This window comes from Triticum urartu, chromosome 5, assembly GCF_003073215.2.
Source record: "Triticum urartu cultivar G1812 chromosome 5, Tu2.1, whole genome shotgun sequence".
In the NCBI taxonomy this organism is placed as follows: Eukaryota; Viridiplantae; Streptophyta; class Magnoliopsida; order Poales; family Poaceae; genus Triticum; species Triticum urartu.
The window spans coordinates 75589383-75661471 of NC_053026.1; the positions used below are offsets into that span (position 1 = coordinate 75589383).

A 72089-nucleotide genomic window follows, 5' to 3' on the forward strand; every position below is an offset into this window, starting at 1 on the left:
TGCACTAGGCAACGGCAAGGACTAATGTGTTGCTGCCCTGAGCCAATGTAGTGGGAGCCAACGCTGAAGACTATGACGTTGCCCAAGGGTGCAGTCACGGAGTCTATAGCAACAACGCCGGGGACTATGGAGTTCCAGAGACAAATCGTGCTAAATTTTCTGGATAGTCATTTTGTGCCGAGCTTCTGAAATGAGGCCAAATTGGTGATTTTGGCCGGCTATTGACAACTTCACTCAAGAAAAGAAAAAAAGACTGCCAACAGTTTTTGTCCCACGATTCTGTTCCTGCAACTTCTACCGCTGCCTGAAACCCACAGAAATGCAATGCAGGTGAAGGAATTGTCTCCACCTGCATTCCTTGAAAAAAGGCATCTCGCTTTCCGTTCAAAGTCTCACTGGCGCGACTCAGATCCACAGCGGCTCGATTTGCAGGATCCAAGTCAGACGTTATCAACTTTGACTGTTTAGCTCAGCGTGAGGGCAGGGGCATCGGGAGATGAAAGTTACTAAAGAAATTACCGCGCGCCGCTCATTGGGAGGTTAACCATCACCATCACCATCACCATCACCACCACATGGTAGTAACATTGTGATAGATAAACAAGGAGGAGGATTGGAACCCTAGGTTGTTTCTTCAACGCTTGCAACCAAACGCTCACGCCATCTCTCCGTCTCGAGGCCGGGGACGGAGAAGAATCTGATGGGCCCGAGACGACAGGTAACGATCAGAGCGGGAGCAGTAAACAAATGGTGGCATGGCGATGGTGGAGTGGACACGGACTTGCGAGCGGACGCAACACAACAAAAACAACGGGGCAGGCGCACTGCAGTACTCCACTCATGGTCAAACATGGAAACACTAAATAATTGTGGATGTGAACCAGGGGTGCTACCGGATTTTACATAGAGCTTTGGACTTCTTTTTATCGAAGAATCTTGTAGTATAATTTATTTATTTTCCAAAAATAATCAAATCTATTATAAAAATTTATCACAAGTATAAAACACCTCAAATATAATAGAAAATACATTGAGGTCCATAGACCACATAACGACCATAGTCGCCGCCAGAACGAGTCGTCGGCTGCTCCCATACCGGAGCCGGTCTGACCTTGTCAATGACAGTCGGAAAGTTTTCATGCACGTGCTCATAAGGAGCAGCGCCCCGAAGCTACAGTCCTCGCCGTTGAATCCTTGAATAGATCTGAAGAACCTGACATCAAATATTGCCGTTGTAGTATAATTTAAATCTTTATTTTTTTCCTATAAAGCTCATTTGATTTACAGGACTACTCCATCTCCAACGCAGACTTCGGAGACTCCTAAAACAGACATAGTATTCGTTCGCTGACACGTCCGCTGACATAGATATGGGAGGTGGCCAGCCAACCGTGTACCTCAAACGTCCGAATATATTTTAAACAAGATTTGAATGAACCAAATGATTTCATGCAATCCGGATGATTTTTATTTAAATTGGACCACATTCATAACATGTTGGAAATATTTCATTAAACAAATGCACACATGCCATTTTTTAACATAGCAAAAGTTAATCTAGTCTAAATCTCCACCGACGTTAGTGTTCCAAGCTGTTTCTGCTCAGCCAGACTCAACTGAGTCGTATATGCAAAAAGCTCAAAAATAATCCAGGCAACCGTACATGCCCTTTTGCCTTCCCAGTTTACATTTCTCATTCCTTTGTTTTCGTCATGCAAGACACACAAAGAACATGACAAATTGACTTTGCATTTGGGAATCCTACCAATTGAAGAGACTTAGACTATCCGAGCTATCTCAAATCATGTAGGAACTGAATTATATTGAGCAAAAGTAATTTGTTAGTTACGTCAGACTCACCCGTCCGTCGAGTGCATGCCGGAGGTTGATTCAGAAAACAATATCTTGATAGAAATTATAGCATACATGCACAAAATTTCATAATTTGTTAGTTACGTCAGAACTCACCCGTCCGTCGAGTGCATGCCGGAGGTTGATTCAGAAAACAATATCTTGATAGAAATTATAGCATACATGCACAAAATTTCATCACATATAAAAAAGCAATAAGTGTTTTTTTGTTGTATTTGGGCCAGATTTTTTTGTGCAGCCCGTAAGAAACCGTATTATTGAATGGAACTTTACATATAATGAGAAATCCGGACGTTTATGGGCGATTTGTAGTGTAGCTTTGAAGATGTCCTAGCATGTCATAGAAAACCAACCCTTAAACAATGCACAAGAAGTCAACAACACCTTTGAAGAAGCAAAAGAAAAATCCACTCCCGAAACCAAGAAAAGGGTTGCAGATAAAGAGCTTGCGGCACAGAGGGGAAACGAACACCCTAAAACCGACCTCTTCTCCGGACATCCTCTCAACCGCCACTACAAAAAAAAAGCCTTGGTTTTTGTAGGTCCTTGAGAGGTGAGCTGAGGCATAAAAACAAAAGAGGCTGACAAAGTGGGTGGCTGCCCCAACCAGGCTAGGGTTCTGCCTAGCTCAGCCCGCATTGTTTCCACATGCTCCGTGGCCTTGCCCGTGTCCTCACCCCACACGCGCTTACAAAAACAAAACCCAGTAGTACAAGATTAGGAGCAACTAATGCTAGCTCAGCCAGTAGCTTCTAGCCTGCATTAACTAACGATCAGTTTTCCTTGATGATTATTGAAAACTGGCTCTAGACAAGCGTTTCTTCAATAATACAGTAATCAGCATGCATGGCTGGCTCAGAACTCAGATCATGGAGATAATAATTGATCTGTGTGCTCTCAGATCAACAGGTCAATGATTAGGCTCCTCAGATCAACACCATCTTGCAGCACCGCGATGCAGTTTGCAGCTAATCAACGGAATCTTGGCTTCTTTTTCGTTTTCCTTTTGGGAATTGATTGCATGGGCATCTATCTATCCGGGAGTGGGATCTGTGCCTGCCCTGGCCACGGCGCTGCGTGGGCTGACCTAGCAAGTCCTTGCCTCATCCATCCATCCACCCATCCCGATCTCATCTGCCCCTTCTTTTCAAGTACTACAAAACGTACTCCAGCATTTGTATTTTGGGAGGATGAAATAAATCGGGAGATACAGTGCACCGGCGCGTCCTGCGCTCTGCTTATCTCCAGTATAGTACGCACTCCCCGTCCTTGACCCGTATTTGCAGCGAGCGGTCCTGCTCCTGCTCCGGCCACCACAATAATTGGTACAACAAGCAAGGGGCCGCGGTCAATAATACATTGTCACAGTCTTGGTGGCAAAAAAAAAAAAGAATCTCATTGACATTTTTACGATGGCGATAAAGAAAATCTGAAACTCGCTCAATCAGTGAGTAGACCAGACGAGGCCACATCGCAGAGCAGAACTGTTGCTGTCACTCATTCACAGTGTCACTAGGTCAGCGGCAGCAGTGCGGCATGGACATGGAGATATAAAAAAGTTCCGGCCTTTTCTGCGACAGCTCACGGCCGCACAGGGCTTACGTGGCTGGCAGCGTTTGACATTGCCTAGGATCCTCTGTGCATGGGCGTTGTAGACGTGCTGCTGCTGCCGGCGGGTGTGTAGATGGATAGAGAGGTTCCATATGGCTGTTTTTTCAGCTTGGACAATAAGATGGAAATAGAAAAATGCAAAATGGTGATTAAAACGTTTTATATTATTATATTAGTTTACAAAGAAGCTGTTTTTGGAAGAGGAGGATTACCCCAGCCTCTGGATACAACCATATATTATTAAAAAGGCAAAATCCAGCGGCCAACCAACATCAAGCCAAAAATTAAGCGAAAAGAAAATCCGAAGCCGCATGCCTCGTGACAGTAACTCCATCAGATAACCACTAACTCTATTACAAGACGACAACAAAACGGAAAATACAGAACTCTCGGGCTACGCTTCAAGAAGGAATCGCCGTACGTGCGCCAATGAGGGCGAGTCCAACACAAGGTTGAACTTCGGATTCTCATCCTCAAAGTCAAGCTTCAATTCACCACCATCAATAAGGACACGATGCACGAGACGCATGTGCGTCTCAACATAGCTTGATCATAGATATTGTGTTTCCGGCGGAGTGTATAAAGTCGTCGATGAAGCCGCGTGTACCGTCATACCATATCCGGGTACCGACACCTTGATAATTGGATACCTCTGGAGAAGACACCAGAAGGCAGACGTCCCATACCGTCTGCCTCCCGCCACTGTCGCACCACCTTTGATCTAGCAGCAACAGGCTAGACAGGAGACCTCCATCAGAGCCACCGTGCAAAACATGCCGGTAGCAGGCATGGCTTAATGCCCCCGCATGAGACGTCGTGCGTAGCATCCACCTGCGGCTTCACCCGCCCGTGACAGGCACTGCCCCACAACCCCAAAAGAGACACATGTGTCACCTGCTGGGCCGCATCGAACCCGATCTATTGATGGAGGGGACGTCCCATACCGTCACCAGCCTCCGAAGGTCGTCACCGCCTCGAGAGCAGACTCCATGTCGCCCAAACTACCATGGAGTCCGCCGCCATTGAAGAAGAGGGGTCACCGCCCCAATTTCGGGTACTACAGGAAGCACCCACCGTCATCGCGACCGTCAAATCTGGGCATTGGGTCCCGAATCCCTGGCGCGTCGCCCCGGCATGCACCCGCGCTTGACCTTCCATCACTATGACGAGAAGGCCACCACCAGCTCCGCCGCCCGAAGCCACCGCCCCGGCATCCAATGCCGCGTCGTTGGAAGGCCACATCGGGTAAGGAGACATGCCGCTGCTGCCGCGAGGAGCAACCTCCACAGCCATGATGTAGCCGACTGACCGCGGCCGCGCCACCTGTGGGTCAGATCTGGTCGCCGTTGATCCCCGAGCACGCTCCGCTCCACGTCTCCCAACGCGCACCCGCCCACGCCATCGTCGTTGCCTTGCTCTGGAGCCACACTCTGGCCCAACAGCCCTGGCCTACGCCGAGTCCACCACGCGAGAGGAGGATGGATCCCCCCACCGCCGCCGGGAAGCCCAGTTGCACCCTCTGGCGGCCGCGAGGAAGGAGAATGAAGAAGGGGAGGCCCCGATGGCGGCTAGGTTGTCCCTCCTGTCGCTTGCGGGAGCGAGCGAAGATATGTTGTGAAGTCATTTACAGAGAAAGTATTATTCAAATGTAAACACCTAGTTTATATGGAGTTGTCGTTAAGAAGAACAAGTGTCAGTTTTTCTTAAAAGGGGGAAAGAACCCCGGACTATGCATTAGGACGATGCATGCAGCCATTTTATTAAAAGTCTAACAAACCAAGGTCCACAGTGCAGCACTATTGGGGAACGTAGCATAATTTTAAAATTTTCTACACATCACCAAGATCAATCTATGGAGTCATCTAGCAACGAGGGAGAGAGGAGTGCATCTACATATCCTTGTAGATCACGAGCGGAAGCGTTCAGGAGAACGGGGTTGATGGAGTCGTACTCGTCGTGATCCAAATCACCGAAGATCCTAGCGCCGAACGGACGGCACCTCCGCGTTCAACACACGTACGGAGCGAGGACGTCTCCCGCGCCTTGATCCAGCAAGGAGGAGGGAGAGGTTAAGGAAGAGGGCTCCAACAGCAGCACAACGGCGTGGAGGTGGTGAAGCCGCAGTACTCCGGCAGGGCTTCGCCAAGCTCTTACGGAGGAGGAGAGGTGTTGGGGAGGGGAGGGGCTGCGCCTTGGATGTTGTGCAGCCCTCCCCTTGCCCCTCTATTTATAGGGAAGGAGGAAGGGGGCCGGCCCCCTCTAGATGAGATCTAGAGGAGGGGCAGCGGCCAAGGGGAGGGGGCTTGCCCCCCAAGCAAGGGGGGCGCCCCCTTTAGGGTTTCCCCCCCAACCCTAGGCGCATGGGCCCAAGGGGGCGGATGTGGCCAGCCCATGTAGGGCTGGTTCCCCTTTCCTCTACAGCCCATTAGGCCCTCTGAGAGAGGTGGCCCCTCCCGGTGGACCCCCGGAACCCCTCCGGTGGCTCCGGTATAATACCGATATGCCCCCGAACCTTTCCGGTGACCGTATGACAACTTCCTACATATAAATCTTCACCTCCAGACCATTTCGGAACTCCTCGTGATGTCCGGGATCTCATCCGAGACTCCGAACAACATTCGATAATCACATACAAGTCTTCCTAACAACCCTAGCGTCACCGAACCTTAAGTGTGTAGATCCTACGGGTTCGGGAGACATGCAGACATGACCGAGACGACTCTCCGGTCAATAACCAACAGCGGGATCTGGATACCCATGTTGGCTCCCACATGCTCCACGATGATCTCATCGGATGAACCACGATGTCGAGGATTCAATCAATCCGTATACAATTCCCTTTGTCAATCGGTACGTTACTTGTCCGAGACTCGATCATCGGTATCCCAATACCTTGTTTAGTCTCGTTACTGGCAAGTCACTTTACTCGTACCGTAATGCATGATCCCGTGATCAACCACTTGATCACATTGAGCTCATTATGATGATGCATTACCGAGTGGGCCCAGAGATACCTCTCCGTCATACAGAGTGACAAATCCCAGTCTCGATTCGTGCCAACCCAACAGACACTTTCGGAGATACCTGTAATGTACCTTTATAGTCACCCAGTTACGTTGTGACGTTTGGCACACCCAAGGCACTCCTACGGTATCCGGGAGTTGCACAATCTCATGGTCTAAGGAAATGATACTTGACATTCAGAAAAGCTACAACAAACGAACTACACGATCTTTGAGCTATGCTTAGGATTGGGTCTTGTCCATCACATCATTCTCCTAATGATGTGATCCCGTTATCAATGACATCCAATGTCCATAGTCAGGAAACCATGACTATCTTTTGATCAACGAGCTAGTCAACTAGAGGCTCACTAGGGACGTGTTGTGGTCTATGTATTCACACATGTATTACGATTCCGGATAACACAATTATAGCATGAACAATAGACAATTATCATGAACAAAGAAATATAATAATAACCATTTTATTATTGCCTCTAGGGCATATTTTCAACAAGCGCAGCTCGCAGAAGGAGCACAAAAAGCAAAGTAAATAAAACAAAGCCACAATTGGCAATGAACAAGGCAAGACGACTAAACATCTATCCTATTATTGGACCGCCATCCAAACTGGTTGTAGATGCCCGTGCTACCATCTTCTATCGGTTGCACCCAGTAACCAAAAGCTCCCTGGAGTCCGTATGAGTGAGTAACGACCACGTACGGATCCAAGCGGACGCTCTGTAGATAACCTGCAAGAAATTCAAAAGATTCTGTGTGTTAAAGATCATATCATTCCTGCAATTTCATATAGCCCAAAGAAGTGCACATATTCCTATCTGAATACGTCCCCCAGTAACTGGTTCCACTCCAGTAAGCCATGTCCCAAATAACATGTCGATGCTAACATGTCAATGTTAACTGGATCCAAGCGGACGCCAAAGAAGCTTAGCGAGAGGGCAATCGATGAAGAGATGTTGTATCGTTTCATCATTATCACAAAAACAACAATGTAAACTGCCTACCCAACTACGCTTAAGCAAATTATCTTTGGTGAGTACCACTTGCTTGTGAACGAACCACATGAATATCTTGATTCTCAACGAAACTTTAATTTTCCAAATATGAATTAACTCGGGATTGTGCCAGAATCAATCAGATCCAAGTACATAGATTTTACCTTGAAAGCCCTGTTCCTAGTTAATTTCTAGTGAAACAAGTCAGGCTGTTCAGAAAGTTGAACATCCATCAACCTTCACACAAGATGCAGCCAAGAGTTCCACCGCTCCCCCACTAGGGATCTCCTGAACTGGATGTTCAAGGGGTACGACTGTAATACTGTAGCGATGTAAACCTCCTTATGTTATACAATATTATACAAAGTGGGATATTGCAAGGCCAAAGGCGTCTCCCTAACCATGTTTCTTCTCAAAATCTGGTTGTAGTACCATTTCCAACCAAAAATTTCGCTCTGCGAAAAAAGGCACCCTTTGTCCGCATTAGGCCTTTCCAGAATGGCGAGTCGTTAGGTCTGACGGTAACCTGGGATAGAGACTTTGATAATAGTTATTTGTTACGTAGGATCTGTGCCCACATACCGTCGATCTCAACTGATAACCTAAATAGCCATTTGCTTAACAAGCATTTGTTTTTGATCTCCACATTCTCAATCCCAAGCATTCCTTGGTCTTTGGTTCTCCAAATAATATCCCACCTGATCAATCTGTATTTCGTCTTTACTTCATCATATTGCCAGAAGAAAACGAGATCGATAGAAATCTAACCTTTTCCGCACCCCTTATGTACTTTCAAAAAAGATAATAGGAACATCGACATACTAGTTAATACTGTGTTAAGCACCAGCCGACCTCCATAAGACGTAAGCTTGCCCTTCCGGCAGCTTAGTTTGTTTCAAATTGATCCTCAATACATTTTCATTCTTTACTTGTCAGTTGCGATGGTGAACAAGTGCCAGTTATATGCCCACTTCACTTGTTTAGTGGAGTACTCATCAACATTGAAAATTTAACCAAGCCAGGGAAAGAAATTATTTCCTTTGGGACCTATCCAGCTCCGCTGGCACTAAAGCGTCCAAAATAATCATGAAAAGGCAACACAACACAACACACCATGATTACAGAAGAATTATCATCATGCAATGAAAGGACATGGGAAGCAAAAACTACCAATATTCACCCCCCTAAAAAGCACACGTGCATAAAGACAACTCCACACACACACACACACGAGAAACCGGTCAAGGAAATAATCATGCAGACAAAAACTTTCGCTTTAAAAAACCATAAAACCAAAAGCCGCTGCCCTGCATTTCAATTCCTCAACGGGGGAAGGAAAGAGAGAAAGAAAGAAAAGTCAATGCCCCAAGAACGAAAGCCTTGCTTGCAGCGACTCCTCCTCCTCCCCCCACTTTACAGCCCACTGCGCGTGTGTGAGCCCCAGGGAGCAAAAACTAACAAGGTAGAGCCAATGATAATATTAGTGTGACAGTACCAAACACTTTGTTTTTTACCCGGTGGATGCTACTAAAGCACCCCACCCCACCCCAGCCCAGGCCAGCCTCACTAAAATAGTGCCGCTGCTTACTTTTGCAGCTCCAAAGCGAGGCAATGCAGTAGGCAGTAGCTGCAGTAGTGGCGAGCGTAGTACAAACAGGGGGAAAAAAGGAAAGGAAAAGGAGAGTGAAGTTGGTGTGGTGTTGGTAGTTCTTGGGCGGAAATGAATGCAACCCCCTCTTCATGATGCCAACGCATTCAGTGCGCCCCAAACCACTCGCGACGAGTTTGGTGAGAGCGGGGAGGATCTGAGCTCTGAGTGAAGCCAGTGAGTGTGAGCGAGCGAGTGAGCTCCTTTCATCTCTGGATTTCCACTGGTTTGAGAGAGCATTGATGGGTTCTTCTTGGTGGTGGTGTTGTGCAAAAGCAAGGAGAGTGGAGTCAAATCTTTGCTGAGGCTTCTTTCTTTCTTTGTTTCTTTCTATCCCTCTTCTTTAATTTGAGTTCTTGGTCCTGCCAAAAGCCAAAGCCGTCTCCTTTTTTGCTGGGAAAGGCGGAGCGTGTCATTGCATTTCAGGCATTTCAAGCCCCCCACCCTCCGCCATTTCTGCTTCAAAGAAAGCTCTGAGAAAATCTGCAGTTTCCCCACCTCAAACCCTGAGATTTCTGCACCCACAGCCAGCCGGCCACTGTTCTTGGTTGATGGGGGCGCTCGGGCTCTGACATTTTCTGATCCCCATTTTCTCTCCCCCCGGCGGAAGATCCGGTTTTCTTTCCCCACCCGGAGCCGAGCCGCAGTTTTCTCCGCGCCCGCTGATCCGGAATCCCACCACCCACCCAGAAATCCCGGGGTTTTCCGGTCAGCCCCATCCCCATGCCTCGCCGCGCCCGCTGATCCCAGCCGCGACGCACGGTTGGTTTCCCCGTCGTCGATCCGACTGCTCGGGGGCGCGGCACATGCATCTCTCCCTGTGGAAGCCGCTCTCCCACTGCGCCGCCATCCTCCTCTCCAAGAACCACCGGCGGCGTGGCGGCGGAGGAGGAGGAGGCGGCGGCCATGGCGGCGGCAACGGCCGGCGCGACGACCCGGCGTCGTTCCTCCGGCAGCTGCGCGACGCGCTGGACGCCGCGTCGGAGGAGGGCGCCCTCTGCCCGCCGCCGGACGCCGCCGGCGCGGAGGAGGACGCCGCCGTCACGCGCTCCCGCTCCCTGGCGCGCCTGCGGGCGCAGCGCGACTTCCTCCGCGCCACCGCGCTCGCCGCCGCCGCCGGCCCGTTCCGCTCCATCTCCGACCTGCCGCTCCTCGCCCACGCCATAGCCACCTTCCTCTCCATGTACCCGGACTACGCCTCCACCTCCGACGTCGACCGTCTCCGCCTCGACCACTACTCCCACCTCGACGCCCCCGGCGCCGGCAGGGTTTGCCTCGACTACTGCGGCTTCGGCCTCTTCGACTCCAGCTGGGACTCCTCCTCTTCGTCCTTCACATTGTCCGAGCTCAATGCCAATCTGAGCAACCACGCGCTCTACGGCGGCGCTGAGCCCGGCACGGCCGAGAATGACATCAAGGATCGGATCCTGGAGTACTTGAATGTGCCGGCCAGCGAGTACGCCCTGGTGTTCACTGTCAGCCGGGGGTCAGCGTTCAAGCTGCTCGCTGAGTGCTACCCGTTCGAGAACAACCGAAGGCTGCTCACCATGTTCGACCATGAGAGCCAGTCGGTGAACTGGATGGCGCAGAGTGCGCGGGCAAAGGGTGCCAAGACGCGCACCGCATGGTTCCGCTGGCCCACTCTCAAGCTCTGCTCGACGGAGCTGCGCAAGGAGATCGTGGGCAAGAGGAAGGCCAGGCGACGGGATGCTGCAGTCGGATTGTTCGTGTTCCCTGCACAGTCTCGGGTGACCGGCGCCAAGTACTCCTACCAGTGGATGGCGCTGGCGCAGCAGAATGGCTGGCATGTCATGCTTGATGCCGGTGCACTTGGTCCCAAGGACATGGACTCGCTGGGGCTCTCGCTGTTCCGGCCGGACTTCATTATAACCTCATTCTACAGGGTGTTTGGTTCTGACCCAACTGGATTTGGTTGTCTTCTGATCAAGAAGTCGGTTATTGGAAGCTTGCAGGGGAGGAATGGCTGCAATGCCTCTGGGATGGTCAGGATTGTTCCGGTCTTTCCACAGTACCTGAGTGACTCCATCGATGAATTTGATGCAGTGGAGACAGAGGGGCTTGAAGATGACCCTTGCACTCCGAAAGATGAAAATCCAGTGCCTGATGTTCGGAACGGCTCACAGCTTCCAGCATTTTCGGGTGTGTACACTTCTGCTCAGGTCAGAGAGACGTTTGAGAGTGACCCTGGTCGCGACAGCAGCTCGGATAGGGATGGGGCGAGCACCATTTTTGAAGAAACTGAGAGCATATCTGTCGGTGAGGTGATGAGGAGCCCGGCATTCAGCGAGGACTGTTCATCAGAGAACTCTTTCTGGGTTGATGTTGGCCAGAGCCCGTTGGGGTCAGAGAAGTCTGGTCAGTTCAAGAAAGGGAAACTGGGATCACCATTACCATCATCTTGGTTCACTGGCAGAAAGGGTAACAAGAGGATGTCACCTAACCTAGCATCGAGGATATCTAGAAGCCCACTTTATGATGGTAATGTAATTTCTTTTGATGCTGCTGTACTGTCGGTTTCACAAGATGTAGACTGCCTCAGGGAAGACCCTGAAGAAGAAATCTATGAGAATGGCCGGGGAAATCATTTTAGGCAAGTTAGTGAAATCCAAGAGGAGCCAGAGGTTGAAGAGGTTGCATGCCAACATGCCATGAACGGTGATTTGGACCACAAGGAAAGTGCGATAAGAAGGGAGACTGAAGGGGAATTTCGGCTGCTTGGACGGAGGGATGGAAACAGCAGGTTTGCTGGGGGTCGTCTCTTCGGTGTTGAAGAGATTGACGGAGCTATAAGCATGGGGCGCAGAGTTTCATTCAACACTGAGGCGAATATGATAGCTGACAGACTACATCGGGCCTCAGATGCTGCTGAAGCGTCTGGATATCCATTTCGTGATGATGATGTAAGTGATGGGTACGATGATGCTCAAGACTGGAGCAGGAGGGAACCAGAGATAATTTGCAGGCACATTGACCATGTTGATATGATGGGGCTCAACAGAACAACACTTAGGTTAAGGTACCTTATCAATTGGCTAGTAACTTCGCTGTTGCAGCTGAAGCTGCCAGGCTTGAAAGACAGTGATGGAGTTCCTCTTGTCCACATTTATGGTCCAAAGATTAAGTATGAAAGGGGAGCGGCTGTTGCTTTCAATCTGAAGCAAAGTGGTGGTGCTTTCATTAATGCTGAATTTGTCCAGAAGATAGCTGAGAAAAATGGCATATCTCTTGGCATCGGTTTTCTTAGTCATATAAAGATAGACCCAAACCAGAAACAGTCAAATGGAGCACTAGATATACCCGAGGCTTCCTTTTATAAGAATGGTCGCAGAGACAGTAAAAAGGTGACTGTAAGAGTTGAAGTTGTGACTGCTTCGCTTGGCTTCCTCACTAACTTTGAAGATGTGTACACGATGTGGGCATTTGTTGCCAAGTTCTTAGATCCTTCATTCCTGGAAAGCGAGCGTATTGCCATAGCTACTGACCAAATGGAGGCCATAGCTGCTGAGCACATGGAAGGGCAAATTTGAGCTTGATGTATGATATATTGATCAATGAAGGAGTGGAAGGTGATCTTTCTCCTTTTGTCGAGCCATAATTTGTGTTTCGAGGGGTAATTGGTAGTGGATTTAGCAGATTTTTTTATTCTTTGCCTAGTTCCTCGACATGTGACTTATTTTTGTGTCATGTAGAGTTTGCTCAAATATGTACCAGCGGCTCATCAGTAGAGCTCCTTTCAACTGAACAATGTTTGTAAAGCAGCTCACTGGAAATGAAATAGTTTTGAGTGCTTTGTACTTGGAATGTGTTCATGATGCAGTTTTCACATCCTGTCTTAAAATCGTCTTTTGATGTATTTTTGTTCGTGGTTGTTGCTTAAAGTTGTAACTTTTTTCGCCGACCTTTTATAATCAATCAATGTTGCTGGTTGACTCTCCTTTTTGTTCATGGAATCTCACAACTGAGAATAGTGTGGGCCACTGCTATGTTCCACTTCCATTTTGATTTTATTCCAGTCAATCTGTTCAACATGTTTTTGTCTTGTTGAAATAGAACCATTCAGTTGGATTCGAAATGTCTGTAAGTACTATCACTTTCCTTCTTGGGTGAACTTCAATCATGAATTGTCTCAGTGTGGTATTATCCAATTTCAACCCCCTTTTTGTGCATGTTACGTTTTTTGGCAGGATTACTAATAATCTGACACTTGAGTGCCTTGGATAACCTGATCTGAAGAAGCATTAGGAATCAGTCACACTGATTGTTCGATGTACTCCTGGAGTTTTTGCATGTCCTAGCATTGAAACATAACATTATCATGATTGTTGTCTCAGTGGGCTCACATGAATAAGACCCTGTATAACCATTAATGTTATTCTTCCTTTATTACTAGTAAATCAAAATTACGAACATCCACTACTGATCTATTTGGTATTTTGGTGCATGTCTTCCCCCAGCCCAGGTAAGAAGGTAGCTCCAATTTTGACGGTGCAATTTTCTTTGTGTATGACTTTTGGATGCTCCCTATTTATCAGTAATTATAATCAGGGAGTCCCATCATAGATCTGCTCTGCATTACCATGAAATATCTTTTATGGACCTTCAGTTGTGCTGGTAAACTAAATTGGGAACTCCCTACAAGTCAGAAGCTTATCTTGTGTTATGTGTTGTCAATGTTCAGTTTCTGTATTGGTTTCTACAGTAATTAGTCATGTTAACTCAGGTGCATTGTCAAGTGTTACGCTTAATATGATGATTTCATTAATTTTCCCTTTCAAATTGCTAAAATGTGCTATTTTATTTTTATCCTTGAAATGTAGAAGATAGCAGAATTGTGATAAACCTCTTACTAGGCTCTATTAGGATGCAGCAACTGTACATCAGTTTGTATTTAATACACAAACATCAGTTTTGAGCTTTTGCCCCTACTGTGGCTTGCCCTTTCCTTCTTGTACTGCCATGTAGCAGCAACATCTCATTTTATGCCAAGCAACTTACAAAATGATTCCACCATTGGGCTATAAAATGAAGTAACTGTAAATGCATTTTTAAAGTACAGCCAAAAGAAAAACGATCCAGCATCAAATGCATTTCTTTTCCCAGAATAAATGCCTGAAACATTGTTTCCTGCCTAGGCCTGGCTAGCTCTGACCTGATCAGTGGCTGGCCATACCCTATTCTGTTCACTCAGTTTGACAGCCATAGTCAAGAAGACCTTCCCAAGTATGTCGAAGCAGAGCAGTGGCAGTGTGCTCAGTGCTCATGCTCAGAAGAAAACGATTCATTGCAAAAATTAAAGAGGATGGTTTTCAGTTCCCAGTCTATTCCTCTCCCTAATTAATCAGTTTTACTTCTCTGTCCACAGTGGGTTTTAATTCACATAAATGTGTGTCTTGGAAGTGTTGAATGGGGCTTGTGACTTTTGGGTTCTCCGTACAGCCATACTATTTATCTGTGACCTTTGCGCTAGCACTGCTCAGAACATCCCTCTGGATCCGTGGCAACCAGCATCCTTGCAGAAGTCCTGGTAATCTCCTGCTTTAATCTCTGCTATTGTTTTGGCTATTGGTACTGACACAATCTGCTACTACACTCTCTAGATATTGCTGCCCTTCCTTATCTTCTTAGACTATATGGAAGAAATGAAACTGGAATATGTCAGTAGATTCTGCAGCTTTTAGTGCTCAAAAGTCAAATCTATCAAATAGCAACTTTTGTCATGCTTTCATCTGCATCAGCCTGAATAAACTTTTCTAGTGATGTTCTTTTTCAACAGTAGGGCACAATGCCAGTACAGTCGGTTCATGTCAGTTAGCCTGAATACTGGAAGTTTTTAGGTTACTTCCCAGTTCCCACCTGTTTACGTGCCTACTGTAAATTGATTTTGTCCTCCCTTCCTAATAACTTCCATCTTTATTAACATTGTAGGAGTGATCAGAGGATGGACAAGTCTTGCACACGATGCAGGGATTACGTCGCACATCAATATTGGGACCACATGGATAATCGGAAAAAGCGTTTCTTTAAGCTTATGCTTGGCAATTTCAGGAATGGAGTGGTACGATCTTTTCGACTGTGCTGTTCCTGTGGACAAATATATATGTTCTATAGTTTTGTTAGTTTGTTGTTTTGGTAAGTGGACAACTTAGGTCCTGGGATAACAGTTTCATGGTTTACTCATCTTAGTACTTGATTTGGAGGTTCAAACCAGTTTTGTTTTTCTGTATGAGTAGTTGTTCGAGAATCAATTTCAGGCAAAAATGTTGAACGTGAGAAGGTTATCGGAAATTATCAGGACATTCACCTCAATATTCTGTTCATGCATGGAGTTAGGATCCACATGTCTGTGGTTCTGTGAGACATGGATAATTTGTAAAGCATGCCCTGAAAAACTGACTTGTTGGTGGGTGGCATATCCTGAAAACCCTCCTTAAAACTATGCATAAGGCATATTCAAATAAAGAAATTTATATCTGCATTGAGAAGAAAACATGTTTGCTCTTGGTTTTCAGTAGAATTAGCAGCAACGACCTTGTTATTTATATGGATCAATATAACTAGTTATTACTCTTAAAATGGTAATGGTGTAATGCTTTCAATTTTATGACATACTCCATGTTAGTGTAAATTACCTCGGTTTTATCCTACCATGTACATGACTATGGCGTTCGTATGTCAAATTTATTTTTTAATCCCTGCAGACCATACCAGAGAAGTTTGTGCGCAGTGTCGGGGGAAAGATCTCTGAACTAGTCAAACTAGAAACTCCAGATGGTAATACATATAATGTTCATATTGCCAAGGAACTGAATAATCTAGTCCTTCGATCTGGATGGTCAAAATTTGCCAGAGTTTATGAGCTTCAAGAGGGTGACCTTTTGAGGTTCAAATACAATGGGGACTCCCACTTCAAAGTTGAGATCTATGATCCAAGTGCTTGCGAGAAAGAGACATCCTGCGTTGTAATGAACCACAATCCAGGTCTCCAAAAACGGAGCGTTCCTCGTGATAATCCAATGTTATCACCGGAGGGTGAAAGGTTAGCAAAGCGTCACAATGGTTGCTGCAGCGACAGTTGCAAAACTTCAAAGATGAATCCAGCAGGCACCCCACACAAACCAAGTAAAAATACATGTTTCTCCTAGTTCCAGCACAGTGCGATCAAGTTTCATTATTAACAGCATTAATGGTTGATATTGCACAGCTAAAAGGGAAGCCCCATCTTCTGAAGATGCCAGGAGTTCGGGTGAACTTCAGACTTCCACCAGGTCGCGCTATTTCTTAGCAACAGGGTGCAACCTGACTGATGCACATAAGGTGGAAGTCAACAAAATTGAGCAAAACATCAGGCCTGAGATTCCATTATATGTCAAAACCATGTCCAGTGCGAGTCTGGTTGATGGATTTCTGGTATGTTGCATTACTTGCATTGCATACTTAATGACTACTTGAGCTGTTTGAGTCTACATAACCTGTTCTTGCGATGATGAGAACTTCAGATTCACCTGTTAAATCTTGTTGAAACTTTGCTGAACTCATCGAAACTTACTGCTAGATCATTTGTAATAGGTCATATGCAAAGATTACGCTATCAAACACCTTCCACGCGAAGACGAATTCATCACACTTTGCCATGCCAGTCATAGCAAGACATGGGGTGCTCATTACAGGATCAACGCTGATGATACATATCATCTTTCTACCGGCTGGTTGGGATTTGTCGATGACAACCAGTTGCAAAAAGGCGATACTTGCGTGTTTGAAGTATTAAAGAGGCAGAGAAGTTTCACAATGGCAGTTCATCTGCTTAAAGCAAGCTATCATCATCCACCAGGTAATTCCCTGCGTATATGCATGCAGTCTGAGGGATCATCCTTTAGATGTAGCTCTACTCACAGTAGGGAAATACTTGAAAATGAATCCAGCAGATTCTGTAAGAGATTATGTACATTATATTGGTTTCGTGTCCCATGTTTAGTAATTTGTGACTGGGTCTTTTATGTAGGATTTCCCGCTTCTTCCAAGAGTCTTAGGCCTGAAGCCAAGAGTTTTAGGCCTGCAGATAAAGTGAGGTTGTCACGATTCACCACTCTGGAGGGTCTGCTGAAGACTAAAGTATATGAGAAAGTAGAAGCTATTAAGCCTGAAATCCCTGTTTTTGTGTCTATCATGATGAAAACCAATGTTAGCAGCAGAAGCCCCAGTTTGGTGAGCCACCATCACTTTGTTCATATTCAAAAGAAAAGGAAAAATACAATTCATCAGCAGAAGTTTATTCCCTATTATAGTGAGAAAACAGAAAATTAGAGCAGTGAAGTTTTCACTAAATCTTACTTCTATTTTTTCCGTGCAATCAGGCCTTCAGTCTGGATTATGCCAAAGATTTTCTCCCTGGTGAGAACCAAATTTTCAGGCTTCACCGGCCCGGGGAAAGCGCTCCATGGAAAACTGAATTCAAGAGCTTTGCTTCAAGGCGTTGGCTTGTTAGAGGCTGGGAGCAGTTTGTCATTGACAACGAACTGGAACTAGACGATGTCTGCCTCTTCGAGCGGATTGAAAACAAGAAGAAGCTCAGGATGATGGTCCACATCATCCGAAAAGAAGAGTACTGTTGATTTGCTCCTTTTTTTTGCCTATGCTTTTGTAGTCGGGAAGTTTAGTATCGTCAGTGGGTTTTGTGTTAGAATTTCCCTGACTCATCCGACAAAATCTCAGAAAAGTGCTAGAATAAACTATATTACCTGGATATGATGATACTTCCTGGTTAGTTTGTGTTACAGAATCATGATCATACTGTGGCTTCTAAATATCAGTATAAGTTGTTTCGGATATATCCTTTGAAAATGCGCAAAAATTCTTGTAATCCCATGAAATTGATGTGTACAAATTTGAGAAGCTTATGTATTGTTCTACATTCTTGCAAAGTTTAACCTCAAATTAAGTATTGTCAATGGATTGCTTCTGATAACTGTATGCTGCAACCAGGAGGCAATGAGCTGCAACTAGATAAGATCACAGATAATTTGATTACAGTTAGTTTCTGACAACTTTACTTGATTGAAATGACTGCGCACTGTCCACTCCACTTACTGCCAATTTCACCTCCCCCAAAGATGAAGTAAACATAGTAGCACGCATCTGCCATGGTGGCCCCACCTTTCAGTGGGTAAGGTCCATCAACACCCAGAGTCCACTAGTCTCCCCCCTGAGCTGTAACTTGTAGGTGAAATCTATGTATGTATGTAGTTACTCCACTAGTCTCGTCAGCCAGCACCAGCACAACTCCTTTCTCTCTCTTCTCACCAGGAAGAATAAAGGGAATGCATCAAGAGCAAGGCAAGCACAGCTCTGTGTGTGTGTGTGTGTGTGTGTGTGTGTGTGCTGTGGCTGAGGATGTTGCTTGTGTGATTGCTGAATGGCAGATGAGATGATGGGTGAGAAAGGGTGCGAGAGCTGCAAGAAGTGGCAGGAGCACTACTACTGGGAGCACATGGATGTGAGCAAGACCAGGTTCTTCAAGCTCATGACACAAGATTCCCAGCAGCGCATTGTAAGTATCCAATACCCTCACAAGGATTGAACTCTGTAACAATAGTTGACCGCTTGTACTAGTTCCAAATAGTTGATTTCCCCCCTAAAAAAGTTGATTTAAAAACAACAACAACTAGGATTAACCCTGATTTTCTAGAAAGCATAAAGAAGTTCTTACAAGGCTCATCCGTCACTATTGGTGTCTTCTCCAAAAAAGGAAATGTCTTGGAAGATGGAACTTACCTCCCAATAATGGGCTGTACAGACTTAAAATGCATTAGGTCCTCTGAACCTAACCATGTGACTAATCGCCTGCCAATTTTGTCTCCTCCATCTTAGCGCATACCGGACAAGTTCGCGAGCAATTTCATCAGGCAGATGCAGAGCCCACAGGGTTTTGACCTGAAAGCACCAAGCGGCGAAACGTGGCATGTGGGTGTTAGCAAGGTTGGCAATGACCTGTTCTTCAGCTCAGGATGGGTAGATTTTGCCAAGGCTCATGAACTGCAGGAGAATGACCTCCTGGTCTTCACATTCAGTGGCAACTCTTTTGAGGTTCTGATCTTCGACGCGAGCGGCTGCGAGAAACTGTCTTCTCTCTTCGCTGGCGCTGGTATGCGCAAACATTTTGATGGTATGGTGGGTCAACAGGTTGAGCAATACTCTCTTAGTGATGATTCTGATTCTGATGATGATGATGATGACGACGATGGTACAAGTGTGCCGTCTCAGTTGATTGAGTCCCGTCAGAATGTCTCCACTTTAAGGAAATTCAGTAGCCGGAACAAACCAAGTAAGGCATTATGATTTTGTGGTTCGACTAATGCATGAGATGTATCTCTGAATATATCCCTTTCTTGAGATCTCGGTGTAGTCAGCTAACACAGACCCATGTAGTTAACTATGCATGATCAATAATTATCTTTTGCTGGTAATTTCAAATGGTAAATTTAAGCTCATGTACACACTGTTTCAGGGAAAGATCTTCTTCCTGGATCACCAAACTGTAGCAGCTCATGTGATGTTAAGCATGAGGAAACTGAGGAAGAGGAGAGTGATGATGACACATATGCTGACTTCGACTACTGCTACTCGAGGGTTGTGAAGCAACTACCCGACGACGAAAAACATGAAATAATCGGGCTGACTTCGCTGCAACGGGGCAATCCAGCGTTCATGACAGTTCTTCTGAGGGCCCACCTGCAACGCAAGGACAACTTTCTGGTCAGTTTGGATTGATCAAAACGATTACAGCAAGCTTGTGTAATTCTTTGTCAACTCTGGCATGCACAAGGTTCCCATATGTTTAGACATTAATTTCTCCTTGTGGCTTGTGTAGGTCATCCCCAGTGAATTTGTACACGAACATCTTCACATGAGATCACATGAAGTGCTGCTGCTCAGGCCAAACAGAGAAGAGAGGTGGCATGTCAGCTACTACCAGGGGAGCTCCAGCAAAGGCTTCAGGGGCCAACCCTGGGTCAAGTTCATCCACGACAACAAACTGCACAAGGGGGATATCTGCGTCTTCGAGCTGATCAAAGGCGCGAGGAATGAGAACAAGAAGGCCGGGACGACGATGACCGTCCATGTTGTCAGGAGGAAGAAGTCCGACGGTCGGTTTGCCTTAGTGGGCTAAGTTCCTGCAGCGTGTGCGACGTGTGCTGAATGTTTTGGCGTGTAATATGCAGTGTAGATATGTGCAAGTGCCTAGTACTGAAACCTGAACTGGGAGTACTTAGCTGGTGTTAGCAGTGTGCTGAATGTTTCTGAACCGGAGAGGAAATCACCACTGATCTTCATCAACAATGTCTATCCGCTGACCCCCATGAGATGTGAGTAGTCCACCTCCAAGACTAAGGGTTCATAGTAGATCTTTCTTTTGTGTTTCTAATGTTTGCATAACTCCTTGACAGAGGTTAGGTCTTCAACTCTATGTCATCATACTTTATTGAAAAAGGCTTTCGCCCCGCTTTATAAATAAAGCAACCACCAGGCAAAAAGTATCAAGGTAACAACGAACAATCCACACACAAACACAACGCCACCGCAGGCAAGGTCCAACACCCACACACAAACACATAGACCCAAGTTCAGCTGTGGGCACAGCACAACAAGCCCAACAAGGCTCACGACAAGACAGCACATAAACGAAGGTGGCGGTGTCATCATGCTTTGTGCAATGCTCTATTTTATTATTTAAACTCAGGCGTATATGAGGGTTTCAATCACTATGAGTGAAGTATTAGCCATTAGGTTTGGCGTGTGTCGATATAATGGATTTATAGACGTACTGCTTATATAACATGATCCCAACCTATGTCATAATTTGGCATGATTGTTTGGTTGATCAAACTCACATGCCTAGGCTTATATTCATGTGTTTGCACCAGAACCAACTTGTGGTTGGATGATGTGAGTTTCAGGGCCATCCATGTGAGAAAAAATGTTTCCATGCTTTTGTGAGAGATGCTACTACCCCCCCCCCCCCCCCCCCCCCCCCCCCCCCCCACCCACACCACCACCACCACCACACACACACACACACACAAAATCTCAATTCCTTGTGTTTGTTTACTATCATTATTTGTACTGAAAATACAAACAACTTAATACTACAATATCTACTCGTTACTTGTTGCAACTAACAAAGCTAATGAGGTTGACACCCTCATTAGAACCATCAGGGGCAAAAGGTGCCTTTTTTTATTGTTAACTCTACACAGTACACACCGATACCTTGGTTTCTCAAGTTAGGGGAAACACAGGCCACCGCTGCAAACCCTTGCGCTTGTGGGCAAACAACTGGCTGCAGACTATAGAAATTGGAGCAGGCACCACCTCACCTGCTCAACGACCATCAAGCAACTCCAAGCCACATAATCTCTCTCGGATCCATGGGCTATTTTAGGGATCATAAATAGAACATTCTATTCGAGCAAATGAATAGTTAGCAAATTCCGACAACAAAAGATTGACATCATGGGAAATTTAATCCTTTCTCCCCTTGAGATGAAATGCATTTAATGTCGGTTAGAAAGATGACCTTGCTAGTTACTCTGTCATGAAAAGCCCCATGTCACATGCTGTTAGTATGTAGCATGGCAATCTGAGTCACGTTTGCAAAGCTTGTGGTCGCGGGAGGGGGAATGTAAACTGCCAACTAGATGAAGGTCAGATAATAAATTGATAAAATGTTGTTGACGATGAAAATAAATTCGCAATTTCAAAATAATATCTCTTGGTTGCAAGAATCCAAATCAGGTAGCACATACTCCCATCTAACTACTTAAAATCACATTGGCTATTTTGCTTCGAGAATACCCCAATGCATAAGAAATGGAAGTTTCTCCCAAATTAAAACCTACAGTAGTACAAAACTACTATGCTTGTGTTCTAGTTGAACACCCCCACATAGTAGTGACACAAAAGTTGCATCTATCAAGCTTTCCTCTCGGAAGATAGCTGAGACTCGCGCTAGTTAACTTTGGGTTGATGAATCCACCACCAAGACCACATGATCCCAGAAATGGTTTGGCAAGCAAGTTCTTCTTTTATAATACTCTTGTATCATAAAGGCTTGATATATTCTTGACCCCTCTCATCCCTAAGAAGACGTATGTTCGACAAGTAGGGAAGGAAATGTGTTGGACTGAGAGATATATCCTCTCAGTCCTAGCTACACCTGTAGTTGAGCATCACGAGAGAAGGTGGCAGAGGCAACAAAAAATGTGAGAAGATACGGTGCTAAAGGCCAGGTGACGGCGAAGTTAGGATGCTTGTGTGAACATATATATTGAAAAGTGAAAAAGCGGTGGTTGAAAGATAATATGATCTCATCAATTACACTTACACACCACATGGTAATTGAAATCATATTTCAATAGTATAATTTATTTATAGTATATTGGTACTGCATGAGATGCACGTGGGAGGACCACACAAACTCAGCTATTCGTTCACCAAGGTATGACCTTTGTGTGGAGTAATTTGGTGCATTGTTTGGTTGATGACTAATATTGCCAAGGCTAGCCTTAGAAGAAATATGTCCGCTCAAAAGAGCGCGACCAACTTTGATGTATGACATGTGAGCTATATATATCTAACAAAAGGTGGAAAACCACAATTATCACGACAAACCAAATACATGCTTATATAATTCTGGAAGGACTAACATTTGATGTTGCAAACTAAACATTTCATTAGAATTTCGTCTCTCCTCTCGATTGAGTGCACTGTCTCCTACAACCATCAGCACACACTTCTATCCTAGCGCACACTCCGGAACCACCCCCCATGGAACACACACTCCCATGCCAACAAAGCATGTCACATCAAACAAGAACATGAGGAAAGCATAAGAGAGCTAGCATGGTCCATTTTATCTTTCGTACAATTTTTTTACATCATTTGGGGGATATGGTTCTTTTTTGTGTTCACAACTAGTGTGTCTTGATGAATATAAAGTTAAATGGTGAATTCGACAAGGGTTTCGGCAGGTGCTGGCTATCACGACACATTCATGATGCTGGCAAGAGAAGCACACAGATCTTCTTGATTCTCTTTCAGGATTTCGCGTTGATGGTTGGACGGGCTGATAAATTTCACCTGATGCACCACATTTACTTTCTTTGTATTATTATATAGAGCTTAGTGTACTCTCCCCGTTTCAGTTTACAAGTCCTGCGCGTATACCTAGGTTGTCAATTTTATCACCCTAATATAAACTATATAACACAAAAATTATACCGTTTGAAAATAGAACATCTGAAGTTTATATTGGTATATTTTTTTGTAATATATGACTTGTATTAGGTTGGTCAAATTGACGACCTTGAAGTACGCGCACACCCTGTAAACTGAGAGAGAGGGAGTATATATATAGGGTTGGGATTAAAATGGTTACACTAGTCACTAGACTATGGAGAGAAGGCATGCCAAGTGAATAAACTATCACCAACACATACATTCTTCATTTGATAATCAACTATACTTATTTTTAATAAACATGTCTTGGATGGATCATAAGTTGGTTTTAGAATTCAAAAGAAAAAATATTCTCTTTGGAGCTGGGCAGTTGAGCTACCTATGTATGCTCACATTATTACACCATGTCCTTCATCTACTTTTCTCATGCTTATGAATAATCCGTCTAAGCTGTGCAATATGTAACTATATATGCAATCTATAAAATACAAGTTGTGATATATGAAAAGGCACGCGATTGTTCTTTACTTCCATTTTGATCTGGTTTAACTAAAAAACATTACATTGATTATTGCAGTTAATGTCTATGGTTCAAAAGCATTAGAAAATCACCTACATTTACATGAACATATTTTGGTTGTTCATTTCTTTAACTTAGCACATTTATTTTATGAAGTTATGATAGTTCACTCAAATTATGGGATATACGTACTAAGTATATAACTTGATAATGTGGTAGAATTGTAGTACGAAACCTTATTGGGAGGAGATTCAATAATATCACATGATGCCATGATGGCAAGTCAGATGTTTGCAAACTAGGAAGCAAATTTTCAACACTATAACTATGCAAAATGACGGACTTATGATTATATAGTATGATAAAAGTTCAAACCTGGCACTAAAATGCCAATTGCATCGAATAACTAGTGCTCCCATACTAGTTGTCAACCCCCGAGAAATTGCCGCCGCCGCCATCGACGCCGCTACCGCTGTTGCCCACCGATTTGTCACCGTCATTGGTATTCATCGGCACCATGGCTGCTACCACCTAGGTGAAAGAGAAAGTGAGCTGTGCGAGCTGCGCAATGTGAGCGAGGTTGGGAGAGGAGGAGGGAGGGTCGACCATTTTGACCTCGGCCCAAGCGACATGGTCTGACTGATCCCCGTCCCTAACGACCGTCACGTGGTCCCCATCTTCCCCGATGCCAACGTGGCCCTGACAAGTGGGCCATATGCGGGCCCAACCTGTCATAATCCTGCTTAACCAGACTGAACCGGTTTCTAAGTAAAAATGGTACTTCCTCATCCACAATAAATCTCGCAGTTTTGAACCGAGATTAGATTTTTGGATTAGAGAAGTAGTTTTTATTTTAGACAAAAAGTTGAACTTAGTGATAGTTCTGTGGGAAAGTGGTACAGTAGTAGTACTATACTACCTTCGTAAGTCATTCGTATAGTTTTAGGTCGACAATTTAATCATCTAAATATGAATTATATGTGATAAAAAATATATATTTAAAAACCACATCCGTGTAGAAATATAATAATATATTTTTCATGACATATAATATATATTTAATCCTTCAAATCGATGATCTAGAACTACGCGAATGACTTATTCATAGTAGTTTTTTTAAATACTTCAATAATTGCCTAACCGTGGCGCGGCCCGCCGGCGTTCACCGGCACTGCCGCGTCCGGGAACAGACCGACTGCCGCCTTCCACGTGCCCGCGGGTTCTCCCTCATCGAGGCAACCCACAGCGGCGCTGCCGCACCGAAGCCGAAGGGGGCCCATCACTCCAGCGCTGGGTTATCCGAGGCCGTACCGGCGCTGGCAGGAGGCGGAGGGCGCGCCCTGAAGGAATCTTCCTGATTAGACATGGCTTGCTCTGTTCACTCGATTCGCACTGTAGGTGAAACCTTCTCCGTTTCTTCATTTTGTTCCAAATACTGTAGAACAATGGGGTTCAATCCAGGTCAAGTTTTTCTCCTCTCCTCGCGTCTCCTCTTATTAGCAAGCTCTGTTTGTTATTTTGTGTGTGCCTTGGACACTTAAATGATGTTATTTGGGCTCCTGACTCTAATGTTGAAACCTTGGCTCTGAAGCTACAATGTAGAATTTCTTGTAACATCCCTGTGTTGATCTTTCTTGTGGTTTTTGCTATGGAGGCTCAGCTGCACTCTACAGCACCCTCTGGGTATAGCTGTGCTCCCTTATCTCCTTGGCATTGCGAAAAGTAGGGTACGATTCCTTCTGCTCAGATTCCAGAAGTTCTCAGTTGAAAGCATGGTCTGCAACTCTCTGAAGACTTTTCACGTGAGACTCTTTTTTTAGTTGAAGGTGTGATGGCAGTACAAGACCCGCAAGCATCAGCTTGTATGGTCTGTCATTCATCTGCATATATCTATGTTCTTGCTCTGTGCTTGGGCATCGTTGGCAACTTGGCATTGTGGCTGGCTTGGCTACTTCTCTGCAGAAATCAAGTATTGGCTCTTGGCAAAGGTAAGAGGGTTCTACTTTCTACTACATCTTAGAGCATAAACTTGATACTTTGGATCTTGTTTATGGTGGCTTCTTTAGTGTTTGCTTGCATAGCTTACTTTCCTTTGATTTTTCTGACATCAAATATATGCATCCATGTGAAGTTGGAACAGACTGCTGATAACAAATATTACTACTTCATCCTATTTTAGGCTGCTCTTTTGCTCTGGGCTTGGGGTTTCCGCATCCTTGGCATATAGACTGCTTCTCTGCATAAGTATTGGCTTCTTCAAAGAGCTTCTTGGCAAAGGTAAGAGGCTTCTTGTCTTTCTACTTGCTACATCTTTAGATCATAAACGTTTAGATGATGTTTATGATGGCACACAGACACAGGAACCTAAAGTGCATAGTTCTATTTGTCCTGAAATTTAGTATTAGACGTTTTTCTTTGATTTATCTGGCATTGGAATAGGCTGCTGGTAGTAACACATATTGCTACATCTTCCTATTTTACTCTGAAAGAAGTATTGGCTGTTCACAAATGTAAGAGGCTTCTTCTTTTTCTACTAGATCATAAACTTGCTAAATCTTTAGATCACCTGAAAAAAGCTTGCTCCAGTATTGGACACCTTTGATTTGTCTGACATTGAATATATGCATCCATGTGAGGTTGGAACAGACTGCTGATGATAACACACACTACTACATCTTCCAGTTTTAGGCTGCTGTATCTTGCTGTCTTGATTCCCCACCATTTTGATTACATTTGTCATGGCGCCGGATCAAGATTATGATCAAGATAACAGTCATGTGGATGATACGCAGAAGTATTTTTTCAAGTGCATGGTTGGTGATTTCCCAGAAAAAATGGCAAGCCCTGGTGCATGGATGCCCTTTCTCTCCTTCAGATGGAATGCCATCCTGGTCAGAATGATAATTTTGTTGTTTGTTTGTTCCTTCAGGCCATACCACAGAAGTTTGTGGAGAATTTCAAAGGTCATATCTCTGAAGTTATCAAGCTAGAAGCTCCTGATGGAAACATATACAATATTCAGGCTATCAGGGATCTGAACAAGATAGTCCTCGGACCTGGATGGGGGGTATTTGTCAGCTTTTACAAACTAAAAGTGGGCTACTTCCTGGTGTTCAGGTACATCGGGGATTCTCACTTCAAAGTTCTGATATTTGATTTTGGAACTTGCTGTGAGAAGGAAGTGTTCCACGTTCTCATGAACTGCGACCCTAATGCCCAAGAAAAAGAAAGCAACAGTGAGTCCCATCGAAGGTGCGAGCTCTGTGATGTGCATTTCTATTGGCATCACCTGGATGATAGGCAGAAGCATTTCCTGAGGCTCATGGTTGGCGATTTCCGTCGAGAAATGGTAAGACCTTGGATGATAATGCCCTTCCTGACTTCTTGATGAAGTGTCGTCTTTTGATCAGACATATATAATTTGTTGATTGCTTTGTTGTCTGTTCCTGCAGAGCATACCGCAGAAATTTGTGAACAATTTCAGAGGTCGGATCTCTGAAGTTATGAAGCTAGAAGCTCCAGATGGAAACATATACAACTTTAAGGTTACCAAGGATCTGAACAAGATAGTCCTTAGATATGGATGGGCAGCATTTGCCAGTGATTATGAACTAAAAGAGCATGACTTGCTGGTGTTCAGATACATTGGGGACTCTCACTTTAAAGTCCTAATATTTGACCCAAGTGGTTGTGAGAAACAATCAGTCCACATTGTCTTGAACCATGCTCCTAATGTACCAAAAACAGGCATATCTCATGATCGGTCATTCATCAGGGAAACCAGGCGCCGAGACTGCGGATCACACGATAACAACAGTAGGAAAACTAAAAAGATGACTCTGGTGGACTCTCCTTCACCGAGATTTGGTAAAGAATTGCTAACTGATGTACATTTTCATTGGTGCCTGTAATTGCTAACTGATGTCTTGATGATCGGGGTTGTGGAGCAGAAGGTGTCACATCTCCAGAAGTCACCATGAATTCAGGTGGCCTTCGGGAAATCACCGAGCTTCACTATGTCCTAGCAACGGGGTGCAATCTGACTACATCACAGAAGGCAGAAGTCGACGCGCTTGTGAAGAAAGTTAGGCCTGTAATTCCATTTTACATCACAGCCATGAACAAGACAAGTATGTCCGGATCTCTGGTATGTGTGCAGTATCCTCTACAGATTCAATGAGACTCCTGCAAAATTTGTTATTTAATGTTCAGATCTCTTCTCTAAAATTTTGTTGGAATTTTTAAAATTATAGTAGCTCTCTGTAAATTACAATCTTCAATAATTTGAAAGTGGTGTATCACGATAGACATTCCAATCAATGGTTGAACGATGAATATCATCGAACTATTCCATTCCACTGCTGAATGACAGAAACTGGAGTTTTTCTTACTAATGGACTGATTCTGGGAATCCTGATGATTCATTCATCTGTAACAGGTCATCTGCAAGGATTACGCTGCCAAATACCTTCCACATGAAGACCAATTCATCACACTCTGCCATCCTCATAAGAGCAACATATGGGTAGATAATTTGAAGGTTATCACTGATGGTTCGTGCATGCTTTCTGTTGGCTGGTCGTGCTTCGTTCTCCACAACGAGTTGCGGGAAAGTGACATCTGCCTATTTGAAGTATCGAAAAACGACGGTGAAGTGACAATGGTTGTTCATTCTCTTGAAGGAGGTCATCACCTACAAGGTGAGTATGCAACACATTGACACCTGCACACATGACATTAAAAATAACGCTCAGGATCGCCAACTTAAAAAAATGAATTTATGAGACAACATAGAAATAGACTCCTTTGTTTTATGTAGCCATACCTGAACCAGTATGGAATCAAGAGTGAGTTAGTGTCACTTTACTCGATCATTTTGGAATGCCCATTTGTGTTTGTACAGGGAAAAAGCCCGAATCTCAAAACAAGTGCAGTTATCCAGTTAAGGTCGAGGTGACCGAGGAAGAGGAGAGTGACAACGAACTTGCTGAGTCCAACTACTACTACTCAAGGTATGCCTATGACCTGACCGGCAAGGAGCAAGAGGAGATATTCAGGTCAGCGTTGATTCAACAGGGCAATCCGGTATACGTCGCCGTTCTGCAGGAGAATCATGTTAGCAGCAGGAATAACTTGCTGGTCAGTTCAGTTGTTCCGCTAATCACAAACTGGAAGACCTAGACAGTTCATTAGACCGTCTTTGATAGACTTTCTGAACCGTCGGTGCGAAAGCTTTCTGTACTAATGACTAATGTTCTGCTGTACTATATATGCAGACCTTCCCCAGAGAGTTTGCGGCTAAGCATCTTGCGGAGAGGTCGCATGACATCCTGCTCCTGAGACCTAACAGGAGAGAGAAGTGGTGCGTGAGGTACTACTACCATTCTATGATGAGGATACAGGGTTTCAGCTACAGTTCCTGGACCAAGTTTGTCTGTGACAACAGGCTGCATGAGGGCCACGTCTGTGTCTTCGAGCTGATGAAAAGCGCGTGCAAGGCGACGATGATGGTCCACGTTTTCAGGAAGTTCAATGGCAGGTTTGTTCTGCTGGACTAACTAGCTACTTCTGCGTAGCTGCATCCATCTTAATTTGTCGTTGAATAACTGAAGCGGTTGCCACTGGGACCTGAAATGAGAGTAGCTTGTGTACCAGCAGAAGTAGTTGCCTTTTTTTCTTTTGAGGGGAAGTAGAAGTAGTTGTAGAAACGTACCGTATGAATGTTCACTCCTGATTCACCACTCATGACTGTGATTTCAGAACCAAGAGGAGTATTTCAGTGCTTGTAGCCGTAGGTAAAAGGCATGCCAAAGCATCTATGGCTCACTCCCCTGAAATTTTATTGAATGTAAATCGGTTGACTGAAATTTTATTAAATCTAAGCCGAGTCCCAGCTAGTGGATAGCTGTGTGCACATGTTACTCGAGGACAGCTACTCAGCTAATCGGCGACGAAAAGTTTTAACTTGTAACTCGTGTGTTCTTGTGTGGGTGGGTTCTTTAAGTGGTGATTGACTAGGAGAAATTAATTGTCTGTTGCACGATCTGGTTCTCGCGGCCGCTTTGGCTGTTTTGTTGTGGCTTTTGTTAGACCTGTGATGATATGAAGCGTGTAGTTGCAAGATTCATCAATGGCTCTTTATCTGGTTTTGCAAATTCAGAAACTTGTCGAGCAAATTTGCTGGAGTGCATGATCACAACATCAACAGCAGGAATCAAGCGCTAACATATTTTATTTTGAGATTGAGATCGAGAGATGTAAACCGCCGGATAGGTAAGGGTTAGACGAGAACTTACAAATTGATGCGATGCTAGAATATTTTGTTATTATTGTTGTTCTTGTTGTGTCCATGATGACGATGAAAACAAATTTAGAATTTCAAAACAACATCTTCTCGACTCGCCGAATTAGTTAGATCCCATCCAATTACTTGACATAGCATACAACTTGTTTTTTTTGTGTTAGGCCCCAATACATAAGAAACTTTAATCCTTCCTGATTAAATAAACTATACTCCAGGCCATTCCATCTATGCATAGTCATGCCACATAAGGCACAACTATTATGCTTCCCCCTGGATGTATCATACAGAATCACGCTAGTTACAGTTGGACACACATATAGCACACAAAATTGAAAAAATAGTTTGCACATTCAAACCGTAAAGGCTAGATGTATTTCCGAACCCTCTCATCCCTAAGTAGACGTGCGTTCGACAAACAGGGAAGCAGTGAGATCCTTCTAATCCTAGATTGACTTGTAGGTATCAGAAGGTGGTAAAGAAAGAGAACTCAATGAGAGAAAAGTAGTAGAGTCTGGGTGATCTCCAGGCTAGAGTTCTTATGTGAAGATATACACTGCATAAGAAGATGATGGGTGAAAAATGATCTGATATCATCAATGAAACCTGCACCACATGTGACCTGAGATTGTATTGCATTGCAATTATACCTAGTACTCCATGGAGGTGTCGGAGTAACATGGAAATTTAGTTATTCATTCACCAACATAACCTAGACTTTTTGGGTGGCTCTATTCGGGGCATTATCGACTGATAGCTAACATTGCCCCAATTGAACTTTTAGAGAATTGGTGTGACCACTAAAAGAAGTGTGGCAGGCAAAATGACCACCATATATAGGTGTGGAAGATCTTGCAAGAAATTAAGTCTATGACATGTGGACAATATGGCTAACAAAATGTGTAAAACTATAATTGTCACAATGATCAAACACATGCTTGATCGTGTCTGTTCATTGTTCAATGACAAGAAACCAAGTTCTCTTACAAACATTTTCCCGTTGATTTAGTAGATTTTCATTATTTTTTCCAGTGGGCCTTTGCCGGTTCTATTATTTAATCACTGGATTTTTCATAAAGTAATGCACTTATGTGTTGGCTTTTTTATGAGACTTGCAATTACTCCCTCAGATTGTAATAAAAGTTGTTGTTTGGACATCGATTTCCAAAACACAACTCCAACTACTAATTTCGGCTACAACAGATTTGTAGAACCCAACAAAAATCACGTATCTTCCTGAAACAATTGATGCACATGTGATTTTCAAGTGTAGAATTTAAATATGTTGGAAGATATTGATTGTCAAAGTTTCATCTTTTGACTTTACCTACGCACTGTTGGGTTTCGTAGTAATTTCAAAAAATTTCCTACGCACACGCAAGATCATGGTGATGCATAGCAACGAGAGGGGGAGAGTGTGATCTACGTACCCTTGTAGATCGACAACGGAAGCGTTAACTTGGTTGATGTAGTCGTACGTCTCCACGGCCCGACCGATCAAGCACCGAAACTACGGCACCTCCGAGTTCTAGCACACGTTCAGCTCGATGACGATCCCCGGACTCCGATCCAACAAAGTGTCGGGGAAAAGTTCCGTCAGCACGACGGCGTGGTGACGATCTTGATGTTCTACCGTCGCAGGGCTTCGCCTAAGCACCGCTACAATATTATCGAGGACTATGGTGGAAGGGGGCACCGCACACGCCTAAGAATATGATCACGTGGATCAACTTGTGTCTCTAGGGGTGCCTCTTGCCTCCGTATATAAAGGCTCAAAGGGGGGGGGGGCTGGCCGGCCAAGAGGAGGCGCGCCAGGAGGAGTCCTACTCCCTCCGGGAGTAGGACTCCCCCCCTTTCCTAGTTGGAATAGGATTCGTGGAGGGGGGAAAAGAGGAGAGAGAGGAGGAAGGGGGGCCGCCCCCCTCTCCTTGTCCTATTCGGACCAAGGGGGGGAGGGGCGCACGGCCCATCTATGGCCACCTCTCCTCTCTTCCACTAAGGCCCACTAAGGCCCATATACCTTCCGGGGGGTTCCGGTAACCTCCCGGTACTCCGGTAAAATCCCGATTTCACCCGGAACACTTCCGATATCCAAACATAGGCTTCCAATATATCAATCTTTATGTCTCGACCATTTCGAGACTCCTCGTCATGTCCGTGATCACATCCGGGACTCCGAACAAACTTCGGTACATCAAAATGTATAAACTCATAATATAACTGTCATCGTAACCTTAAGCGTGCGGACCCTACGGGTTCGAGAACAATGTAGACATGACCGAGACACGTCTCCGGTCAATAACCAATAGCGGAACCTGGATGCTCATATTGGCTCCTACATATTCTACGAAGATCTTTTATCGGTCAGACCGCATAACAACATACGTTGTTCCCTTTGTCACTGGTATGTTACTTGCCCGAGATTCGATCGTTGGTATCCCATACCTAGTTCAATCTCGTTATCGGCAAGTCTCTTTACTCGTTCCGTAATACATCATCCCGCAACTAACTAATTAGTTGCAATGCTTGCAAGGCTTCAGTGATGTGCATTACCGAGAGGGCCCAGAGATACCTCTTCGACAATCGGAGTGACAAATCCTAATCTCGAAATACGCCAACCCAACATGTACCTTTGGAGACACCTGTAGAGCACCTTTATAATCACCCAGTTATGTTGTGACGTTTGGTAGCACACAAAGTGTTCCTCCGGCAAACGGGAGTTGCATAATCTCATAGTCATAGGAACATGTATAAGTCATGAAGAAAGCAATAGCAACATACTAAACGATCGGGTGCTAAGCTAATGGAATGGGTCATGTCAATCAGATCATTCAACTAATGATGTGATCCCGTTAATCAAATGACAACTCTTTGTCCATGGTTAGGAAACATAACCATCTTTGATTAACGAGCTAGTCAAGTAGAGGCATACTAGTGACACTCTGTTTGTCTATGTATTCACACATGTATTATGTTTCCGGTTAATACAATTCTAGCATGAATAATAAACTTTTATCATGATATAAGGAAATAAATAATAACTTTATTATTGCCTCTAGAGCATATTTCCTTCAGTCTCCCACTTGCACTAGAGTCAATAATCTAGATTATACTGTAATGATTCTAACACCCATGGAGCCTTGGTGCTGATCATGTTTTGCTCGTGGAAGAGGCTTAGTCAACGGGTCTGCTACATTTAGATCCGTATGTATCTTGCAAATCTCTATGTCTCCCACCTGGACTAGATCCCGGATGGAATTGAAGCGTCTTTTGATGTGCTTGGTTCTTTTGTGAAATCTGGATTCCTTCGCCAAGGCAATTGCACCGGTATTGTCACAAAAGATTTTCATTGGACCTGATGCACTAGGTATGACACCTAGATCGGATATGAACTCCTTCATCCAGACTCCTTCGTTTGCTGCTTCCGAAGCAGCTATGTACTCCGCTTCACATGTAGATCCCGCCACGACGCTTTGTTTAGAACTGCACCAACTGACAGCTCCACCGTTCAATGTAAACACATATCTGGTTTGCGATTTAGAATCGTCCGGATCAGTGTCAAAGCTTGCATCCACATAACCGTTTACGATGAGCTCTTTGTCACCTCCATATACGAGAAATATATCCTTAGTCCTTTTAAGGTACTTCAGGATGTTCTTGACCGCTGTCCAGTGATCCACTCTTGGATTACTTTGGTACCTCCCTGCTAGACTTATAGCAAGGCACACATCAGGTCTGATACACAACATTGCATACATGATAGAGCCTATGGCTGAAGCATAGGGAACATCTTTCATTTTCTCTCTATCTTCTGCAGTGGTCGGGCATTGAGTCTGACTCAACTTCACACCTTGTAACACAGGCAAGAACCCTTTCTTTGCTTGATCCATTTTGAACTTCTTCAAAACTTTGTCAAGGTATGTGCTTTGTGAAAGTCCAATTAAGCGTCTTGATCTATCTCTATAGATCTTAATGCCTAATATGTAAGCAGCTTCACCGAGGTCTTTCATTGAAAAACTCTTATTCAAGTATCCCTTTATGCTATACAAAAATTCTATATCATTTCCAATCAGTAATATGTCATCCACATATAATATCAGAAATGCTACAGAGCTCCCACTCACTTTCTTGTAAATACAGGCTTCTCCGAAAGTTTGTATAAAACCAAATGCTTTGATCACACTATCAAAGCGTTTATTCCAACTCCGAGAGGCTTGCACCAGTCCATAAATGGATCGCTGGAGCTTGCACACTTTGTTAGCTCCCTTTGGATCGACAAAACCTTCTGGTTGCATCATATACAACTCTTCTTTCAGAAATCTATTCAGGAATGCAGTTTTGACATCCATCTGCCAAATTTCATAATCATAAAATGCGGCAATTGCTAACATGATTCGGACAGACTTAAGCATCGCTACGGGTGAGAAGGTCTCATCGTAGTCAATTCCTTGAACTTGCCGAAACCCTTTTGCGACAAGTCGATCTTTGTAGACAGTAATATTACCGTCGGCGTCAGTCTTCTTCTTGAAGATCCATTTATTCTCAATTGCTTGCCGATCTTTGGGCAAGTCAACCAAAGTCCACACTTTGTTCTCATACATGGATCCCATCTCAGATTTCATGGCTTCAAGCCATTTTGCGGAATCTGGGCTCACCATCGCTTCTTCATAGTTCGTAGGTTCATTATGATCTAGCAGCACGACTTCCAGAATAGGACTACCGTACCACTCTGGCGCGGGTCTCACTCTGGTTGATCTACGAGGTTCAGTAGTATCTTGTCCTGAAGTTTCATGATCATTATCATTAGCTTCCTCACTAATTGGTGTAGGTGTCACAGAAACAGTTTTTTGTGATGCACTACTTTCCAATAAGGGAGCAGGTACAGTTACCTCGTCAAGTTCTACTTTCCTCCCACTCACTTCTTTCGAGAGAAACTCCTTCTCTAGAAAGTTTCCGAACTTAGCAACAAAAGTCTTGCCTCGGATCTGTGATAGAAGGTGTATCCAATAGTCTCCTTTGGATATCCTATGAAGACACATTTCTCCGATTTGGGTTCGAGCTTATCAGGTTGAAACTTTTTCACATAAGCATCGCAGCCCCAAACTTTCAGAAACGACAACTTTGGTTTCTTGCCAAACCATAGTTCATAAGGCGTCGTCTCAACGGATTTTGATGGTGCCCTATTTAACGTGAATGTGGCCGTCTCCAAAGCATAACCCCAAAACGATAGCGGTAAATCAGTAAGAGACATCATAGATCGCACCATATCTAGTAAAGTATGATTACGACGTTCGGACACACCATTATGCTGTGGTGTTCCGGGTGGCGTGAGTTGCGAAACTATTCCGCATTGTTTCAAATGTACACCAAACTCGTAACTCAAATATTCTCATCCACGATCACATCATAGAAACTTTATTTTCTTGTTACGATGATTTTCAACTTCACTCTAAAATTCTTTGAACTTTTCAAACGTTTCAGACTTATGTTTCATTAAGTAGATATACCCATATCTGCTTAAGTCATCTGTGAAGGTGAGAAAATAACGATATCCGCCACGAGCCTCAACATTCATCGGACCACATACATCTGTATGTATGATTTCCAACAAATCTGTTGCTCTTTCCATAGTACTGGAGAACGGCGTTTTAGTCATCTTGCCCATGAGGCACGGTTCACAAGTACCAAGTGATTCATAATCAAGTGGTTCCAAAAGTCCATCAGTATGGAGTTTCTTCATGCGCTTTACACCGATATGACCTAAACGGCAGTGCCACAAATGAGTTGCACTATCATTATCAACTCTGCATCTTTTGGCTTCAACATTACGAATATGTGTGTTACTACTATCGAGATTCAATAAGAATAGACCACTCTTCAAGGGTGCATGACCATAAAAGATATTACTCATATAAATAGAACAACCATTATTCTCTGATTTAAATGAATAACCGTCTCGCATCAAACAAGATCCAGATATAATGTTCATGCTTAACGCTGGCACCAAATAACAATTATTTAGGTCTAATATTAATACCGAAGGTAGATGTAGAGGTAGCGCGACGACCGCGATCACGTCGACTTTGGAACCGTTTCCCACGCGCATCGTCACCTCGTCCTTAGCTAATCTTCGCTTAATCCGTGGTCCCTGTTTCGAGTTGCAAATATTAGCAACAGAACCAGTATCAAATACCCAAGTGCTACTGCGAGCATTAGTAAGGTACACATCAATAACATGTATATCACATATACCTTTGTTCACCTTGCCATCCTTCTTATCCGCCAAATACTTGGGGCAGTTCCGCTTCCAGTGACCAGTCTGCTTGCAGTAGAAGCACTCAGTTTCAGGCTTAGGTCCAGACTTGGGTTTCTTCTCTCGAGTAGCAACTTGCTTGCTGTTCTTCTTGAAGTTCCCCTTCTTCTTCCCTTTGCCCTTTTTCTTGAAACTAGTGGTCTTGTTGACCATCAACACTTGATGCTCCTTCTTGATTTCTACCTCCGCAGCTTTCAGCATTGCAAAGAGCTCGGGAATAGTCTTATTCATCCCTTGCATATTATAGTTCATCACGAAGCTCTTGTAGCTTGGTGGAAGTGATTGGAGAATTCTGTCAATGACGCTATCATCCGGAAGATTAACTCCCAGTTGAATCAAGTGATTACAATACCCAGACATCTTGAGTATATGCTCACTTGACAGAACTGTTCTCCTCCATCTTGCAGCTATAGAACTTATTGGAGACTTCATATCTCTCAATTCGGGCATTTGCTTGAAATATTAATTTCAACTCCTGGAACATCTCATATGCCCCATGACGTTCAAAACGTCGTTGAAGTCCCGGTTCTAAGCCGTAAAGCATGGCACATTGAACTATCGAGTAGTCATCAGCTTTGCTCTGCCAGACGTTCATAACATCTGGTGTTGCTCTAGCAACAGGCCTGGCACCCAGCGGTGCTTCCAGGACGTAATTCTTCTGTGCAGCAATGAGGATAATCCTCAAGTTACGGACCCAGTCCGTGTAATTGCTACCATCATCTTTCAACTTTGCTTTCTCAAGGAACGCATTAAAATTCAACGGAACAACAGCACGGGCCATCTATCTACAATCAAACATACATAAGCAAGATACTATCAAGTACTAAGTTCATGATAAATTTAGGTTCAATTAATCATATTACTTAAAGAACTCCCACTTAGATAGATATCGCTCTAATCCTCTAAGTGATTACGTGATCCAAATCAACTAAACCATGTCCGATCATCACGTGAGATGGAGTAGTTTCATTGGTGAACATCACTATGTTGATCATATCTACTATATGATTCACGCTCGACCTTTCGATCTCCGTGTTCCGAGGCCATATCTGTATATGCTTGGCTCGTCAAGTATAACCTGAGTATTCTGCGTGTGCAACTGTTTTGCACCCGTTGTATTTGAACGTAGAGCCTATCACACCCGATCATCACGTCGTGTCTCAGCACGAAGAACTTTCGCAATGGTGCAAACTCAGGGAGAACACTTCTTGATAATTAGTGAGAGATCATCTTATAATGCTACCGTCAATCAAAGCAAGATAAGATGCATAAAAGATAAACATCACATGCAATCAATATAAGTGATATGATATGGCCATCATCATCTTGTGCTTGTGATCTCCATCCTCGAAGCACCATCGTGATCACCATCATCACCGACGCGACACCTTGATCTCCATCGTAGCATCGTTGTCGTCTCGCCAATCTCATGCTTCCACCACTATCTCTACCGCGTAGTGATAAAGTAAAGCATTACAACGCGATTGCATTGCATACAATAAAGCGACAACCTTATGGCTCCTGCCAGTTGCCGATAACTCGGTTACAAAACATGATCATCTCATACAATAAAATTTAGCATCATGTCTTGACCATATCACATCACAACATGCCCTGCAAAAACAAGTTAGACGTCCTCTACTTTGTTGTTGCAAGTTTTACGTGGCTGCTATGGGCTTAAGAAAGAACCAATCTTACCTACGCATCAAAACCACAACGATAGTTTGTCAAGTTGGTGCTGTTTTAACCTTCGCAAGGACCGGGCGTAGCCACACTCAGTTCAACTAAAGTTGGAGAAACTGTCACCCGCTAGCCACCTTTGTGCAAAGCACGTCGGGAGAACCGGTCTCGCGTAAGCGTACGCGTAATGTCGGTCCGGGCCGCTTCGTCCAACAATACCGCCGAACCAAAGTATGACATGCTGGTAAGCAATATGACTTATATTGCCCACAACTCACTTGTGTTCTACTCGTGCATATAACATCAACACATAAAACCTAGCCTCGGATGCCACTGTTGGGTTTTGTAGTAATTTCAAAAAATTTCCTACGCACACGTAAGATCATGGTGATGCATAACAACGAGAGGGGGAGAGTGTGATCTACGTACCCTTGTAGATCGACAACGGAAGCGTTAACTTGGTTGATGTAGTCGTACGTCTCCACGGCCCGACCGATCAAGCACCGAAACTACGGCACCTCCGAGTTCTAGCACATGTTCAGCTCGATGACGATCCCCGGACTCCGATCCAGCAAAGTGTCGGGGAAGAGTTCCGTTAGCACGACGGCGTGGTGACGATCTTGATGTTCTACCATCGCAGGGCTTCGCCTAAGCACCGGTACAATATTATCGAGGACTATGGTGGAAGGGAGCACCGCACACGGCTAAGAATATGATCACGTGGATCAACTTGTGTCTCTAGGGGTGCCCCTTGCCTCCGTTTATAAAGGCTTAAAGGGGGGGGTTGGCCGGCCAAGAGGAGGCGCGCCAGGAGGAGTCCTACTCCCTCCGGGAGTAGGACTCCCCCCTTTCCTTGTTGGAATAGGATTCGCGGAGGGGGGAAAAGAGGAGAGAGAGGAGGAAGGGGGGCCGCCCCCCTCTCCTTGTCCTATTCAGACCAAGGGGGGGGGGGAGGGGCGCGCGGCCCATCTATGGCCACCTCTCCTCTCTTCCACTAAGGCCCACTAAGGCCCATATACCTCTCGGGGGGTTCCGGTAACCTCCCGGTACTCCGGTAAAATCCCGATTTCACCCGGAACACTTCCGATATCCAAACATAGGCTTCCAATATATCAATCTTTATGTTTCGACCATTTCGAGACTCCTCGTCATGTCCGTGATCACATCCGGGACTCCGAACAAACTTTGGTACATCAAAATGTATAAACTCATAATATAACTGTCATCTTAACCTTAAGCGTGCGGACCCTACGGGTTCGAGAACAATGTAGACATGACCGAGACACGTCTTCGGTCAATAACCAATAGCGGAACCTGGATGCTCATATTGGCTCCTACATATTCTACGAAGATCTTTTATCGGTCAGACCGCATAACAACATACGTTGTTCCCTTTGTCACCGGTATGTTACTTTCCCGAGATTCGATCGTCGGTACCCATACCTAGTTCAATCTCATTACCGGCAAGTCTCTTTACTCGTTCCGTAATACATCATCCCGCAACTAACTCATTAGTTGCAATGCTTGCAAGGCTTCAGTGATGTGCATTACCGAGAGGGCCCAGAGATACCTCTCCGACAATCGGAGTGACAAATCCTAATCTCGAAATACGCCAACCCAACATGTACCTTTGGAGACACCTGTAGAGCACCTTTATAATCACCCAGTTACGTTGTGACATTTGGTAGCACACAAAGTGTTCCTTCGGCAAACGGGAGTTGCATAATCTCATAGTCATAGGAACATGTATAAGTCATGAAGGAAGCAATAGCAACACACTAAACGATCGGGTGCTAAGCTAATGGAATGGGTCATGTCAATCAGATAATTCAACTAATGATGTGATCCCGTTAATCAAATGACAACTCTTTGTCCATGGTTAGGAAACATAACCATCTTTGATTAACGAGCTAGTCAAGTAGAGGCATACTAGTGACACTCTGTTTGTCTATGTATTCACACATGTATTATGTTTCCGGTTAATACAATTCTAGCATGAATAATAAACTTTTATCATGATATAAGGAAATAAATAATAACTTTATTATTGCCTCTAGGGCATATTTCCTTCACGCACTACATGACATTTGTATGGAACTCGATGGAGTATGCTATTTACTTCAATAATGTGATCATGAACATGTTTTCTATCTAAATACAAATTAAGCAAAAAAATAGTGTACCCATAGTCCGCGTGTTTGCCTCGGTTTGTTTTGCTGTTATGAAGTCGAAGCTGCAGCGGCAGGGCCCTATGGTATACGATGACTGGCTGCAGGCGGACCCTTCAGCGATTTTCAGTGGCGCCAGCCATGCCTGGTTTTGTCCTTCATAGTTCTTCGTCAGAGTCGGAGCTGTGCTGTCTGGTCGCGGGTGGATGAGTTTGGCGCGGATCTTTTCTCAGCTTCACCCGACCTCAATGTCGGTTGAGTCCACGATCGCATGCGGCGAAGTTGGAGTCGCTTGCTCAGACACTAGTGCAGAACCGGGAAATAACACCGGTTCGTAAGGCCCTTTAGTGCCGGTTCGGTAACCGGCACTAAATTGTGGGCACTAAAGCCCCCCCTTTAGTACCGGTTCAACATGAACCGGTGCTAAAGGGCAACCACGTGGCACGAGGCAGCCCCGTGCGCGCGTAGGACATTAGTACCGGTCGGTAACACCAACCGGTACTAAATGTTTGGGTGTGTTTTGGTTTTATTTTTTATTTTTACTTTAATTTAATTTAGTGATTGTTTTACATTATAATGAGTTGTTAAATCATTAGCATCGTGTTTGGCAGCTTGAAGGAAAAGGCATGGGAATTTTTAAGTGGGAGTTAGCTGAGAGATTAGACATGGGAAGTGGACTATTAGTCCCAATCCCTCGTTTGGTTTGGGGGTGGGAGTTAGTCGTGGGAATCTTGTTTCCGCAGCTTGCGGATGGAAGCAACGAACATGACGATTGCTTTTTTCTCTCTTATTTCCCATTCCCTCCTCCAATTACCAGGCCCCCCCGTGGGAAGAGATAAGTGGAAATTTGATCGGCAACTCCTTTTCCCCGTCCATCATCAATTTCCCTGTCCTCAAATCAAACAAAGGAATTTAAACCCCACGCCCTCCTAATTCCCATTCTCTAATACTACTTCCGCCGAAACAAACAGGCTATAGGTGAATGTACCGCAGATTAGTTTGACTGGATGCGTGGATCCTAGTTAAGTCATCAAGTATATGTCATTCCATATCTTACATTTTTAAAAAGTTGCTCCCCACTTCTACCCATTCTCTCAACATGCACACTATACACATCAGCTCCATGCCACGTCAGCGTTTTTTTTTGCAAAGAGCAGCCATTCCCCGAGCCTTAACTCCCTGGAAGAAACAGAGAAGAGAATCATATCTTTCCCTGGCACTGACCGAACAATTATTACTCGATCTCTCTTCCTCCCGGTCTCTTCGTTAGGCTGGTCACAATGGGCAAGAACATAAACTAGTAACATACACACTTTCCTAGACTATGTTACTATCTTCATAGTGGGTAGGAACATCTATGTAGTGTCATGCAACGATGTATTTATTAGGTTATAGACTCATTGTTTTTTGGAGTGTATGATATTCCGGTAACTTAGCTAGTTACCACAAGCACCTCTCTCTTCATTAAATATGTGCCACATAAGCAAAGTTGTATTGGAGTGTGTGATGTTACTCCTAAGTTCCTCCCCATTGTGACCAGCCTTACTCCAATCTCATCCCTTCCCCTTCTCTCGGCCCTTCGCTCGATTTACTTTGCCGCTGTTCAGGATCCAAGCAGCAGCCCCCGTGGTGAAGGTTGTTCTCATGTATGTTCAGATCCAAAAATACGCCAATTTTCTTCCCTGGCTACAGTAGGCCGCGGCGGCTGGGAGCTCTTCCGACACGACGGCGGTCCAGCTCGCCTCCACGACTCTCTGGGATTCTACCGGGCCAGACTCCCCTTGCTGTTGTGATGCCATGCATCTACGAGACGATGGTCCCTCACCTCCCGTCCGTATCTCTGTATTGTCCAAGGTAGCTCCGGTGCCGCGAGGGCTATGATTCCAACCAGATTGCCGGTGAGATTGGACTTCGAAGCAGGCTTTCGTTGTCGTCTCTGTGGTGCAACGCCGAACGGTGGTTCAAATCCGCCGATGAGAGGCACCTCAACGAGACTACTCCCGCGTCTCTACCAGTCGCACCACCTCGAATGCCCGCGGATCCATCCACCTGCGCCGGCGTGCCGGACACCGACCGGATCCTTCCTAAGGTCAAACTACTTGCCTTCTCATCTTCTCCAATAACTGAGACCAATGGAGATATCTTAAACTGTCGGTGCACACTCAATGGGAACCTGAGGAGACACGCAATCGACTTTATCTTATCCTCCTTGATAGGCATCTAGCCAGTAAGTTCCTTATCTAGCATCTGCACAAATTCTCTTAACTCTGCTGAACTTGCATATAGCGCACACAACCGGTGTCCTAATCTCCTCCATGTTAGTACATGATATCTGTGTTGTGTGGCGTTTTCTTTTGCTAATTCCTTAGTGTTTCCAATGCTGACTTCATCCTCTTTTTCAGGTTGAGTATCCCAATCATCACATATTGAAAGTTACATTGGACACATATATAGTTCCTGAACAATTTCCAGTTTTTCTTTGGTGTTGTACTTTTATCTGTTAGTTTGCATCTCTATTATGATCTTGGTTTTTTTTCAAGTTTATGCACCTTTCCATACAATTTGCAATAACTTTTATTTTATATAATATATTTCACCGTGCCCGAGTCCTCCATCGACGGAAGACTGCGCATGATCGACTGATCAACGATGTGGTGGTTGCTACACCAGTCCGGTACCTCCACAAGGAGGAGGAGTTCAGCTGAGGTGAGAACGGAGTACATTGTATCAATGCGGAATCCTAATGTCTCTTTCTTCGAGGTTTCAGTGGTCAAGGCAACGTTTCAAAGCTAATCATTTTTTTCTGACATCTCTGTACACAAGATTAATCAGGTCAGTTGACCACTAATCTATTTGTTCACGTTGAATGTATCACTATGGTAGTTATTCTCCTGCTGAACTATCAAAGCATTCTTCATTTGTCTTTCTCTAATATACTAGCTATACGACATACTTTCTTTTGTAGAGGCCGAGTGACACTACCATGAGCTACTTGCGGCTGCTGCCTTTTCTCCCTCAACCATGGGAATCGCTGGCGTGCCTACGTGATCCCACAGTAGGTCTTTGTTCTCCAATGAGTATCTAATCTGCAAATTTATTTGTGTTCTTTTCCATGATACGCACAGGTGGTGCTTGGACAGGGGCATGAGCCTCACATGAATCACACTACCTTTTTAAAATCTGATGAATTTATTGATTTATGGCTTTATGCTCTACATTCTTATCTAAAACTGTTCCAAGCCTTCTAGATTGATGGACGATGTGTTGCGAAATGTCTGTTATCTACCAAATTTGAAAATTGTTGAAACGTAAAAATGTATCTCTCTTTTGTAGTATTTCGAATATTTGCCAGTTGTCACTATCTTTACTCACTCTATCCAGTTATATTTCTTAGTCCCCCCCTATCTCAAATTTTCAGATAAATGCTCTTTTTATTGACAGTGACTCGAGCATAGCACCTGTGTTGCCCTGTTATATAACAGGAAATACAAGGAAATAAACAGAAGTAAGAAGAAACAGGTACCCAAAAGGAAGTTTTGGATGAAAGTGAGATCCCCTTTTCCCAGATATAGTTACTGATAGCATTTTGTTTTTTTGTTTCATATATGGCAATCATCTAATGTATCTGCCAACATTCAGATTGAATAAAAAAATTGGATGGGGAGAGCAAACTTGGTACACTATGTATTCCATTTTCCTTCGAGGGCTTCAGGTCACGTGTCGGTCATTCATGTTTGGTGGTTTCTGATTGTACTTCAGAAGAAAAAGATTAGTGACTGCCATATTCCATACGCATGTACAGAATATCAAACAATGTAACATATTCATTTTGTTGTTAGGTATGCAGATAATTTGTAAATCTATTGTATCTAAATGTGGTCTAGATTGTAACAACTTCTGTGAGCATCTAAATGTTCCTGTTGTTATTACAAAATTGAAAGTTTCATTACAAAATTGAAAGCTTTCAGCCTAACCTTAGGAGCAACATGAAAGGTTGACTTTATTATTTACAATTATTTAGGTAGACTTAGTTTTTTCCTGAATGGTCAAAGAATGAGCTGATAGCACGTACATGTCACTTCCACATTGGTACATTATTTGCTATGACATGTATATAGTATACTTGGTTTGTTTCCTTGCAAATTCATTGCTCGAGATTCCTGCAGCAACGTGCGGGGAAACAAATAATAAGGCTTAAATAGTTATTAAATTTGTTATTAAGTAAGCTTAATATGATCAACTGATGTTCTCAAACTTAAATCCTTTGCAATATATCAACATGCCAACACAGCAACAATGCACTTATTGACTATAATACCCATTTTTCTGACTTTTTATATCATTCTGCCAAATGTTGAAACAAACATACAATTATATATTCATTTTATGGCTATTTATTGCTCCATAAATCCATCTCCTATAAGGTGCTACAAATTCTCGCAGCAACGCGCGGGGCGTTATCTAGTTATATATACTTGATCACCTAATTAAGTGATCGAGGTAATATGGATATGGCATATACTTGATCACTTAGCTAGAATCCATCTAGTTGAAACTAATATGCAGTTTTTTTCATAAATGATATAATAACTCATCATCATCATCATCATATTAATATAAAAACTCTTGCATCATATATATCATCACCAACGGTTTTCATAGCAAAGGTATCATCGAGTTCAACATGGTAATGATATTATAAGCGTTCATAACACCACAAAAGCAAATCACTCTTTGAGATTAAGTTCAGGACGAAGAACACGGACATGAGAGGACAAGTACTAAGAGCATGAACTAGATAAGTAATCACTCCTGCTGCTCTCTCTGAGGTAAAATAGCATAGAACATGTATATAGCTTTGCTGATTCATCATATTGGAGCATGCAGATGAACCTGTCTCATAATCGTGGGTTGCGCTTCTGATTGCTGCCCCCTAGTACTTCTCTGTGATCGTTCACAATTTTGCTCCAGTCTTTTACTATTAAGCATTCCTCGCTATTAGAAATAAAGTGCATTGTAGGATATCTTGGCCGTAAGCTAACAATATTCATGGTACCTTTAGTCTCGATCCAATCAGGCACAACATTCATCGGGAGTCCCTGTTGAAGAACATCGTATAGTAACATACTTAGCAATGAAGTTTAGCTTAAAAAAATAATGTATGCAAAAGATGCACTGAGGAGAAATAGTAGAAATCTTACCATCTTTCCTAAATATATGTGACCGTAGTTCAGTACGAACACTATTGGTCGCACGTTTTGAGTACTAACATTTCTAAGTGCAGGAAAGAAATTTGTCTTGACAGCATCAAGATCCTCAAGCCATGAAACATAATGACTTGTCTCCTCGCAGTTTAGTTCAGCCCCGGGACAGTGGACGGTCCTGTCTACCAAGCGCCGGACATGTTTGCTTGATTGGAAGTAAGCTGTCAATATAAATTGAGATCTATTAATTATTCAACTGGTTCAAATAATCTCATATCAAAGACATAAATATGGTTGAGAAACTCATATAATGGTAGAACTGGAGGCGTCTGCACATCGACCCAGATGTCTCTATTACCTTCAATATCATCTTCCGGACGAATATCAAAGGTGATAACCATATCAGGCTCAAATGCATAAGCCTTGCATAGTGCTTGCCAAGTTTTGCATTTAAAATAGGTGTATGTGTCTGCATTGTATAATTTGACGTTGAAGGTATAACCATGCTCGGTCTTCAAGTAAACTCTTTTTACCTCCATAGTTTCGTTAGGACTGAAACCTATCTTATCCAAGATAAACATTCTTGCATGGCAGGGGATACGCTAGTAGAATAGTGAAAAATTAAAATTAAAAGTTGAAGCAAATGAAGCATAAGTCATGCTTAATTACGAAAAAAGACTTGTCGTTGTGACTTACTGTATCCACTTCGAAGTTCTCATCCAGCTTGATGCTGAAGCGTCTATCATCAACTAGAATATTTCTGCCGCACAGGTCGCGCTGGTCTTCGCAGTATTCGTACGTAATGAAATCGTGTTCGTCGTCAGACGACATTCCTATGTTCATAGGTGAAACATTAAACACTTATTAGTTCTATTAATTCAACTAATTCTGCTAATTCAACTAGTTCAACTAATCAATTGAACTAATTCAACTAAGCACTTACGAAAAATATACCTAATTAATTGAACTAATTCAACTAACTAGTTCAACTAAACTAGTTCTATTAATTTTCTTACTAAAAATAAGGTAGCTAGTTTTATATAATAAAATGTTAATTAGATAATGAAATCTCATATGACTAAATTAAATATATACCTAAATTTTCTTACTAAAAATAAACTTGTTCTATTAATTTTCATACTAAAAATAAACTAGTTATATTAATTCAACTAGTTCAAATCTCATATATATACCTAATTAATATCTAGCTATACTAATTCAACTAGTTCTAATTCATCTAAAATTGACATTAATATTTGACATCTTTTCCATATAATTCATCTAACATGCATTAACATTCTAACATTATTATCTACGTAATTTATCTAACATTAATCTAAACAACAGAAAATAGAAAATAAGTAAAACAATATGTGTGTGTGTGTGTACGAGCGGGGGGCGGCGGCGTACGGGCGGCGGCGCGGGCGATGCGACGGGGACGGGCGGCGAGGGCGAGGGCGGTGATGGCGACGACGGGTGGCGGGGGCGACGGCGGTGACGGCGACGACGGGTTGCGGGGGCGACGGCGGTGACGGCGACGGTGGTGACGGCGACGACGGGGGCGGGGGCGACGGCGGTGACGGCGACGACGGGCGGCGGGGGCGGCGAGGGCGGCGCGCGATGGGCGACGGGCGCGGCGAAGAAGTTGAATCAAGAAGAAGTGATGGTCGATGAAACTGATTTTTCGTAAGTGCCATATATATAGGAGGGGTCTTTAGTACCGGTTGGAGCCACCAACCGGTACTAAAGGCCAATATTCGCCAGGCCAAGGGGCGGGAAACGGCCCCTTTAGTACCGGTTCGTGGCACGAACCGGCACTAAAGGCCAATCATTAGTACCGGTTGGAGCCACCAACCGGTACTAATGATTGTGCGCTGCCACCGGCGGTGCATAATGTTTAGTCCCACCTCGCCGAGCGAAGGGCAGCCGCACTGGTTTATAAACCCAACCGCGGCTTCTCCTTCGAGCTTCTCTATATATCTGTCTTCTGGGCCTAAATAGGGCGCGCTGCCCTGTGAGTCTGCTGGCCCTTCTGGGTCTGCATTTGCACACCCTAGGTCTGGCAGGCCCACTGGGCAGCGCCCCAACAAATTTTTTATATAGTTTTTTTTCTTTTCTGCATTATTTATTTTCTTCTATTTATTTTTAAGTAATTTTTTATATAGTTTTTTTTCTTTTCTGCATTATTTATTTTCTTTTATTTATTTTTGAGTAATTTTTTTGTGACCCCCTCTACTCTGATACTCAGAAATGATAATACCATTGCAAGTTTCAACATTTTCAGAATTTATTTTGTAGTGATTTTTAATTTCACGGCCATTTAGCTCTCTAAACAATTAGGTAAATGACTGAAAAACAACAAATGATGTCAGAACATGTTGGAAATTGACGACGTCGCTTTGAATGCTGCATACTGAACACAAAAGAAGTCCGGAGTTCAAATAAGTTTAAAAAATATTGAAGTGCCCGTGTAACAGATGAGTTCTCGTCCGAAACCCTGATACTCCGAAAGTGTTTGTCTAGTTTGTACACGAAGTGCGTCCAGTTTTTGCCGTGACTCTCTCTACTTTTTCGCACATGCTATGCGGGTGAAATGATGATACCATGCCAAGTTTCAACGTTTTCAGAATTCATTTTGTAGTGATTTTCAATTTCACGGTCATTTAGCTCTCTAAACAATTAGGTAAATGACCGAAAAACAACAAATGATGTCAGAACATGTTGGAAATTGACGACGTCGCTTTGAATGCTGCATACTGAACACAAAAGAAGTTCGGATTTCAAATAAGTTTAAAAAACATTGAAGTGCCCGTGTAACAGATGAGTTCTCGTCCGAAACCCTGATACTCCGAAATTGTTTGTCCAGTTTGTACACGAAGTGCGTCCAATTTTTTGCCGTGACCCTCTCTACTTTTTCGCACATGCTATGTGGGTGAAATGATGATACCATGCCAAATTTCAACATTTTCAGAGTTCATTTTGTAGTGATTTTCAATTTCACGGTCATTTAGCTCTCTAAACAATTAGATAAATGACCGAAAAACAACAAATGATGTCAGAACATGTTGGAAATTGATGACGTCGCTTTGAATGCTGCATACTGAACACAAAAAAAGTCCGGAGTTCAAATAAGTTTAAAAAACATTGAAGTGCCCGTGTAACAGATGAGTTCTTGTCCGAAACCCTGATACTCCGAAAGAGTTTGTCCAGTTTGTACACGAAGTGCGTCCAGTTTTTGCCGTGACCCTCTCTACTTTTTTGCACATGCTATGCGGGTGAAATGATGATACTATGCCAAGTTTCAACATTTTCAGAATTCATTTTGTAGTGATTTTCAATTTCGCTGTCATTTAGCTCTCTAAACAATTAAGTAAATGACCAAAAACAACAAATGATGTCAGAACATGTTGAAAATTGATGATGTCGCTTTGAATGCTGCATACTGAACACAAAAGAAGTCCGGAGTTCAAATAAGTTATTAAAAATAAAAAAGAGGTGCAATGCTGGTTAATTTGTTTCAAGCCTTTCGGAATAGTGTAGACTGCACTGCACATAGCTCAGTACAATCTATGCTATTCCGAAAGGCTTGAAGCTAATCAACGTGCAGGTGAGCATTGCGCCTCTTTGTCATTGTCCCTGCACTCACGGCTTATAAATCGCTCATACTGGCTCTCTCTTGGCGAGGTGGGACTAAAAATCAACTTACTAAGAAACTCTAGTACCGGTTCATGCCATGAACCGGTACTAAAAGTCTTCGTGGGGCCCCAGCCTGACCACAGCCGCACTGGCCTTATTAGTACCGGTTCGTGGCATGAACCGGTACTAAAGGTTGCCCACGAACCGGTACTAATGATGCCCGCCCGTCTAGCCGTTGGAACCGGCACTAATGGTCACATTAGTGCCGGCTCAAATTCAAACCGACAGTAATGTGCTTCACATTTGACCCTTTTTCTACTAGTGAGGGTTTAGGGATGGCGAGGTCGCCTCTAGAGGAGGAGTGATGATGATGACGCCTGCGTGCTGTCTCGACGAGATCCTCTTTAGAGTGATGTGCGTGGGGTATTTTATGTGTGCCGCTGACCAGCGGTTGTGAAATGTTTTCGCCTGGTTTCTCATAATTAGCTGGGCAACTGGTTTTTGCTTAGTTTTTCCTAATTAACTAAGCAACTCTCTTCTGCTTAATTAATCGATGAGGCAAAACTTTTGCCTCCGTTTTAAAAACAAATATTGGAAAGCATGCACACACCTACTACTCCATCCATACAATATCCCTAGTATTTTGAATTCAACTTTAACCATCGATTCAACTTAGAAAATACAAGTTATGATACACAAAAGTTATACCGTTGGAATTGGAAACATCTTTCAAATGCAAATGTTGGGCATTGGAATCGTGCGCCTCAGTTTCTAGTATACAGTGTAATCTAAAAAAACTAAAAAAAAAACTAATTTAGTGTATTGTAATGTGGTTGAGGGTATTGTACCCATAGTCCAGGGACTTGTTGGAAAGCATGCACATGCCAACAGAGGAAATTTTTTAGTGTTCACTCTTGTCTACCGCTTGCAAATTAAATTCCTTACAACCCATTTATATATGTGTCAGTTTCTAGTTTGAATGAGTTGTATGTATCAGTTTTAAGTTTGAATGAGAACGTAATTATGACACGAAAAATCACTCTATCATGCTTGGGAAGACTCGTGCTAGCTGGCTTGGGCTCCTTTTGTTTCTCAAACATATCATTGGATTTGGCAATTCATTTGTGAGTTTATTTGTTCTTTCGTGGCAGTACATCAGACCTATAGGGCCCAGATGCATTCATAACCCCTATCATTCCTGATCATATGCGTTTGCCAACCATGGAAGCAGAGATTGATACTTCTAATTCTAAATAGGAGTTGAGGTTTAGTTGAGCATCACACGAGAAGGTGAGATGGAAGGAATATAAATCAATGAGCATGGAATTGGGTGATAGACTGATAGGTGATAGCTAGAGGATGGGTGAACTCCAAGGTAGGATGCTTTTGTTGAAATATATATATATATATGACATTGAATGAAAAGACGGAACGTGAATGATGATCCAAATCCATCCTTGTTTTTTGCACGTTAGGTGAGAACTACGGTTGTCTTGCAAGGACGTTATCACTTATCTGTATGAGTTGTTGACTGGTCGAAAGAAAAACTAGCTAGTATATACTTTCATCGGCGTAAATGGAGGTTTTAGTTGGCTTGCTCGTGGCTGAAAAGTTTCTTTGAATGGTGCATAAGTTCTAACATCTTGCGTCTCAATTTTTTGGGTTGGGAAAACCTTGCACATTTTTTGGGACCATGCATGTGGTGGGCACCGTTGGCCACCCGATGTAAGAAAGTTCACCAAAATTCACCATGCCAGAGCTAGATAAACTCCTGACTCTCATCCTTAGGCAGATGTGAGTTTTTTGCGAGAAGATGTACATTTGACAGGATCTGTGGAGGAAGAAAGATGCTCTTAATGACAGAAATACATATAGCTGAGTACCATATGAGGAGGTGGTAAAGAGACATAAGTCGATTGGAGGAGAAGATGGTTCAAATTTCCACCAAATTAGGATGCCTTCGTGAAAATATATACATGTGTGAAAAAATACCGTAGGAAAAGACAGACCGAACTCATGAATTAAACCTGCACACTATATGAGCATTGAGATTCTCCTCCCTTGAACATTATCAGTGCTCTTGCCGGTAGCTCAAACAACTTAAAATACTAGTATGGTTCCATCACTGTAAATAGAGGTCAATGAAAAATATATTTAAAGACTCATAGGGCATGGGGACTAACCATTTTATATCTCGGTTAGAGAATCTACAGCCGGACATGGCAAATTCGACCCCTCAAAATGCGGACAATGGCCGGTCATACCTCAAATAATTGATTTCACAACCAGATACCTTAAATTAGAAACCTCAAATCCATACTATTACATACAACGCAAACCTAATATTAAGCGGAGCTCTTCCAGCTCCGCCGTGCCCATGTCTGGCGGCCGGTTGCGCCCCTCTGAGTGTTGGTCCGGTCGCCGGCGAGGTAGAGTAGGACATGGGATACAGCCTGGCTCACGGGACTCAAGGCGTGGTTGTCTCCCATGCCCTACTCTTCCTGGTCGGAGCCCGGAACCCTAACCGTGCCGGTGGGTCTGAGATCGATGATGGATCCATCCTTGCCATCACCATCCACCATGACGCGGTTGTGGCGCCTGGGGTTGTAGTCCGTCCGTTGAGGCGTTGGAGAATGCGACACCGCCTCTCCAACGTCCACCGCCGCAAGGGCTGTCGCCGTCTCACGCTCGCTGCCTCACACGGCGGGCATGTGTCTCAGACAACGCCTATGCGTTCACCTCCTACTCGGCAGGCCAACAAAGGGGTTGCCCGTCTGCCACAACACCCGTACGCCAGGCGGACCGCACCGCCTCCGGTGAGACAGCGGCGACACACCTCGCAGCGGATCCATGCGCCATTTTGATGGATGCAATGGATTCCCGACGCAAGGAGTCCGAGCGCTACCATCGAGCGGCCTCCTCCAGGGAGCAGCGGAGCGCAAGCCAGACGGTCATCTCCTCGGGGCTACGTGGGATGAGTTCGGAGTCGATGGATCTGGAGGTGTAGGACTCAGATCTGCTGCCCGCCATGCCGGAGAAGGCCGGAGATCACCGGACGGAAGTTTGGGTGGCGGAGGGGAATGGAGTAAAGTGGCTAGGGTTTAGTCCGGGGAGCGGATGGGGACGGATATATACGGGGTCGGGTGGGCCAGGTCCAACGTAGCGGACGCGCCCGGTCATGTCTGGGTCTTCCCATATCCGCCTCATATTTGGGTTGGATGTGAAGAGTGTCGGTCAACCCGGGCGCTTGAGAGAATTTTAAGGTGTCTTTCAAGGTTGATTTTTTCTGACTGGTCACTGACCGGCCCATCCGCCCGAACATTTGAGGCGGATTTGAGATGCCTGGCTGTAGATGCTACTAGTTAGGTCTGAAAGCATTTGCGCATATTTTTGAGACCATGTGTAGATCATAGTGTTTGGGGTCAGCTAAGATGCAGAGCACGACACACACGCCCACACACCCACTTTTATGTTACATGTCGTGCTTAAGACTTTTTTTTTTGGAAAAGGAGGATATCTCCAGCCTCTGCATCACAATGATGCATGTGGCCATTCTATTAATACGAAACAAAGTAAAACCAAGGTTGTAATCTAGTACTGCTAGCAAAAGGAGCAAAAATTAGCCTAAAAACTGGAAAAAAAAATAGCAAGTCACAACCGGCAAATCATAGGACTCAAGGATAAATACATATCCTATTAATAGACTGTCATCCAAACTGGTTGAAGATATCCCATGCTACCGTCTCCCACCAGTTACATCCAGTAACCAAAAGCTCCCTACAGTCCGTATGAGAGAGTACCGATCACGTATGGATCCATGTAGTAGCTCTGAAGATGACCTGCAAAAAATTAATAAATATTTTTCTATTAAAGATCATATCAATTCTGCAGCTCCATATAGCCCATAGTAAAGTGGATATTCCCATCCGAATACGTCCTGCAGTAATTGTCTCCACACTAGTTAGTCAGGTTCCAAACAACGTGGCGATGCTAGTTGGAGGGCTAATGTTAAAGGCTATATGAATCGTACCCAGAGGATCTTGGCAAGGGGGCAGTCAATGAAGAGATGCTGTATTGTTTCATCCTGGTCACAAAAATAGCATCGAGAGCTGCCGACCCATCTTCTCCTTAGAAGATTGTCCTTAGTGAGAATCACTTCCTTATGGATAAACCACATGAAAATCTTGATTCTCAGCGGCATTTTAAATTTCCATATATGCATTGATCTTGGGATTGGGCCAGAGTTAATTAAATCCAGGTACATAGATTTCACTGTACGCACCGGTCTTAGTTAACTTCCATTGATTCACGTATGGCTGGTCTGAAAGTTGAACATCCGTCAACCTTCGCACCAGATGCAACCAGGAGCTCCAACGTTCCCCCACAAGGGCCTCCTGAATTGAATATTCAGCGGAGACGGTTGTAATACTGTAGCTATGTAAGCCTCCCTACATTGTACAATATTGTATAACATGGGATACTGAAGAACTAGAGGAAAATCTTCTAGCCAAGTATCCTCCCAGAATCTGATAGTTCTACCGTCTCTAACAACAAATTTCACTCTACGGAAAAAAGTGTCTTTCGTTGTCATTAGCCCTTTCCAAAACGAAGAGTCAGTAGGCCTTACAGTGACCTGTGTTAGGGATTTAGTCTGATGATATTTGTTACGAAGAATCTATGCCCACATATCCTCAGATTCGGTAGATGGCCTATATAGCCATTTGCTAAGTAGTCATTTGTTTTTGATTTTCAAGTTCTCAATCCCTAGCCTACCTTGGTCTTTGGGCCTGCAAATGATGTCCCACCTGGATAATCTATATTTCATCTTAGCCTCATCACTTTGCAGAAGAACCAGGATCGATAAAAAATTAAAAACCCAACCTTTTCCCATACCCCTACATGCACTTCAAAAAAGATAGGAGGAACATAGACATACTAGTTAATACCAAATTTATTAACACGAGCCGACCTCCGTAAGACAAAAGCTTACCCTTCCAGCAACTTAGTTTTTTTCCGAATCGATCCTCAAGACATTTCCATTCTTTATTGGAAAGCCGACGATGATGAATCGGAATCCCTAGGTATCAAAATGGCAAAGAACTCATTTCACAACCGAACAACTGTCGATAAGTATCTTGTTCCTCTTTGGCTCGTCCAAAGTAGAACAATTCACTCTTATGAAAAATTATTTTTAGACCTGACAATTGTTCGAAAAGGCAAATGACCAGCTTCATATTTCTGGCTTTTGCAAGGTCATGTTCCATGATTATGATAGTGTCATCAGCATATTGTAAAATGGATACGTCCCCATCAACGAGGTGAGGGGACGAGTCCACCTACCTGCCCATTATCCTTGGCCCTACCTATCAGGACTGCCAACATATCTGCCACAATGTTGAACAAGATCGGGGACATCGGATCTCCTTGTCTTAAGCCTTCATAGGTTTGGAAATAATGACCTATGTCATCATTCACTTTAATCCCCACGCTATCTTTTTTTACAAAGAAGTCCACCTGTCTCCGCAAGGATTCAGCAAACCCCTTCATACGCATAGCCTGTTGGAGGAAGGGCCATTTGACTTTATCATAAGCTTTTTCAAAATCCACCTTAAAAATTACTCCATCTAACTTCTTGGAGTGGATTTCATGCAGTGTTTAGTGTAAGACAGCAACCCTCTCTAGGATGTGTCTCCCAGGCATGAAAGTAGTTTGACTCGGATGCGCCATCGAATTGGCAATCTGCGTCAACCTATTTGTACCGACTTCAGTAAAAAAAATGAAACTCACATTCAAAAGACAAATCGGCCTAAACTGCTCGATGTGCACTGCCTCCTCCTTCTTTGACAACAACATAATCATTCTAAAGTTAAGGTGAAAAAGCTGGAAATGACCATTGAACAAATCATGGAACATCGACAAGAGGTCATCCTTAATAATGTGCCAACAGTTCTTGCAGAACTCCGTTGGAAACCCATCTAGATCGGGAGCCTTATTGTACTTTATTTGTGTGACCGCCTCAAACACATCTTTCTCATAAAACAGTGCAGATATCTCATTTTCATCTGTCCGAAGCTAGGGTATGTCCCCAACCGCAAGCTCATCAAGCGACACGAAGTTGTCCTCTGGAGGCTTGGAAATGCATATGGTTGGGTGATGTGTCGTGCATCTCTCTGGCAGTCGCCTATGATGCCGTAGCTTGTATGTTATGAACGTTTCTCTCCTATCCTTAATAGAAAAGACTTGCAATGTTCTAGCATGTTCTCGAAGAAAAATATACCCCCCTGCATGAACCACTGCCTGGGCTATTGTGCCGGCACGTCCGACTCGCATGGGGCTCCCTGGTGCCATTAATAGCTCATGCGCAACAAAATGTAGTCCCGACCCCTCTCATGCCTAGCTATAGGAACGTAACACATGAGTTTGACAAGCCATGGAGATGTATCTTCTTTATCCTATCTAGGGATGCGGCTGAGCATCGTAGGTCGAGGTGGTGGAGGAAGAGTAGTCGATGAGAGAAGAGTGTGGTACCTAGGAATGCTTGCGCGAATATATATACAGTACTCATCAATGAATCCAACACACAACGTGGAAATTGACATTGTCATGGCTTATTGCATCGGGATTCGGCTTGCCTGCTCCTTCTCCATGCTCTCATACGTGCTCCCACTTCATCCTACGGCTGTCTTTTTTCCTTTTTTCTTTCTAATCTAATTACCCCCCCTGATTTTAGGAGGTGGGGCCGGATCCTATTTTGTTCCAATCAAATTAAGCCACGTACACGGGAGCACGGATGGGCGCACGCGCGGGGAGCATGCAAGTCTCGTCCATTGCATCATGTCTTTTTCTGTCTGAGAAAAGGCACAAAGGCATCTTAGATCTCCCCTGCAATAAAAAAGTTGCTTCGAGTGGCATATAAGTTCTAACATCTTGGGTTCCTGTTGGGTTGGGTAAACTTTGCATGTATGTGGTGCGCACCGATGGCACCTGATGTAAGGAAATTCACCCTGCCAGAGCTAGATAAACTCCTGACTCCCATCCTTTAGGGTTGTTTCGATGAAAAAGGGTCTCCCCGCTTTAGATTATAAAGTAACATCTATCCGATACAATCAACTAACTGGGGCCGCAACACAAACTAGTCCAAAAGAAAAAAGAGAGAAAGAAAAAAAGAAACAAATGCTGACACCGGCAGCTCAACTAAGCAAAGATGGCCGACACCCGCTGCACCCTCCGAAGAAGTACCATCGCCCGCCAAGCACTCCGAAGCCTCACGTACCAAGCAACATCTTCATGAAGAAATGCGACGACGACGACGCCGCTGCTGCTCGGACAAGTCCTAGGGTCCCCCCCTGGTACGCGGATGGCAGTGGGAAAGGGGTATCGCCGACGCCCCTCAGGGGGGTCCGTCAAAGCCCACGGGCACAGCCGCGCCGGTGGCGAAAGAGCCGCCAGATATTTTTCCCGCCCCGAAACCACCACCACCACCCCAGACAATCGGAAGCGCACCACCCAACATGCCGCCCACCAGCCTGTGCCACCACGGACACCACATCATCTTCACCGTCTCACTGAGGCCACCAACACGAGACCTGGAGGTAGGACGAGAAGACACCGGGCTCGGTGGCAACCACAACGCAGCCGGCAAGAGGGAACAACCTCCACCGCCGCATGGAGCCGACCGAATGTAGCGACAGGGACTTGCTAGGCCACCACCGGCCCGGCCGAACCCCAACAGGTCCGGACAGTCCCTGCAGCCACGCTGCAGCACGCCGGCCGCCGGAGCCATCACCACCGCAGCCATGGCCGCCTCGCCTCACCACGAGGAAGCTACCCCATCGCGCCCCGGACCGCAGGCCCGCCCCAGCCCAGATGGGGTCCGAAAGGGCCCAGATCTGGGCCGAGCGGGCGCCGCCGGCCAGCCGCCCAACGCGTCGCCCCGCAGCCAACGGCCACTACGCCGCGTCGAGGGCACCCGAGGCCCGCAGAACTCCACCGCCGGGCCCCACCGCCACCAGCCGAACAGCACCATCGCCGGGCAGGAGGGAGCCACGATTCCCCCTCCAGGCGTGCGGGGAAGGGACGTCCGCCGCCGCCGGCGCCACCCGGGCACGCCGGAGGCCGCTGCCGGCGGCGGCGAAGGGAGATGGAGGAGGAGGGGGTCGAGACGGAGAGGAGGGCAGGGGGCGCTCCGTCGCCTCGGGGGCGACGGGAGGGCCGGGGGAGGGGGAGGAGGAGGGGGAGAGGAAGGTGGTCCGGGAGGCGCGCGCGCCGGCGGGAGGGGGCGAGGGTGGCCGGCAGCGGCAGGGGGAGCAGGGGAGGAACCCTAGCTCGGGGTCGCGGCGTCTACCAGTTTATCCTTTAGGGTTTTTTTTAAAATCGATCCCCTAAAAATAGCGGAGGATCCGGCAGAGTAAACCCCTAGTGGAGTATTTTTTTTACTTCACTAAGTTATCACCGGACCAAACCGATCCCAGATATATAACAGGGTATTTTGTTTCTATTTGCATTTTATTTTCAGCCACCGAAACACGTTTCTTTGCTTTTTTATTTCATGTAACAACATTTTGATACATTGGAATACACAATTCACCAATTCTTCGCTACAAGAGCAAAGTCAAAGAAAACAAGAATCACAATGAGACATTTTAAAAGATATCCAACATCCATAACTGCTCTCATTAGTTGGATTTAATATCTTCTCTATGTCTTCATTGTCGATTCTCTCTATTGGCTTCTCGAACTTGCACACTTCTTTCTTCTTTGATTCCGAAGAATTCGACGTTTTGCTTCGCATTTAGTCTCATCTCTAGCCTCTATTCTAGCAACAAGTGCACGACCATCTATCAAATTCCGTGCTATCAATAGATTGATGTAATCTTCTTTCCAATACCAAAACTTGCATCCATTCTATACACAAAATTGAGCAAACAATGAGCTATCGAAATTGCGCCGAATCTGATGAACAACCGAATGAAAAGAAGCACATACCCCATCTTTTTTGCACTTGAAGAACACCCATCCGAGATGTTCCGGCATGTAGAAACTCGGCACACCACATGCCGCGGGCAGTCGTCGCCCTTTATGACCGGCAACGGTGAGCCGACGAGCGGCCAACACCGAGCCCGGGCAACGGCTGGGCGTGTCTTTGTCGGCGGATCGCCAACGAGAGAGATTCCAGCGGCTAGAGGCGGAGTCAATACCCGAATGCGGCGCGCAGGCGTTGCCGGGGCTGTGCGGTTCGGTACCCGGCCAATCCATGGTAAAGCGCAGGCGCTGGCGGCCGGATACGCCAAATCCGGCGACGGCGGCAGCCGCTGATCTACTGGTTGTGGGCCGGCGACGGGGCTAGAGAGGCACAAATCCAGATGGTCAAGGACCGCGGCGGAGCTTATGGAGCGTCTGCAGTGGCCGGCGGGGGTGGGAGGGGTGGCTCTGGCGTAGATGTGACGCGGCAGTGGGCGGGGGAGGCAGCAGAGGAAACGAGATTTTTTTACTCGGCAGCCAAGCGGTGGAGTAAATATAGGAAGGTGGGGCGCGGTTGAGGATAATTTATCCTCCAGTAACGCCGATTGGGATCGGCTAGGTACCGGTTAGAGAAATAAAATCGAATGTTTACTCCTCTAACCGGTTATAAAGGATTGGTTAGAAATGCCCTTAGGCAGATGTGATCCTTTTGCGAGAAGATGTACATTTGACAAGATGTGTGGAGAAAGAAATATGCTCTTAATCACAGAAATACTTATAACTGATTAACTAGGAGGTGGTAAAGAGACATAATTCGAATGGAGAAGGCGGCTCAAATTCCACCAAATTAGGATGCTTTCATGAAAAAATAACGGTAGGCAAGGACAGGCTGAACTCGTGAATTAAACCTGCACACCACATGAGCATTATTGAGATTGTCCTCCCTTTGGACATTATCAGTGCTCTTGCCGATTGCTCAATCGAATTAAAATACTAGAAGTATGATTCCATCAGTGTAAATAGAGGTCAATAAAAAACTCATTGGACATGCAAATTAACCATTTTATACTCCCTATCCCGGTTAGTCAGAGGTCAGAAAACATTTGCGCACCAAATAAGCAACGCGCGATGTCGTTTTCCCCCAACAAGCTGAACCTATTTTGCCATGCACGGAATTTTAACGCGTCTGGATTTTAGCGCGTCTGATGGAATGCCAGTTTCGATCGCGCGAAATATAGTCGCTTTTTCCAGCACGCGGCTAATCTAGTGTGTCGGTTGGAGATGCTCTAAATAAAAAAGACATGCAATCCTCTTCCTTGTTCCTGAAAAAACATATAGCCCCCTACATAAGCCACTGCCTCGGCTATGGTACCGAAACTTTCGACTCGCACGGGCTTCTCCTATGCCATTACTAGTTCGTGCATAGCCAATAGTAGTACTCCTGACCCCTCTCATGTGTAGCTGTAGGTACGTAACACATGAGTTTGATAATCCATGGAGAGAGATCATCTTTATCCTATCTATGGCTGCAGTTGAGCATTGTAGGACGAAGTGGTAGAGGAAGAGTAGTCGATGAGAGAAGAGTGTGGTAGCTAGGGATGCTTCCGTGAGTATATATACGACACGAAAAAAGGCGTAGGTGGAAAATGAACTGAACTCATCAATGAATCTAACACACCACGTGCAAATTGATACTGTCATGGCTTATTGCATCGTGTGGATCAGTTGGCGGGTGCACTGCCGAAGTGGAACGCAACCAAGATGCCCAAGAGTGGAAGGCTGCCGCTGATTCAATCGGTTCTATGCGCAATACCACTGCACGCAATGCTCGCGCTTGATTTGCCAAAGAAAACGATCGCTGCTTTGAACAAAATTTGTCGTAGTTTTCTGTGGAGTGCCGACTCAACTGCACATGGTGGAAGCTGCGCCGTCGCCTGGGAAAAGGTATGCTCGCCAAAGTGGGCGGGAGGACTTGGCATCCCAAATCTTCAGTAGCTAAACATCGCTCTTCAAGCACGATGGCCGTGGTTGCAAAAGTTTGACAAGGAGCGACCCTGGGCAGAATTCCAAATCCAAGGTCCGAATGCTGTTCGTCAACTAGTTCACTCTGTGGCGAGGCCAGTTGTGGGAAATGGCCAGAGCATCATGTTTTGGGAAGATAGATGGCTAGATGGGTAATGTGTCGCTGATATTGCTCCCAACATCTATGCCCGCGTGCGGCCCCGAACAAGGAAAACCTGGTCGGTTGCCAGGGCACTTCACGAGAATGCTTGGGCAAGGGACGTGGACCCTGAGGTAAACACCGAAACCTTGCATGAGTACCTCACATTGTGGACATGGGTAGCCGGCATAACGCTGGATCAGACAGGCAGGATGAAATGGTTTGGTCCTGGGAGACGAACGGCATATACACCACGCGATCAGCTTACGCGGCAAAGTTTTGGGGAAGAGAGGTGGAGCAAACGGCAGAATTCACATGAAAAGCTAGGGCTTCGCTACGCTGCCGATTCTTCGTGTGGTTGGCTCTGCAAGATAGATGCTGGACATCTGACCATCTGGCAAGGAGAGGCTTGGATCACCAAGACAGATGCCCGCTGTGCCACCATGAGGAGGAAAGCATCGACCACCTATTCATCCGATGCGTCTTTACCAGGCAGCTTTGGGCTGTGATCTTCCAAGCCATGGACAAGCCATGTTGGATGCCCACGATGAATGACACGCTCGCTGGTTGGTGCGTGACCCAAAGCACTAGCGAGACCCACAAGAGAGTGCTCAATGCTTTTCGTGTTTTAGCCATGTGGGAGATTTGGAAGCACCGTAATGCAATTGTGTTCGAGGGTGCCTCTCCATCGGTGACCCATGTGCTTCATCGCTTCGCGGAGGAAGGCCGTAATTGGAAGCAAGCGGGTTTACTTAAAGGTGATCTTGCCGGCTTCTTTAGCCGGGTGGAACGGCGGGCGAGCATGACAAGTTAGCTTCTGAGAAAGTAGCAAGTAGGGTGGAGGTGGTAATGTTGTGCGTGTAACTAACATTGTGGAGGGCTCTTTCACCCCTCTCCTTCTTTTTTTTGAAACTTCGGTAACTTTATTAGATCAAAAAATTGTTACACCATCCACTAGCCCTTGTACAATATATGCTGGCGGTTCCTCAACCCAAAGAGCAGGTTGATCTGAAGCCGCTTCCCTAGCTAGTTCATGCGAAACAGAATTCGCTTCCCTCGGGCAATGGACAAAAGAGACCGAAGTATACCCTATAGCGAGAACCAAACAATCTGAATAAATCGCCGCTGCTGCTGATGCCGTGAAACCTCCATTGTTCATAGTGTTGATCACCTCCATACAGTCTGACTCAACAACAAGCTTGGTGATCCCCAACTGCTGCGCAAGAAGAAGGCCATGTCGCAAAGCATATGCTTTCGCTGTTCCCGCATCCATGACATGTTCCAGCTTCTCATTTGACGCCGCAATGAAGCTGCCCTTGTGATCACGTAGGACAGCGCCTACCGCCCCTTGCAGAGCTTCAGTACGGAACGCAGCGTCTACGTTTAACTTGACAAATCCTTCACGCGGCTTGCTCCATCCTTCCCTCCCGATGGCAGCGCTCTTGTTCCTCGCCTTCAGGTAGTTCACCATTAGTGGCGCAATCGAGAAAGCTGATTGCTCAGGGGTCTGTACCTCCTCTCCATGAACATGTTGGCGTCGTTCCCACCATATGTACCAGATGCCCACTAGGATCATATCTTGCGCTGAGGCAGCTGATACGAGACTTTCCCATGAAGAGGCACATAAAATGTAATCTAGAACTACCCGCCCTATCTGATACGCATGCTTCCTCTATGAACCCGTCCAATTTCAGGCATCTCCAAACTTCCATAGCTCTTGGGCAAGTGAACAAAGTGTGCTTGATATCCTCACACCCACCCACGCACATAGGGCAGCCATCCGGTGTGTTAATGTGGCGATTGGCCAAAACCCCATAGCATGGTAGAAACCCGTGCAGAACCTTCCACACATGTATCTTCATTTTAGCTGGAACTTGGGATTTCCAAAGCTTTGCCCAGACCAGATATCGCTGAGATGGCTCTCCTTCTATTCTTTCAAACCAGCGGGCAAATTGGTGTTCCCATTCGGCGTAATAAGCTGATCTCACCGAAAACATGTGATTCTTTGTAAACCTCCAAGCCACAAAATCATCCATCATCCCATTTGGTGCCAGCGGGATCGCCAAAAATCTTTGCGCATCTACTGGCCAGAAGACTTCATTTATCAACTCCTGATCTCACAGCCCAGAAACGGGGTTAATTAGCTCCGAAACTTTTGTTAATAGGGTAGCTCCTTGTGGTGTAATAACACATCCATTTGCACTAGCTTGTATCCACGGATCAGACCAAATGTTCACTTGCGAGCCATCCCCTATGCGCCAAACTGCACCTCGCTTAAAGGTGTTGATCCCTGCACAAATACTCTGCCACGTATACGAGCTCCCACTCTTCAACTTCGCATCTAATAGCCTTCCATCCGGATAATATTTGGCTCTCAGGATCTACACACAAAGGGAGTCAGGGTTCTCCAGCAGCCTCCAAACTTCCTTGGCAAGTAGGGCAAGATTAAAGCTATGTAAATCCCTAAACCCCAACCCACCTCTATCCTTTGGCACACAAACTTTCCACCAAGCAGCCCAATGTATACGCTTGCGGTTATCATCATCACCCCACCAGTATCTTGATATCTCATCCGTCATTCCTTTGCAAATTTTCTTCGGAATTTTGAATACAGACATCGCAAACACCGGCATGACTTGAGCAACAGCCTTAATAAGCGTCTCCTTACCCCCCGTGGAAAGCATCTTCTCCTTCCATCCACTAACAAGCTGGTGGATTCTATCAATGAGATACTCAAAAGAATCACTCCTGTCCACACCCACCATAGCTGGTAAACACAGATACTTGTCATTAAGAGCTTCAGTATTAATATTCAGGTGCTGACACATGACGACTCTGTCCTGAACTGGGGTGTTTGGACTGAAATAAATGCTAGATTTAGAGTCACTGACCAACTGCCCCGAGCTCTCACAGTAATCATCCAGTACTCTTCGTAGACAAGCCGCATTAGAGCCATCTGCTTTCATCAAAATCAAAGATTCATCAGCAAACAACATATGTGAAATTTGTGGCGCTTCCCTACACACCTTAACTCCCTCCAAAGTGCCATTATTCTCCTCAAACTCGAGCATACTGGATAATGCCTCCGCACAGATCAGAAAAAGGTAAGGAGATAGTGGATCCCCTTGCCTCAGTCCCCGTGTTGGGGTAAACACCTCGGTACTTTCAGAATTATACCTGACATTGTACGACACAGAAGACACACACTCCATGATCATAGAAATCCATTCTTCTGCAAACCCAAGTCTTTGCATCATTCTCCTCAGAAAGCACCACTCAACTCGATCGTATGCCTTATGCATATCGAGTTTGACTGCACATATTCCAGATTTTCCTTTCTTTCTCTTGATTGTATCCACACACTCATAAGCAATGAGAATGTTGTCCGTTATTAATCTCCCCGGAACGAAGGCGCTTTGGGTTGGACCAATTACCTCCGGAAGAATTACCTTAAGTCGATTAGCAAGCATTTTTTAGATGATTTTATACACAACATTGCACAAGCTGATCGGTCTAAACTGTGTGACATTTATAGGATTTTCAACCTTTGGTATCAACACAATGGTAGTACTGTTCCACCCCTCCGGTATCTTACGAGTATTAATAGCCTCCAAAACTTCCTTCACTATATCATCCTTCAACATACTCCAGAACCGTTTATAAAAAACAGCATGGAGTCCATCAGGTCCTGACGCCTTAAAATCACCGATGCTAAAAACAGCGCGGCGAACATCCTCCTCTGTGAACGGCGCCATCAAAGCATCATTCATTTGATTCGTCACCCTCGGGGTCACCTTCTGTATAACTTCTTCATTTGGAGCATGGACCTGGGAGGAAAACAAGTTCACAAAATAGTTCTCAATGATCTCGCCCATCTCCCTTTGTCCTTCTTGCATCGCTCCATTATCATCTTCCAGTCCCTTTATCATGTTCCTCTTCCTTCTGGCCGAAGCATAACGGTGGAAGAAATTTGTGTTACGATCGCCATGCTTTAGCCAGTTCGCTCTCCCTCTCTAGATCCATTCAATCTCTTCTTGCTCCAAAAGATTTTCAATGATAAGTAGTATTTCTTTCTGTCTGTCTATAGCCGCATCTGTAGCAGGCCCTCTTCGCAAATCTTCCAGCTCCTTTTTCAACTTTGCCATTCTCTTCTGCGGCCTTTTGAGCATCTCCTTGTCCCATTTGTGGAGCTCTTCATGTACTGACTCCACTTTTTGTTTAAAAGGACCGAGACCTAGCAGTGCAGCACGCTGCCAGGCTGTTTTAACCACCTCCTCTACTGTCTCCTCCTTCAGCCATCTCCCCTCAAATCTCTTCGATGCCCTGTGGTATCGATTTGTCTCCGCGTAATATTCAGTATTAATTACCAACGGCCGGTGATCAGATTTAGTCATCTCACCATTAGTGACACCCACATTAGGGAACAACTGATTCCACCGTGAGTTGCAGATGGCTCTATCCAACCTTTCCTTAATTCTCCCTTTGCTCCATGTATATGCATCCCCCATGGCTCCCAGATCATCAAGATCACAGTCTGACATGGCATCTCTAAAAGCTTGCATACATCTTTGCTCTCTTACTGCTCCTCCCTCCTTCTCATGGGTGAATAATATTTCATTAAAGTCCCCAAACACTAAACATGGTTCATTCATCTTTTGGTGCAGCGCACGTAAGTACTCCCAAGATTTATGTTTATTCTCCTTGGCTGGCTCTCCATAGAATCCCGTGCATCTCCACTTCTTCCCATCATCAATCAATACATCTATGAAGTTAGCTGAGATAGCGTGTTTTGTCACCGCCAAACCGTTCCTCCACATCATTACCAATCCTCCCGCCCTTCCGTCACTCGGACCGACCAACCTCTCCTGAAACCCTAACCTCCTCATTAACTTTCCTGCCTCCACGTCATACAAATGTGCTTCTAATAGAAATAGCACATCTGGTTTATAGCACCTCTGGACATCCAGGAGTGCTCGAACTGCCCGGGACTGACGCATCCCGCGGCAGTTCCACCCTAGGAGAATCATTTGGCCTGGCGGCCCTCCACCTGGGAGGCCGCCAAAGTTGCCAAGTCCATTGTAGTGGTTTCATCCGCCTTGCGTCGTTTTGAGTCTTGAGATGTGTTGTCATCCTCTTCCTTTTCCTCCTTTGATCCCGCTTCACCTGACAGCGGTAACCCGTCCTCTCCTTTTCCCTGCGTCAACAACAACCGGTTCTCCTTCCCCTTCTCAGAATAGTCCAACCTTCTTTTCAGGGCCCCTGAGGATTGTGAGTTGGTTTCCAGTGGTTTAACTGGGCTGCTAGCCGAGCTTCTCAGATCATCATTCATCGAGCCCCTCGGAGCAGCAGAACCGGCAGCCCCACCTATCCCTCCTTCGTTCCTTCCTTCTCCTCCTCCTCCTCTTCCATTCCAACCTTCCTGCCATCCTTTATCCTCCCTTCTGAACTCCGGGGCGATCAAAGTACTAGGGTAAATTATTGCAGAATCATCGTGTACCCCACTACCATGCTCTTTAGCTACATGTCCCACAAACCCGCATACTCCACAAAACTTTGGCATCTTCTCATATTCAAAATCAAAATAGATCTTCTTCATCCTCAAAGTCAGACTAGCACATCGTGTTAGGGGCTTACGCACATCCAGAGTTATACGAACCCTGATTCCCCCACCTTGCCCCTTCACAGAGCGTTCATCTACTCTTTCAACATCTCCAGCCCTCTTTGCCAATTGGCGAGCTATGTTCGCAGTCCTCATCTTCTCCTTCAAACCCATCACCCTCACCCGCACCTGGTATGTATTCAGCTCCACATCCTTCGTTTCTGACCATCCATCATAAGGGGCCAGCAAGACAGGGCAGTCTCGGAAGATCCACGGCCCCTCCTGCATGACCCTCTCCCAATCTGCCAAGCATGCAATCTGCACCGAGAACAAGTTGTCTTCTATGGCCCTGAATTGCACCCGTTGTGCAAGATTCCAAGCAGATCTCATCGTGTTATAGAAGGCCCCGTGGCTGAATTTTCTCGCGGTATGAACTCGTGCCAACGCCATGAATTCCGCGTCCTTCTCCAGTTCCTCTAGATCCTCCTCCAAAATCACCTCTTCTTCTTCATCTTCCCTAAGATTCAGGTATTTAAGTTTCTCCTCCAACGATTCATCCGGATGTGATCCGCTGCCCCCCGCGCCATCAGCCACCATTGCTTCCACCGCCGCCAAATCTTCCTTCCCGTTCCCTTCTCCTCCGCCGTCCGCACGAGACGTGGATGAGTGTTCGCTCGCCATCGTATGACCTACCTAGGGTTGCACCCCTGGCCCGTCGCCTGCTATATTGCCGATCAACTCCCCTGAAGACATATACTACCAGGAGTCGGATCCGTGTCCGGGAAGGGAAGATGATCTCCTTGGCCGTCGCCGCGGAGAGAAGGAAACCCTAAACGGGTATTTTTGTCGCGCTCACCCCTCTCCTTCTTAATATATATAGTACGCACACTCGTGCGTATTCGAGAAAAATTGCATCGTGTGTGTTTTTCCCGAGAAAAGGCACAAAGACATCTTAGATCTTCCCTGCAATAAAAAAGGAATCTTAGATATGATATTCATTAAGGGAAATAATAGCGAAAACAATAGAATAGAAAGACAACTGAACACAGAACAACTAGTAAAAAATAGAATTGCCCTTGTTCCTCATATTATAAGCCGCCTGTGGGAACTAAATTGTTCTCTTGCTTAGTGTCTTATGAAATTAACAATGCTTCCACCAGTTGAAGAAAGTACTAAGGGTTACAAATGAACCACGAGCATTACCGTTGGGTGATGCATCAACCAGGATGAGAGACTACACACGCGCGAGCACTCACACACACACACACACACACACGCACGCATGCACGCACGCACGTATGGTAAACACCGTGTGTACATGCACATGGTGACACACAATACTCTGATTGGTCAATGCACCCCACAGGACCGGTGTGGATGGTGAAGAACATAGGTCTCACATTGTACAGGTAGGCTGTGTTTGGTTCCCTGCATGAATTTTAGGCCCCTGCATCTATGGCCGGTGACTCGGTTCAGTTTGGCAAAGCAAAATGCAGGCAATAAATCATGTTCTACACTAACTTTGATTGTCTGCATCCCCTCCTCCAGCCCTGCTGAGTAGAAATATAACACTAATGCATCAATGTCTAGCAGTGGATGGCAATACTCTCAGGGGCGCCCGCCACTGCTAAAAAGGCATCAGTGGCGGGCGCACGCCCGCCACTGGTAAAGACCTAGCAGTGGTGGGCTTTTCCCATCACCCGCCATTAGTATAATCCACTAACGACATACAGACTAGCACTAGCGGCATCAATATTCACCCGCCAGTGGTATGATTTTACAAATTTAAAAAATATGCACATCCTGGCGGCAAAGCGGCGACACTCCATGGTGCGGCCCTACCCCAACTCGGGAAGCTAGCACACATGCACGCAAAATCTACGGTGGTAACACCGCCGCGCGATGGATCCACCGGTCCATGCCGCCTCTATGCGCCCTTCCACACTCCATCCGTCGGGCGCTGCTCCACATCCACAACGTCGATGCTCCCGTGGTTGAGCAGGTTCCACGTGACCTTGACACCACCATTGGAGCATCATCACCCGCACGGACCGGCATCGACCGTTGAGCTTGCCTGCATGGACCAGAGCATCATCACATCTGCACGGACAAAGATGAGTAGGGTTAGCCGATGCAGTGTGGAAATGAGGCAATCGTTGATTTGGTCTGATAGGTGCTACGTCTTGAGCTTGCGTTGGTTTTCCCCGAAGAGGAAGGGATGATGCAGCAGAGTAGCGTAAGTATTTCCCTCAGTTTTTGAGAACCAAGGTATAAATCCAGTAGGAGCCCATGCTCAAGTCCCTCGTACCTGCACAAAGCGATAGCTACTCGCAACCAACACGATTAGGGGTTGTCAAGCCCTTCACGGTCACTTACGAGAGTGAGATCTGATAGATAGAATATTTTTGGTATTTTTGGATATAAAGATGCAAAGTAAAAAGTAAAGGAAAAGTAAATAGCAAAACAATATTAAAGTGATGGAGATTGATATGATGAGAATAGACCCGGGGGCCATAGGTTTCACTAGTGGCTTCTCTCAAGAGCATAAGTATTCTACGGTGGGTGAACAAATTATTGTTGAGCAATTGATAGAATTGTGCATAATTATGAGAATATCTAGGCATGATCATGTATATAGGTATCACGTCCGTGACAAGTAGATCGAAACGATTCTGCATCTACTACTATTACTCCACTCATCGACCGCTATCCAGCATGCATCTAGAGTATTAAGTTAAAAATAGAGTAACGCCTTAAGCAAGATGACATGATGTAGAGAGATAAATTCATGCAATATGAAATAAACCCCATCTTGCTATCCTCAATGGCAACGATACAATACGTGCCTTGCTGCCCCTTCTGTCACTGGGTAAGGACACCGCAAGATCGAACCCAAAGCTAAGCACTTCTCCCATGGCAAGAACTACCAATCTAGTTGGCCAAACCAAACGGATAATTCGAAGAGACTTGCAAAGATAACCAATCATACATAAAAGAATTCAGAGAAGATTCAAATATTCATAGATAGACTTGATCATAAACCCACAATTCATCGGTCTCAACAAACACACCGCAAAAATAAGATTACATCGAATAGATCTCCACGAGAGAGGGGGAGAACTTTGTATTGAGATTCAAAGAGAGAGAAGAAGCCATCTAGCTACTAACTATGGACCCGAAGGTCTGAGGTAAACTACTCACACTTCATTGGAGAGGCTATGATGATGTAGAAGCCCTCCGTGATGACGGTCCTCTTCCGGCGGAGCTCCGGAACAGGCCCCAAGATGGGATCTCGTGGATACAGAAAGTTGCGGCGGTGGAATTAGGTTTTTGGCTCCTGTTCTGATCATTTGGGGGTACGTGTGTATATATAGGAGGAAGAAGTACGCCGGAGGAGCAACGAGGGGCCCACGAGGCAGGGGGCGCGCCCTAGGGGGGGAGCCCCCACCCTCGTGACCGCCTCTTTTGTTCCTTGGAGCAGGGTCCAAGTCTCCCGGATCACGTTCGGTGAGAAAATCACGTTCCCGAAGATTTTATTCCGTTTGGACTCCGTTTGATATTCCGTTTCTTCGAAACACTGAAATAGGCAAAAAATCAACAATTCTGGGCTGGGCCTCCGGTTAATAGGTTAGTCCCAAAAATAATATAAAAATGGAAAATAAAGCCCAATATAGTCCAACACAGTAGATAATATAGCATGGAACAATCAAAAATTATAGATACGTTGGAGACGTATCAAGCATCCCCAAACTTAATTCCTGCTCGTCCTCGAGTAGGTAAATGATAAAAAAAGAATTTTTGATGTGGAGTGCTACTTGGCATAATTTCAATGCAAATCTTCTTAATTGTGGTATGAATATTCAGATTAGAAAGATTCAAGACAAATGTTTATATTGACATAGAAAATAATAATACTTCAAGCATACTAACAAAGCAATTATGTCTTCTCAAAATAACATGGCTAAAGAAAGTTTTCCCTACAAAATCATATAGTCTGGCTATGCTCCATCTTCCCCACACAAAGTATTTAAATCATGCACAGCCCCGATGACAAGCCAAGCAATTGTTTCATACTCTAACTTTTTCAAAACTTTTTCAATCTTCACACAATACATGAGCGTGAGCCATGGATATAGCACTATAGGTGGAATAGAATGGTGGTTGTGGAGAAGACAAAAAGGGAGAAGATAGTCTCACATCAACTAGGCGTATCAACGGGCTATGGAGATGCCCATTAATAGATATCAATGTGAGTGAGTAGGGATTGCCATGCAACGGATGCACTAGAGCTATAAGTATATGAAAGCTCAAAAAGAAACTAAGTGGGTGTGCATCCAACTTGCTTGCTCATGAAGACCTAGGGCAATTTGAGGAAGCCCATTATTGGAATATACAAGGCAAGTTCTATAATGAAAAATTCCCACTAGTATATGAAAGTGATAACATGAGAGACTCTCTACTATGAAGATCATGGTGCTACTTTGAAGCACAAGTGTGATAAAAGGATAGTAACATTGTCCCATCTCTCTTTTTCTATCATCATTTTTTTGGGCCTTTTCTCTCTTATTTTTTATGGCCTCTTTTTTTTCGTCCGGAGTCTCATCCCGACTTATGGGGGAATCATAGTCTTCATCATTCTTTCCTCACTGGGATAATGCTCTAATAATGATGATCATCACACTTTTATTTTTCTTATAACTCAACAATTACAACTCGATACTTAGAACAAAATATGACTCTATGTGAATGCATCCGGCGGTGTGCCGGGATATGCAATATGACAATGATGAAGTGTGTCATGATGAACTAGATGGTGGAAAGTTGCATGGCAATATATCTCGGAATGGCTATGGAAATGCCATAATAGGTAGGTATGGTGGCTGTTTTGAGGAAGGTATATGGTAGGTGTATGATACCGGCGAAAGTTGCGTGGTATTAGAGAGGCTAGCAAAGGTGGAAGGATGAGAGTGCGTATAATCCATGGACTCAACATTAGTCATAAAGAACTCATATACTTATTGCAAAAATCTAGAAGTTATCAAAGTAAAGTATTACGCGCATGCTCCTAGGGGGATAGATTGGTAGGAAAAGACCATCGCTCGTCCCCGACCGCCACTCATAAGGAAGACAATCAATAAATAAATCATGCTCCGACTTCATCACATAACGGTTCACCATACGTGCATGCTACGGGAATCACAAACTTCAACACAAGTATTCTTTAAATTCACAACTACTCAACTAGAAGGACTTTAATATTATCACCTCCATAACTCAAAACAATTATCATGCTTCAATCTTTTCTTAGTATTCAACACACTCAAAAGAGAGTTTCACAAATCTTGAATACCAAGCATATTATTATTAGGCAAATTACCATGCTATTAAGAGACTCTCAAATTAATTTAAGTGAAGCATGAGAGATCAATAGTTTCTTTAAAACATATACACCACCGTGCTCTAAAAGATCTAAGTGAAGCACATAGAGCAAAATTATAACGCTCAAAAGATATAAGTGAAGTACATAGAGCAAAATTATCTAGCTCAAAAGATATAAGTGAAGCACATAGAGTATTCTATCAAATTTTAATTCATGTATGGCTCTCTCAAAAGGTGTGTACAGCAAGGATGATTGTGGTATACTAGAAAATAAAGACACAAATAATACAAGACGCTCCAAGAAAAACACATATCATGTTGGTGAATAAAAATATAGCTCCAAGTAAATTATCGATGGAAGTGGACGAAAAGAGGGGATGCCTTCTGGGGCATCCCCAAGCTTTGACTTTTTGGTGTCCTTGGATTATCTTGGGGGTGCCATGGGTATCCCCAATATTAGGCTCTTGCCACTCCTTGTTCCATGATCCATCAAAAGAATTCACCCAAAACTTGAAAACTTCACAACACAAAACTCAAAATAGAAAACTCGTGAGCTCCGTTAGCGAAAGAAAACAAATGACCACTTCAAGGTACTGTAATTAACTCATTCTTTATTTATATTGGTGTTAAACCTACTGTATTCCAACTTCTCTATGGATTATAAACTATTTTACTAGCCATAGATTCATCAAAATAAGCAAACAACACACGAAAAACAGAATCTGTCAAAAACAGAACAGTCTGTAGTAATCTGTAGCTAGC

General features: G+C 44.7%; 3 protein-coding genes across 4 annotated transcripts; all 3 read left to right on the plus strand.

The window, feature by feature from the left end:
• The first annotated feature begins 9054 nt into the window (after positions 1–9054).
• On the plus strand, positions 9055–12964 carry LOC125507963. Its single transcript, XM_048672506.1, has one exon. The coding sequence runs from the start codon at positions 9956–9958 to the stop codon at positions 12695–12697; it is 2742 nt and encodes a 913-aa protein (XP_048528463.1). The 5' UTR covers positions 9055–9955; the 3' UTR covers positions 12698–12964.
• A 143-nt stretch (positions 12965–13107) lies between these two features.
• Positions 13108–21118, plus strand: LOC125506799 (B3 domain-containing protein LOC_Os12g40080-like). Its single transcript, XM_048671506.1, has 11 exons — positions 13108–14694; positions 15096–15225; positions 15869–16289; positions 16372–16577; positions 16737–17001; positions 17173–17375; positions 17525–17779; positions 18586–18717; positions 19038–19491; positions 19675–19922; positions 20038–21118. Exons 1-11 carry the CDS (start codon positions 14552–14554, stop codon positions 20335–20337), a joined length of 2757 nt encoding a protein of 918 aa, XP_048527463.1. The 5' UTR covers positions 13108–14551; the 3' UTR covers positions 20338–21118.
• A 3932-nt stretch (positions 21119–25050) lies between these two features.
• LOC125555686 (B3 domain-containing protein LOC_Os12g40080-like) lies at positions 25051–29802 on the plus strand. 2 transcript variants are annotated; one of them, XM_048718555.1, is made up of 10 exons: positions 25051–25652; positions 25746–25913; positions 26105–26202; positions 26608–26762; positions 26855–27274; positions 27378–27792; positions 27876–28072; positions 28364–28625; positions 28829–29064; positions 29202–29802. In XM_048718555.1, exons 4-10 carry the CDS (start codon positions 26664–26666, stop codon positions 29481–29483), a joined length of 1911 nt encoding a protein of 636 aa, XP_048574512.1. In that variant the 5' UTR covers positions 25051–25652; positions 25746–25913; positions 26105–26202; positions 26608–26663; the 3' UTR covers positions 29484–29802. The 2 variants fall into 2 exon arrangements, with proteins under 2 accessions (XP_048574512.1, XP_048574513.1); XM_048718556.1 differs by lacking the exons at positions 25051–25652; positions 25746–25913; positions 26105–26202 and having other exon boundaries at positions 26637–26772.
• The last annotated feature ends 42287 nt before the right edge of the window (positions 29803–72089 follow it).

What these genes read in the sequence shown, in the direction of transcription:
- LOC125507963 (XM_048672506.1), top strand. Translation starts at nt 9,956, where the DNA reads ATGCATCTCTCCCTGTGGAAGCCGCTCTCCCACTGCGCCGCCATCCTC.
- LOC125506799 (XM_048671506.1), top strand. Translation starts at nt 14,552, where the DNA reads ATGTGTGTCTTGGAAGTGTTGAATGGGGCTTGTGACTTTTGGGTTCTC. An exon ending in GTCTGGTTGATGGATTTCTG is followed by an intron (nt 16,578 to 16,736) that starts GTATGTTGCATT and finishes CATTTGTAATAG; the next exon opens with GTCATATGCAAAGATTACGC. An exon ending in AACGCAAGGACAACTTTCTG is followed by an intron (nt 19,923 to 20,037) that starts GTCAGTTTGGAT and finishes TGGCTTGTGTAG; the next exon opens with GTCATCCCCAGTGAATTTGT.
- LOC125555686 (XM_048718555.1), top strand. Translation starts at nt 26,664, where the DNA reads ATGGCGCCGGATCAAGATTATGATCAAGATAACAGTCATGTGGATGAT. An exon ending in GTGATTTCCCAGAAAAAATG is followed by an intron (nt 26,763 to 26,854) that starts GCAAGCCCTGGT and finishes TTGTTCCTTCAG; the next exon opens with GCCATACCACAGAAGTTTGT. An exon ending in AGGAGGTCATCACCTACAAG is followed by an intron (nt 28,626 to 28,828) that starts GTGAGTATGCAA and finishes GTGTTTGTACAG; the next exon opens with GGAAAAAGCCCGAATCTCAA.